This window comes from Cornus florida, unplaced genomic scaffold (assembly GCF_030987335.1).
Source record: "Cornus florida cultivar Cherokee Brave unplaced genomic scaffold, ASM3098733v1 CherokeeBrave_3.0.0_Hap2_Chr01, whole genome shotgun sequence".
Lineage (NCBI taxonomy): Eukaryota > Viridiplantae > Streptophyta > Magnoliopsida > Cornales > Cornaceae > Cornus > Cornus florida.
The window spans coordinates 11,081,855-11,153,943 of record NW_026775571.1 but is presented as its reverse complement, the minus strand read 5'-3'; the positions used below and the strand labels follow the sequence as shown (position 1 = coordinate 11,153,943).

At 36.1% G+C, this 72,089-nt stretch overlaps 1 long non-coding RNA gene and 1 pseudogene across 2 annotated transcripts; both read left to right on the top strand.

Moving 5' to 3' along the window:
• The first annotated feature begins 47,363 nt into the window (after nt 1-47,363).
• On the top strand, nt 47,364-69,202 carry LOC132289010 (uncharacterized). 2 transcript variants are annotated; one of them, XR_009474317.1, is made up of 4 exons: nt 47,364-47,839; nt 68,318-68,384; nt 68,547-68,639; nt 68,933-69,202. It is a non-coding gene; the product is annotated as an uncharacterized LOC132289010 (long non-coding RNA). The 2 variants fall into 2 exon arrangements; XR_009474284.1 differs by lacking the exon at nt 47,364-47,839 and adding an exon at nt 60,530-64,606.
• On the top strand, nt 47,846-53,902 carry LOC132288864 (pentatricopeptide repeat-containing protein At1g09220, mitochondrial-like; annotated as a pseudogene).
• Nucleotides 69,203-72,089: the final 2,887 nt, after the last annotated feature.

The following is a 72,089-nucleotide window of genomic DNA, read 5'->3' as shown; positions in this document are numbered from 1 at the left end:
TTTGGGACCATTTGATGTTGTTTTAGAAATTAGGGATTTGATTATTATGATTTAATTAAATTCAATTTTATTGTTTCAATGGCCTAATTAAGTTTTTGAATTTATATATATAATGATCAAGTTAGGTTGTATAACATGTATTAATTAGGGGTCATTGATTGGGATTTGGAACTTAGAGAAATTAATTAGTTTATTTAATTAATTTCCGTTTTTATTGCAGTACTGACTAAATTATGTGTTTGACATTGGTAGTATGTTTAAAGCATGATTTTAGACTTGTAATGGATGTATGAGTTTATGTTTAAAATGTTGAATTATATTGTTATAGCGTGTAACGAATCGCATACTGAAGATTCGACATGATGTTATTATAGTGTGTAACAAATCACATTATGAAGATTCAACATTGTCATCCTATAGCAGTTGTGGATTTAGAGCATGTAGTGTATGGTTTCAACCTACTTGTGCATGGAAGGTGGTTTTCGTGCTTTATATATTTCGTATATAAATTGTTAACTTATTTATTTTGGAGTCACTTGGGACATTATTACAGAGAAATGGGTAGAGCTTGACTCTAGTGCGGGAGGTATGAGTTCTCCCCATTTATAATGCATACTTAGGGTAGTATTCCTAGCGGGTTAATGCTCAGAATAACCGTAGTTCTTGGCTTTATCCAAGATTTGATGTCCAAGTCTTCCATTATTTGTTTTTGCATTTAATTCTAAGTTGACAGTCTTGTTTAATTATGACTTGGGGTTTTGGTTATTGGCGATTTAATGTTGTTAAGTACATTTATGCATTATGATTTTTAATTAATCATTACAGGTTTTAATGTTGTTAAGTACATTCAAGCATTATGAATTTTTATGAATCATTGCAAACTTTGATGTTGTTAAGTACCACTAGGTTAAAATGTTCAAATGTAGCTTAGGAATGATCTTATAGATTTATTTGGAACATAGTTAAGTGGCATAACCCACTTTAACTGTTTCGCATTTTAGATTTCAAGTTGATAACTTTGAGAATCTATATTTTGTTGCGTTGTATAACATGCTTTTATGTTATTTGAATTACATGAATAATGTGCTCTATGCTAAAAATGATCTAAAGTAGCTTAGGATGCTCCCTGAGTCTCACATTTGACATAGACGCTACGTGGCATGGACCATATGTATTGAATTGTATCAATTTAGTGAACTGTAAAATGCTAGGTCTATGCATGTTCATCTCCTACGAGTAGCTTTATGTTACTCACCCACGTAGTGGGGACATTTTTCAAGTACAGGAATCACGGTTGAGATTCTCATTATGCTTGGACGATTTATAGACTTGAAGGTTCCATTTTTGTAAAGGTTGGCTTGAAATGCCACTTCTAGCCCTTTTGTCAAATATGTATATTTGATTCTAAACTTGTAATGTGTGCCTAAGCACACTTTTTGATTCTCATTTTATGTATATGACATGAGGCCATGGGCCACAAACTTTAAAGTTCAAGTGTATATATTTAAAATTCAAGTTTTGCCTTGAAATGTAATTTTCTTAACTTTGGAGGTTTGACATGTCAAATGTTGTAAATAAATTGTAATAAGGCCATAAGCCATTGTAGCATGTTTAAAATGTCATATTACAGTTGCGTATATGTTCACATCATCACACAATAGCATATAATGCAAATTGATCATACTATGGGGGATTCATAGGAGACTTAGGAACTTCTCTTCATTTTTAGTGCATAGTAGGTTCATATGCACTTTCTCGAGCAATTTTAGTGGACCAAAATGCCATTTTGGTCGACCGATGGCTTTTTGGTTTTAATTGTACAATAAAAATCACAATTCTAGTAGCCATTTTCCATTCTGAGCCACAAACCGGTCGACCGGTTTGTCATTTCGGTCGACCGAAATAAAGGCTCATTTCCCTTCTTTTCTAGGCTCACTTCGGTCGACCGAAGCATCATTTCGGACGACTGAAATGATGCTGCCTTGTGGGTTTTGTTTGGTTTGTTGCCTAAATAGGTTAACTTCGTTTGTTTGTTCCCACAATACCTTGTTTGTCTTGTTTAAGCCATTTTATGGCACACATGGTATACTTTGAACTAGATCTTGTTCCTTTGGTTATCATTGGTGCCACATGGTACCATTTGACCCTTTCATTCTAACTTTCGCTTTCAGTTATTTCTTTGTGTTCCGTGACTTTATAAAAGGTCACTCTGGTGTCTTAGGGATGAGTTATATCTCTAGAGACTTTAGTTTTATCTTTCGCTTCCGCATTTCAGATCCGTTATCGGGTTAACTTTCAGTTTATCACTGATGCACCGGGTTGCAAAACTTGGGCCATCACAAGTGGTATCAGATTGCCTAGGTTTGAATACCTTAGACGATGGGTTCTAGGTACATATCATGCTTTTGTTGCCAAGCTCTATGTGTTTATATGCTTTATGATAACATGTTTTGGTTTGATAACATATTTTTGTGCCTATGTGCTACATGTGACACATCGTTTGTTTAACATGACTTTATTCTGATGTAAAGAGCATGACATATGATGTATGTTAGATTAGATTTGTATATGCATAACTGAGTTGCATATTTGGCATAATATGGGATTGGTCATTAATTTCTGTTTCTATTGCATTACTAACTAAATTATGTGTTTGACATTGGTAGTATCTTTAAAGCATGACTTTAGACTTGTAATGGATGTATGAGTTTATGTTTAAAATGTTGAATTATATTGTTATAACATGTAACGAATTGCACACTGAAGATTTGACATATGATGTTATTATAACGTGTAACGAATCACAATTTGAAGATTCGACATTGTCATTCTATAGTAGTTGTGAATTTAGAGCATGTATTGTGTGATTTCAACCTACTTGTGCATGGAAGGTGGTTTTCGTGTTTTATATATTTCGTGTATAAGTTGTTAACTTATTTATTTCGGAGTCACTTGGGACATTGTTACAGAGACATGGCTAGAGTTTGGCTCTAGTGCGGGAGGTATGAGTTTTCCTCATTTATAGTGCGCACTTAGGGTGGTATTCCAGCGGGTTAATGCCCGGAATAACCGTAGTTCTTGGCTTTTTCCAAGATTTGATGTCCAAGTCTTCCATTATTTGTTTTCATATTCAATTCCAAGTTGACAATTATGTTTAATTGTGACTTGTGGTTTTGGTTATTGGCAATTTAATGTTGTTAAGTACATTTATGCATTATGATTTTCAATGAATCATCGCAGGTTTTAGTGTTGTTAAGTACATTTAGGCATTATGATTTTTAATGAATCATTGCAAGCTTTGATGTTGTTAGTACAACTATGTTAAAATGTTCAAATGTAGCTTAGGAATGATCCTATAGATTCTTTTGGAACATAGACGTTAAGTGGCATGACCCACTTTAACTGTTTTCGCATTTTAGATTTCAAGTTGATAACTTTGAGAATCTATAGTTTGTTGCCTTGTATAACATACTTTTATGTTATTTGAATTGCATGAATGATGTGCTCTATGCTAGAAATGATTTAGGGTAACTTAAGATGCTCCCTGAGTCTCACTTTTAACATAGACGCTAGGTGGCATGGACCATATGTATTGAATTGTATCAATTTAATGAACAGTAAAACGTTAGGTCTATGTATGCTCATCTCCTACGAGTAGCTTTAAATGTTACTCACCCACGTAGTGGGGACATTTTTCAGGTACAGGACCACAGTTGAGATTCTCATTATGCTTGGACGATTTATAGACTTGAAGGTTCCATTCTTGTAAAGGTTGGCTTGAAATGCCACTACTAGCCCTTTTTGTCAAATGTGTGTATTTGATTCTAAACTTGTAATGTGTGCCTAAGCACACTTTTTTATTCTCATTTTATGTATATGACATGAGGCCATGGGCCACAAACTTTAAAGTTCAAGTGTATATATTTAAAATTCTAGTTTTGCCTTGAAATGTAATTTTCTTAACTTTGGAGGTTGACATGTCAAATGTTGTAAATGAATTGTAATACGACCGTAAGCCATTGTAGCATGTTAAAAATATCATATTACACTTATGTGTATGTTCACATCATCATATAATAGCATATAATGCAAATTGATCATACTATGGGGGATTCATATGAGACTTAGGAACTTCTCTTCATTTTTGGTGCATAGTAGGTTCATATGCACTTTCTCGAGCAATTTCGGCTGACCGAAATGCCATTTCGGTCGACCGATGGCTTTTGGGTTGTAATTGTACAATAAAAATCACAATTCTAGTAGCAAATTAAAATTAAAAACAAATTAAAATTAAATTGAAATATTAAACTAAGTGATCAGAGAGAGAAATCTTAGGGCTTTAACTTCACCACAATCATCATACTATGGTTAATTGTTTCAACTCTGAGGGTTTCACAAATTATGTTTTTTAAAAGAATTGAACTCAAAAACATTCGTTCAATTCGTGTTTTAATGAAAGATGTTTTATAAAATTCAGTTAACTATAACCTATCTGCGGTTAGCATGGACAATCCAACTACCTACTTTAACTACTTTAACTACTTTGCAAATAATCCATCTTTCCTAAGCATAGACTATGAAAACATTCTTTTATAAAAAACGTTGGAATACCATTATATGACCTCTATTCTCATATCCGGCAGGGCTCCGCCAGATACCGTCCAATAAGATAGGTTGAGAATAGAAAACAAAAAGTTATATCTAAGACAAGGTAATAATAGTTTGGAATCTATTTAAAGCATGAAAACCAATTGAGTTGTCTCAATTGCTCATAGTCATATAATCAAAACATAATATACATTAAAATAATTTCAGAGTTCAGAACAATCAAACCATAATACTATATTGGGTTACATCAGTGCCTTAAGAGAGGAATTAGCTACTCATGACGATGTCGGATATCATCTGTGTTAGAGTTGTCTCCATCGTCACGAACGGCACTTCTCTTCTCAGGATCTTCACCTTTTAAGGTTGTGGAAACCCTAAAAGCCGCCACCAAATTATTAGCCTTCTAAATAACACGAGAAAAAGGGACCCCTTCTATCAAGGCTTGTGCCTTCTTTTATAGAAGAAAATAAAGGCTTGGTGGGCTTTTAGGTCTTCTGGCCCATCTGGGATGAGATATGACTTGAACAATCTCGTAACTTAAATCTGAGATGTCATGGAAGGCTCGAGCTTTAAGAACAAAGGCTCGAGCTTTGAGGTTCGGGCTCAAGCTTCTCTGGATTAGTGCTCGAGCTCCAAGGGTTGGTGCTCGATCTTCACTTTGATACTTAGCCAAATTTCTTCAGCTATTTTCTGTAGTGTCTTTTTCTTCAACACTTAGAATACTCTTGGACTTCATCTCTATTAACATTACTCGATTCAAGCTTCATAGGCTCGAGCACTAGGTACCAGGCTCGAGCTTTAGGTACTCAAGGCTCGAGCTTTGGGTGATGGTGCTCGATCCTTGGGGTTAGGCACAAGGCCCTGGGAGCTTGGTTTTTCAATAAATCAACTCTTCAAATTCCGACGCCTTGTGCTCGAGCTTAAGGGTGAAGGCCCAAGCACCCTATGGTCAGGCTCGAGCACCCTTTGTTAAGGCTCGAGCCTAAAGGTACAAGGCTCGAGCTTTAATGCCTTGTTAACTTTTCTTCTTTGACTTGTAGGGCTCAAGCCTCAAGACTAGGGCTCGAGCTTTGGATCTTAACTTCCTCCAAACTTCACTATTTAAGCTCTCGGCTTGCTCTGAATGACCGGCAACGACTTTGTAAGCTTCAATATCAGTTTTTTCATCATAAAATCCCTGTTTTAACTGTTTCTCTGGAAAAGTACCTAAAAACACACATTATACGTAAATCAGTCTAACAATGGATAGAAATATCACTTTAGGCCTTAACATATATATATTTAAGGGCTCAAATATGTAAATATTTAGCGTTCATCAATCCATTTCTCTGACACAACATGACCCAAAAATTTTACTTCTCGCTGCCAAAATTTACACTTCTCAAACTTGGCATACAACTGATGTTCACGAAGCGTCTGCAACACTGTGCGAAGATGTCTAGCATGATCGTTCTCTATCTTAGAATAAATCAAAATATCATCAATAAATACGATGACAAATTGATCTAAGTAAACCCTGAAGACTCTGTTCATTAAATCCATGAAGACTGCTAGTGCGTTAGTCAATCCGAAAGGCATGACACGAAGCTCATAAGAACTATATATAGTGAGAAACGTTGTCCTAGAAGCATCTTGCTCCCTAACCCAAAGTTGATGATATCCAGAACATAGATCAATTTTAGAGAAGTATGTAGCTCCCTTTAACTAATCAAAAAGATCATCGATCCTGGGCAAAGGGTACTTGTTATGAATAGTAACCTTGTTCAACTCCTTGTAATCTATACACAGGCGAAGTAAACCATCCTTCTTTTTCACAAACAAAACTGGTGCTCCGAAGGGTGAAGTACTCCTACGAATAAAACCCTGACTGAGCAATTGTTGAATCTGATCCCTCAGCTCTCGCATCTCTGCTGGTGCCATCTTGTATGGTACTCTAGCAATAGGCATAGTGCCTGGAGCTAAGTCGATCACAAAGTCTATCTCTCGATTAGATGGCAACCCTGGAATCTCTTGAAAAACATCTGAAAATTCCTGTACAACTGGTATGCTATCCAGTGACACAGTAATCTCCTCCTCGGTCTCCTCCTCTACATAGAACAAATAAGTGCTAAAAACCCCATTAGAACATGGCATAGTGACAACGTGCATATCCTGACCAGGTATAGTGAAAATAATAGACCTATCAAAACAATTAACTTAGGCATGGTAGTGAGATAACCAATCCATCCCAAGTATCACATCATAAGTGTGAATGTCCAGGACCAATAGATTGGCTAGAAATCTGAGTCTACCAATATCTAGTGTCACAGGCCCATCACTCTCATACAAAATGGCAGTATCGCCTACAGGTGTAGAAATACTATGAGGTCTATCACAAGATCTTTCTCTATCTTTTATTCTCTCTATTGCATTATAGCTTACTTTAGTTTAATTTGCATCTAGTTTAATTCAACCAATCAACCACTATTTTGATCACTCGACCTACTAACCCTAATTTTGATCCCCCAACCTAGTACGGCACTCAATCCCTTAGGACGATCCCTACTCACCCTAGCTATATTTTTAGTGAAAGGTAGTAGTGGCAATTTATAAATGTAAAACTTGGCCACATTTGCACATAAACTTTGGGTTTGAATTGACGGCTACACCAACAGTCTCTACTCAGTACGAACAAGCTCTAAGCGTGGAACTGATGAACACCTGAAAAAATAAGAGTGGGTCAGGCCAACGTACAAGTTCTACACTACTAAAATCCAGATAGAGACCTGATATGCAGATACATCCTAGACAACTCAACAATAGCTATATAGTCCATACATATATATATCCACACTAAGGGACTCTCACTGGACTACAAAGGGGGTCTCAACCTGAAGCTAGGAATGATTTTTACCCTCTTGACCTAATTATCTTGGGGGCATTTTGAGCATTTTGTAATGCATTTGTTTTGTTTTTGTTCACATTGCTAGGTAGAAAACTTGATTTTAGGGGGGGTTTCTTCTTTAAGTTTTCCAAAAAAGTCCGTTTAGATGCCCGTTTTTACTCTTAGTTGCAGCAGTAGTGGGTCGACAGCACTGTAGCTGTCATGACCCTCTTTTTGTTGTTGACCTTTCTCCCTCGTCCGGACTCCAAATCGAGTAAACTTCTTTTTCAACTTGACTATTTTTTTGCTGTCTTTACAACGGTGTGCTCGGTTGCACCTGGATCTTCCTGGATAATTACCAGTTTACCCTTTTTGCTTTGTATGTCCATTTTTCATTGTTTTGCCGTTTCTCCTTCGTCCGGACTCCGAATCATGCAATTCTTGAGTCCATCTTGATTAATATTTCATTGTCTTTCCATTAGTGTGCTCGGTAGCACCCGAATCTATATTTTCAGAAATGATCATTTTGCCCTTGGGACTATTTTTGTCCGGTTTTCTGGTAATTCACTTCCGTTACTTTCTTTTGAGTTCCGTGACTTCACGGGAAGTCATGGATGTGTCTCGGGAATAATGTACATTCTAGGGACATCATTTTCATGTAAAATGACTATTTTGCCCCTGGGGCTTATTTGTCATATTTCTGATCTTTTACTTCCGTGTCAGTTCTCATTAAGTTCCACGACCTCACGGAAGGTCATCAAAGTGTCTTGGAGGTGTGTTATACCTTAGGAGACCATTGTCTTATTTCTTGTTTCCGCATTCTGGATTCGTTATCGGATCTACGTTCGGTTCATCACAAGACGCGCTGCCCTAAAAACCAAGGCAGCACAGGTGGTATCAGAGCTCCTAGGTTCGAAAACCTTAGGACGACGGGTTTTGGGTGCATATCATGTTTGTGTTGCCATGCTCTATGTGTTTATATGCTTCATGATAACATGTTTTGGTTTGATAACATGTTTATGTGCTTGCGTGTTATATGTGACATATCATTTGTCTAGCATAATTTTATTCTAATGTAAAGAGTATGACATATGATGTATGCTAGATTAGATTTGTACATGCATAACTGTATTGCATATTTGGCATGACACGGATTAGTCATTAAGGCACGAGTTGAGGTTGATGGTGATTGTAGTCACAGTTTCGTGGTAGTATAGGTTTTTGTCGACTTAGCATTGGTTTGAAGTAGGTGAGAGACACCTTTTGTTTAGGCTCTCATGAGGTTAGTCATTTGGCGTTGCCGTAGTGCTGGATTTGTTGGTTTTTAGCCATGAGGAGGTTATGGACCTCTTAGGATCCTTGGTTAATCGAGATGATTCCTCTGGGATTGTAATTTTCATGGGCGGGTATGTTTGTGGGCGGGTGCATGACACTGTCATGCTATCGTACTGGCTAGTTACAAGTGCAGTTCGAATGGAACAATGTTGGTTTTGTTTTGATAGACGTTGTCCTTTTGATCGATGATGATGATGGATATTTTGGGGATCAGTCGTGGTGATTGATTTTATTCTTGTTGGGATGGCTATAGTTACCATTTTCTTTGAGGTCTCGTTGCGTGATGACGCTTTTGGGATTAAGTTGATTGATTGATGTTTTAGGTAGAGAGAGAGCATTACATTGTTAATGTCACTTCTCTTCTCTTGTAGTGAGTCCCTTCTCTTCGTCGCCTTGTGCACGATTTTGGGGTTGGTTGGTCCGTGGGGATTATCATTGTTATCTTGAGTCCTTAGTGAGGATTTGATGGATTTTAGTCGACTTACTCGCTTATAGGGGGCAAAGTCTTTGACCTTGTTGTCTTTCATTTCAGAGGTGGAGTCGTAGTGTTGTCTTAATTAGGACTAGTGATTCCTTTTCTTTCGTGTCTTCCCTTGGAGAGTTTTTGCCGTGGTTGTTGACGGAGTTGTGGTGCTCAATGTGAGTGGATTGGTGTGAGATCATTTTTTGGGGACTTGTGTCCATATCATTGAGGATTTGGTTGATTCGTGAGGTGAGCTCGATGCTCTTTTGAGAATGTCTTTTGGAGACTTGTTTCAGTTTTGGAGACCTAGATGTGGTTGACTCTTAGGAGAAGTTTTGGAGGATCATTGTTAGATATGGCTTGTTTGTGGAGTTTTCTCGTCCTAGTTATGACTAGGCATAGTTTTGAGGAATCGTAGTACCAGCGGTTGTTTATGGGTCGATGGAAATTGAGGAATTTTGATTTAGCTTGGTAATGCCAAGCACAGTTTCGAGAGATTCATTTTGTGACCTTAGTTGTTAGGATTTTGATGTGTATAACACGTGGTGGACTTGAATTTTGAGGATTTAGTTATCCATGATAGGGATGTGGATTTGATGTTTAATTACGGTGTGATCTTGTAGTTTATCTGTTTCAAGGAGATATGTAGGACTTTCGATAAAATGTCTTGTAGTGAGATTCATTTTGATTTCTAGAGGTTTTGATTTGCTTTTCAGGCTTTGGATTCTTGATTGATGTTGTTAATAGGAGTATTTTAAGACGTTAGAGATGTTGGTTTTGCTGTATTAAGGATTTGGGGCCTTAAGCATAATGGTGCCTATGACATTGTTGTCAGAGTTTGGGATTTGCCGGGATGGCCCAGAAGGTCTTTGGACCACATTCCAACTCTCACAGATGCCTGGTTCCCACATTGCTTTTGGCCATGATCATTTTGCGACATTGATGTCATTTGTTTGGTGTACACTGTAGTTATCCGGGTTTCACCTTTTGTTTTGTTGGGGCTAGATTTCGAGGACGAAATCCCTATAAGGAGGGTAAGTTGTAATGACTCGGTCATTTTCCTTCCCTTCCCTTTTCTCAAATTTTCAAGAATATTTTTTTCCCGTTGATCTTTCCTTTCTGAGTTAAGTTTCTCGTCACTTAGTGTCGTCTCCAGTGCTCTGGAAGGGTTTCCGAGAATCTTTTCCTGGAATTGACAACTTCCTTTGAGGACCGCGTCAGCGTCAATTCCATATTTTCATTTTTTGACACTATTCACTTTTCGACTTTTTCCCTATTTCGTCTTTTTCCCGTTTAATATTTTTCTTTGCATAACCGCACTTTTTGAGCACGGATTTGATTCCGACTTTGCATGCATCCACAATATTGGAATTCCATGACATTTGTATTTTTACTTTTGTAAAAACTACATTCTAGTTGCTTACTTTTTGTAAAGGGCATGAATGCATATTTTATTGTAATTATCCTTGATTTTGTGGTTTTAGTGTAATTATGTAAAATAATTATTTTTCGTCTTGGGGACCATCTTGCAATTTTGTTTGGAAGATATTTTGAAAAAAGAACCATTTTGCAATTTTTAGAAAGTGTGACAAGTGTCACACTCTCATGGAGCCACTTGTTGGCATTTGGGTGGGGAGACTTGGAAGCATTATCTTATGACATTTAGAGGGTGGAGATTCACCCACTTGTTAGCCTAGGATTGATGCACTTGTTGGCTTAGATGGTTGACAAGTGTAGGCTTAGGATTAAGCCTAGGAAGGAGCCTTGGATTTGTGACAAGTGTAGGCACCAAAATAAGTCTTCCATTAGTGTGTGTGTGTGAGGTAGTGTAAGAACACATAGTGAGTGGAGGAATACTAGATCCTCCACTCACCATTTTCATTTCATCTTTTTCATTACACTTATTCTTCAAACCCTAACCTAGCCACCATTGGAGGAAAGCTTGGTTAATAGCTTTTTTCTTCATTTTGGCTTCCTTCCATTCACTTTAGACCATTACCTTGGGAGACAAAATTTCCTCTCACTCCCCTCTTCAAAACCCTTGTTTTGTTTTCTATTTTTGAGCTTGGTTGCCTAGGATTATAGAGATTCAATTCTCTATTGAGGTAGGGGGTGTTATAGTTTACATTTTTGTTATCTTGCATGCTATTGATGCTTTTACAACTTGTATGCATGCTTTTGTTCAAGTTCTAGACATTAATTTAATTTGATTTAAATTCTACTTAATGGTACCTCGCATGTATTCCATTTTAGACTTAATATATGGCATGATCAATATGTAATCCTTGTTATATATTAATTTGTAACCATTTGAGTAACTTTTGAAATCTAGAGGAAAATTGATTAATTAGTTTAATTAATTTTATTTTAAGTGTTTCATTCACTTAATTAGATTTTCAACTTGATATTGTTGATGGCCATGTTAAGTTCTTTAACATATATTAAATTGAGGCTATTTGGAATTGTTTTGAAATCTAGAGATTCTAATTAAATGAGTTAATTAAAAATCTATTTAATAGTCCCTTTGATCTAATCATGTATTTGAGTAGATATAACTTGTATAGAAAAGTTATTTAATTTAGTAGATTACTAAATTCTTGTGATTTCATAGTATTATGAATATGAATGCTTTTTGTGCATCATTAGAAGTTAAATTGTTAACTTGTTACTATGTAGCAGTAATATGAGATTCTTGTGAATTATCGATATTTTTAGCCTTGTAAACTTCTTGCTACAATGTTATAGAATTGGTGCTTAAAGTTTACCATGGAGGCTTGACTTAAATTGTTAAGTAGATGGTATGTATTGTACATTGTATCATAGTAAAGACTTGACATTATATATGTCATTTTAGAATTAAAACTCTAAGGCATGGATTGTGTGGTTTCAACCTACTTGTGCATGGAAGGTGATTTCGTGCATCATATTAATTATGTATAGGTTGTGAACTGATTTGGTTTATTTTGGAGTCTTGGAACATTGTTATAAGTGATATGGCTACAATTTGGCTCTAGCGCGGGAGGTATAAGTTTTCCCCAATTGAGATAGTGCGCATTAGGGTGGTCTTCCCAGCAGGTTAATGCCCGGAATAACCATAGGTCTCGGTTTTATCTGAGATTTGATGTCCAAGCCTTCCACTATTTGATTTCGTATTCAATTCCAAGTTGACAGTCATGTTTAATTGTGACTTGTGGTTTGGTTATTGGCGATTTTGATGTTGTTAAGTACATCCATGCATTATGATTTTGAATAAATCATAGTATGTTTTTAATATTGTTAAGTACATTTATGTTTTATGATTTTTAAAGAATCATTGCGAATTTTGATGTTATTAAGTACATCTATGCTATAATATTCAAATGTAGTTTAGGAATGATCCTATAGATTCATTTGGAACATAGATGCTAGGTGGCATGACCCACTTTTGTCATTTTCGTATTTTAGATTTCAAGTTGATGACTTTGAGAATCTATATTGTGTTGCTTCGTATAGCATGCTTTTATGTGGTTTAAATTGCATAAAGGATGTGTTTTATGCTAGAAATGATTTAAGGTAGCTTAGGATGCTCCCTGAGTCTCACCTTTGACATAGATGTTAGGTGGCATGACCCTTTTTGACTTACTTCATGTAAATGTAAAAATCTATAAGAAATCGAGTCGATGCATGCTCATTCCCTACGAGTAAACTTGTTCACTCACCCCGAAGTTACAGGAGCTATTGTTCAGGTACAAAATACAAGATTTGGAGATTTGTACTTGCCTTGGGTGGTTTGGAGATTTGAAGCTTCCTTTAAAGTGTTCTTGTTAACATGCATGTGTAGCATGCTTTACTTTTGGATGATATATTTTGTACACCATGGATGTATGGTATTTTAGAAGCTAAGATGGCTTCCTTCTTGTAATGTGTATCTAAGTACATTTGGAAGTGTTCATTTTGCATGTATGATATGAGGCCAAGGGCCATTAACTTTAAAGATTACAAGTTTGCTTTCCTTAAAACTCAAGTATTGCCATTGTAGCTTATTTGTGAGAATTTGGGGCTTGGTATGCCAAAACTTGTAAATGTATTGTGGTGAGGCCTTAGGCCAATGTAGCACATCTATTTTATCGTATCACATATACTTACATGTTCACTTTGGCAAACAATACCCTTCTTGATGAAACAAAATCTTAAGGTTGCATTTTTTTTAGTTTTTACCCTATTTTGTTCCAGGGGCATTTCGGGATTTCACAATGTGTTTTTTTCATTTTAGCCTGCATTTTTGGGTAAAAAAACCTCAATTTCGAAGGGAGTTTCTTCTTTGTGTTTTTCCAGAAAACGTCATCTTGGCCCTCAAAAACCTATTTGTTTCCGAAAAATCCTTGCTGCCAGGTTTTTTTGCTGATTTTAACACAAGTGTACTTAGAACTATTCATCGACTTTTTTTGGAAAAGTGTGATGACCGATCCAAAACATCCGGTGGTCTTGTGGTTGTATTTTAAGACTTTATTTTCAATTTAGTCAATTTAAAAAACTCCCGAAGCCCCATTTTCTTTCCATGGGCAATAGCTAGGAATGATTTTTACCCTCTTGACTTGATTTTCTTGGGGGCATTCAGGGCATTTTGTAATGCATATGTTTTGTTTCTGTCCATGATATCGGGTAGAAAACTTTATTTTAGGGGGGGTTTCTTCTTTGAGTTTTTCCAAAAAAATCCGTTTAGATGCCCATTTTTACTCTCAGTTGATGCAGTAGTGGGTCGGCAGCATCGTAGCTGTCATGACTCTTTTTTTGTTTTTGACCTTTATCCCTCGTCCGGACTCCAAATCGAGTAAACTTTTTTTTGAACTTGACTATTTTTTGCTGTCTTTCCAACAGTGTGCTCGGTTGCACCTGGATCTTTCTGGATAATTACCAGTTTACCCTTTTTGCTTTGTATGTCCGTTTTTTGTTGTTTTGTCGTTTCTCCTTCGTCCGGACTCCGAATCATGCGATTCTCGAGTCCATCTTGATTAATCTTTTATTGTCTTTCCATTGGTGTGCTCGATAGCACCCAAATCTATATTTTTAGCCCTTAGGGCTATTTTTGTTCGATTTTCTTGTAATTCGCTTCCGCTACTTTCTTTTAAGTTCCATGACTTCACGGGAAATCATGGATATGTCTCAGGAATAATGTACATTCTATGAACGTCACTTCCATGTAAAATGACTATTTTGCCCCTGGGGGCTTATTTGTCATATTTTTAATCTTTTACTTCCACATCAGTTCTCATTAAGTTCCACGACCTCATGGAAGGTTATCAAAGTGTCTTAGAGGTATGTTGTGCGTTAAGAGACCATTGTTTTGTTTCTTTCTTCCGCATTCTGGATTCATTATCGGATCTACGTTCGGTTCATCACAAGACGCGTTGGCCTAAAAACCAGAGCCGTCACAGGTGGCATCAGAGCTCTTAGGTTCAAAAACCTTAGGACGACGGGTTTTGGGTGCATATCATGTTTGTGTTGTCATGCTCTATGTGTTTATATGCTTTATGATAACATGTTTTGGTTAGATAACATGTTTATGTGCTTACGTGTTATATGTGACATATCGTTTATTTAGCATGATTTTATTCTAATGTAAAGAGCATGACATATGATGTATGCTAGATTAGATTTGTATATGCATAACTATGTTGCATATTTGGCATGACACGGGATTAGTTATTAGGGCACGAGTTGAGGTTGATGGTGATTGTAGTCACAGTTTCGTGGTAATATTGGTTGTTGTCGACCTAGCATTGGTTTGAGGTAGGTGAGAGACACCTTTTGTTTAGGCTCTCATGAGGTGAGTCATTTGGCGTTGCCGTAATGTTGGATTTGTTGGTTTTTGGCCAGGAGGAGGTTATGGACCTTTTAGGATCCTTGGTTGATCGGGATGATTCCTCTGGGATTGCAATTTTCGTGGGCGGGTACGTTTATGGGCTGGTGCATGGCACTGTCATGCTACCGTACTGGCTAGCTACAAGTACAGTTCGAATGGAATCAATGTTGGTTTTGTTTTGATGGATGTTGTCCTTTTGATCTATGATGATGATGGATGTTTTGGGGATCAGTCGTAGTGAATGATTTGATTGTTGTTGGTATGACTATAGTTGCCATTTTCTTTGAGTTCTCCTTGCGTGATGACGTTTTTGGGATTAAGTCGATTAATTAATGTTTTGGGTAGAGAGAGAGCATTGCATTGTTAGTGTCACTTGTAGTGTCACCTCCAGATACAGAGATGGATTGTTAGAGTCCTACTAGTGTGGTAAGGGCTCACGTTTGTTTTTGAGAAAGTTATTGTCACCTTGGTTTTTGGAGTTAGTTTATGGCTAAGACTGGTCTTTCCTTTTACCTAGACACTTTAGGACACGATGTCTATAGGGTTCATTGTTGCATCATTTTTGTCTTCTGTAGTTTCATTTACTACCATGTTTGTAGTATAATTTATGATATTGTGATGCATGAGTAGGTGGAAGTGTGTCCACATTTGCTTTCTTGTTATGTGGCATTAGCATACCTTCCTTATATTCTTAGAGACACCAAGTTGTTACTGCGTTTTTTTTATATGACTTTTGTGCTTACGTGGAGACGTACTGTATGTACCTTTGATTTTATCTATGTGAGTAGATTTATTTATTTGGTAGTTGCATTCCTTATCGTGTGCATGACTTCCATGTTTGGCTTTCCCTTTTATTTCCTTCGGTCGTACGTTGTTTGTGTGTCGGTTTCTGTAATGGTTTCATTGTGAAATTCCTAGTAAAGGAATTCTCCTCTTTTTCTTAGTTCGTGTTAGGGATTTCACAAGGAGTGAGTCTCTTCTCTTCGTCGCCTTGTGCGCGATTTGGGGTTGGTTGGTCCGTAAAGATCATCATTGTTGTCTTGAGTCCTTAGTGAGGATTTGATGGATTTTAGTCGACTTACTCGCATGTAGGGGGCGAAGTCTTTGACCTTGTTGTCTTTCATTTCAGAGGTGAAGTCATGGTGTTGTCCTTCTTAGGACTAGTGGTTCCCTTTCTTTCATGTCTTCCCTTGGGGAGTTTTTACCGTGGTTGTTGACGGAGTTGTGGTGCTCAGAGTGAGTGGATTAGTGTGAGATTATTTTTTTGGGGACTTATGTCCATATCATTAAGGATCTGGTTGATTCATGAGGTGAGCTCGATGCTCTTTTGAGAATGTCTTTTGGAGACTTGTTTCAGTTTTGGAGACCTAGATGTGGTTGACTCTTAGGAGAAGTTTTGGAGAATCGTTGTTAGATATGGCTTGTTTGTAGAGTTTTCTCGTCCTAGTTATGACTAGGCATAGTTTTGAGGAATCGTAGTACCAGCGGTTGTTTATGGGTCGATGGAAATTGAGGAATTTTGATTTAGCTTGGTAATGCCAAGCACAGTTTCGAGAGATTCATTTTGTGACCTTAGTTGTCAGGATTTTAATATGTATAACACGTGGTGGACTTGTATTTCGAGGATTTAGTTATCCATGATAGGGATGTGGATTTGATGTTTAATTACGGTGTGATCTTGTAGTTAATCTGTTTCAAGGAGATACGTAGGACTTTCGATGAAATGTCTTGTAATGAGGTTCGTTCATTTTGATTTCTGGAGGTTTCAATTTGCTTTTCAGGCTTTGGATTCTTGATTGATGTAGTTAATATGAGTATTTTGAGATGTTAGAGATGTTGGTTTTGCTGTATTAAGGATTTGGGGCCTTAAGCATAATAGTGCCTATGACATTGTTGTCAGAGTTTGGGATTGGCCGGGATGGCCCGGAACGTCTTTGGACCACATTCCAACTCTCACAAATGCCTGGTTCCCACATTGCTTTTGGCCATGATCATTTTGCGACATTGATGTCATTTGTATCGAGAGGATTCATGGGTAGACCTAGTGAGGGGTAGGTCTAGTGAGGGGCAGGTTATGAATTGGTGCCTTCTACTGTCATGCTACCGTACAAGTTGTATGTTGTGGACAGGTGTTAGTTGCCGTCGATGCTATCTTACTGACGAGTAAGTGTGGGCGGGCACCAAGCACTGTCGTTGCTACCCCACATTTGAGTACGTCGTGGGCGGGTTCTGGTTACTATTGGTTCCTAATGATGGTTCGTCAAGAGGGACGTTTACGGTGATTGTCTTCCATTCCTTTGTCTAACCTTGGGTTCTGTGTGTGAGTTCGGACTTGTTGTGTGGCCGTGTGGTCACTTTTCTTTGAGAGGCTGTCCTGTCGTGAACACGTGAGTGCGAATAACATTGGTTTGTATGTTGTCTTTCAGTTTTGGGATTACTTTCGTGGCACGTTGTGTCGGATACTCAGTGGTGTACACTGTAGTTATCCTGGTTTCACCTTTTGTTTTGTTGGGGCTGGATTTCGGGGACAAAATCCCTTTAAGGAGAGTAGGTTGTAATGACCCGGTCATTTTCCTTCCTTTCCCTTTTCTCAGATTTTCACGGATATTTTTTTTCCGTTGATCTTTCCTTTCTGAGTTTGGTTTCTCGTCACTTAGTGTCATCTCGAGTGCTCTGGTAGGGTTTCTGAGACTCTTTTCCTTGATTTGATAACTTCCTTTGAGGACCGCGTCAATTCCATATTTTCATTTTTTGACACTATTCACTTTTTGTCTTTTTCCCTATTTCGTCTTTTTCCCATATATTATTTTTCTTTGCATAACCTCACTTTTTGAGCTCGGATTTGATTCCGACTTTGTATGCATCCACAATATTGGAATTCCATGACATTTGTATTTTTAGTTTTGTAGAAAATACATTCTAATTACTTACTTTTCATAAAGAGCATGGATGCATACTTTATTGTAATTATTCTTGATTTTGGGGTTTTAATGTAATTATGTAAAATAATTATTTTTCGTCTTGGGGACCATCTTGCAATTTTATTTGGAAGATATTTTGAAAAAAGAACCATTTTGCAATTTTTTGAAAGTGTGGCAAGTGTTACACTCTCAAGGAACCACTTGTTGGCATTTGGGTGGGAAGACTTGGAAGCATAATCTTGTGACATTTAGAGGGTGGAGATTCACCCACTTGTTGGCCTACGATTGGTGCACTTGTTGGCTTAGACGGTTGACAACTGTAGGCTTAGGATTAAGCATAGGAATGAGCCTTGAATTTGTGCAAGTGTAGGCACCAAAATAAGTCTTGCATTAGTGTGTGTGTGTGAGGTAGTGTAAGAGCACATAGTGAGTGGAGGAATACTAGATCCTCCACTCACCATTTTCATTTTATCTTTTTCATTACACTTTTTCTTCAAACCCTAACCTAGCCACCATTGGAGGAAAGCTTGGTTAATAGCTTTTTTCTTCATTTTGGCTTCCTTCCATTCACTTTAGACCATTAACCTTGGGAGACAAAAGTTTTCTCTCACTCCCCTCTTCAAAACCCTTGTTTTGTTTTCTATTTTTGAGCTTGGTTGCTTGGGATTATAGAGATTCAATTCTCTATTGAGGTAGGAGGTGTTATAGTTTACATTTTTGTTATCTTGCATGCTATCGATGCTTTTACAACTTGTATGCATGCTTTTGTTCAAGTTCTAGACATTAATTTAATTTGATTTAAATTCTCCTTAATGGTACCTCGCATGTATTCCATTTTATACTTAATATATGGCATGATCAATATGTAATCCTTGTTATATATTAATTTGTAACCATTTGAGTAACTTTTGAAATCTAGAGGAAAATTGATTAATTAGTTTAATTAATTTTATTTTAAGTGTTTCATTCACTTAATTAGATTTTCAACTTGATATTGTTGATGTCCATGTTAAGTTCTTTAACATATATTAAATTGAGGCTATTTGGAATTGTTTTGAAATCTAGAGATTCTAATTAAATGAATTAATTAAAAATCTATTTAATAGTCCTTTGATCTAATCATGTATTTGAGTAGATATAACTTGTATAGAAAAGTTATTTAATTAAGTAGATTACTAAATTCTTGTGATTTCATAGTATTATGAATATGAATGCTTTTTGTGCATCATTGGAAGTTAAATTGTTAACTTGTTACTACGTAGTAGTAATATGAGATTCTTGTGAATTATCGATATTTTTAGCCTTGTAAACTTCTTGTTACAATGTCATAGAATTGGTGCTTAAAGTTTACCATGGAGGCTTGACTTAAATTGTTAAGTAGATGGTATGTATTGTACATTGTATCATAGTAAAGACTTGACGTTATATATGTCATTTTAGAATTGAAACTCTAAGGCATGGATTGTGTGGTTTCAACCTACTTGTGCATGGAAGGTGATTTCGTGCATCATATAAATTATGTATAGGTTGTGAACTGATTTGGTTTATTTTGGAGTCTTGGAACATTGTTATAAGTGATATGGCTACAGTTTGGCTCTAGCGCGGGAGGTATAAGTTTTCCCCAATTGAGATAGTGCGCATTAGGGTGGTCTTCCCAGCAGGTTCATGCCCGGAATAACCATAGGTCTCGGTTTTATCTGAGATTTGATGTCCAAGCCTTCCACTATTTGATTTCGTATTCAATTCCAAGTTGACAGTCATGTTTAATTGTGACTTGTGGTTTGGTTATTGGCGATTTTGATGTTGTTAAGTACATCCACGCATTATGATTTTGAATAAATCATAGTATGTTTTTAATATTGTTAAGTACATTTATGTTTTATGATTTTTAAAGAATCATTGCGAATTTTGATGTTGTTAAGTATATCTATGCTATAATGTTCAAATGTAGTTTAGGAATAATCCTATAGATTCATTTGGAACATAGATGCTAGGTGGCATGACCCACTTTTGTCATTTTCGTATTTTAGATTTCAAGTTGATGACTTTGAGAATCTATATTGTGTTGCTTCGTATAGCATGCTTCTATGTGGTTTAAATTGCATAAAGGATGTGTTTTATGCTAGAAATGATTTAAGGTAGCTTAGGATGCTCCCTGAGTCTCACCTTTGACATAGATGTTAGGTGGAATGACCCTTTTTTGACTTACTTCATGTAAATGTAAAAATCTATAAGAAATCGAGTCGAGACATGCTCATTCCCTACGAGTAAACTTGTTTACTCACCCCGAAGTTACTGGAGGTATTGTTCAGGTACAGGATACAAGATTTGGAGATTTGAATTTGCCTTGGGTGGTTTGAAGATTTGAAGCTTCGTTTAAAGTGTTCTTGTTAACATGCATGTGTAGCATGCTTTACTTTTGGATGATATATTTTGTACACCATGGATGTATGGTATTTTAGAAGCTAAGATGGCTTCCTTCTTGTAATGTGTATCTAAGTACATTTGGAAGTGTTCATTTTGCATGTATAACATGAGGCCAAGGGCCATTAACTTTAAAGATTATAAGTATGCTTTCCTTAAAACTCAAGTATTGCCATTGTAGCTTATTTGTGAGAATTTGGGGTTTGGTATGCCAAAACTTGTAAATGTATTGTGATGAGGCCATAGGCCAATTTAGCACATCTATTTTATCGTATCACATATACTTACATGTTCACTTTGGCAAACAATACCCTTCTTGATGAAACAAAATCTTAAGGTTGCATTTTTTTTAGTTTTTACCCTATTCTGTTCCAGGGGCATTTCGGGATTTCACAATGTGTTCTTTTCAGTTTTGCCTGCATTTTTGGGTAAAAAACTCGATTTTGGAGGGAGTTTCTTCTTTGTGTTTTTCCAGAAAACGTCATCTTGGCCCTCAGAAACCCATTTGTTTCCGAAAAATCCTTGCTGCCAGGTTTTTTTGTTGATTTTGACACAAGTGTACTTTGTACTATTCATAGACTTTTTTTTTGAAAAGTGTGACGACCGATCCAAAACTTTTGGGGTTCTTGTGGGTGCATTTTAAGATTTCATTTTCAATTTAGGCAATTTAAAAACCTCCCGAAGCCCCATTTCCTTTCCTTGGGCAGTCGCTAGGAATGATTTTTACTCTCTTGACCTGATTTTCTTGGGGGCATTCTGGGTATTTTGTAATGCATTTGTTTTGTTTCTGTTCGTGTTGCCGGGTAGAAAACTTGATTTTAGGGGGGATTTCTTCTTTGAGTTTTTTTAAAAAAAGTCCGTTTAGATGCCTGTTTTTACTCTCAGTTGCTGCAGCAGTGGGTCGGCAGCACCATATCTGTCATGACCCTCTTTTTGTTTTTGACCTTTCTCCCTTGTCCGGACTCCAAATCGAGTAAACCTTTTTTTGAACTTGACTATTTTTTTGCCGTCTTTCCAACTGTGTGCTCGGTTGCACCTGGATCTTTCTGAATAATTACCAGTTTACCCTTTTTGCTTTGTATGTCCGTTTTTTGTTGTTTTGCAGTTTCTCCTTCGTTCGGACTCCGAATTATGCGATTCTTGAATCTATCTTGAGTAATCTTTCATTGTCTTTCCATTGGCGTGCTCGGTAGCACCTAAATCTATATTTTCATAAATGATCATTTTGCCTTTAGGGCTATTTTTGTTCGATTTTCTTATAATTCGCTTCCGCTACTTTCTTTTGAGTTCCGTGACTTCACGGGAAGTCATAAATGTGTCTCGGGAATAATGTGCATTCTAGGGACATTATTTTCATGTAAAATGACTATTTTGCCCTTGGGAGCTTATTTGTCATATTTTTGATCTTTTACTTCCGTGTTAGTTCTCATTGAGTTCCACGACCTCATAGAAGGTCATCAAAGTGTCTTGGAGGTGTGTTGTGCCTTAGGAGACCGTTGTCTTGTTTCTTGCTTCCGCATTCTGGATTCGTTATCGGATCTACGTTCAGTTCATCACAAGACACGCTGCCCTAAAAACCAGGGCCGTCACAAATCCAATTAGTCATTCAACTTATTCAGCTGATCTGACTTAGATATAAGTAGCAAGTAATTCATTTAGTCATTCAGCTTGTTCAACTGATCTAACTTAAATATAAGTAGCAAGTAATCCATTTAATTATTCAACTTATTCAGCTGATCTAACTTAAATATAAGTAAGATTTAATTTTATAATCCATTCCCTTGTTCCAGAATAGGTAGGAGTTAGCGTTGTGATCTAATCCATACCTAATATGCCACCGTCCTATACCGGTGCATATAATCCACACATCCAATAATTGATGTAATAAATAATAATTTAGACATCAATTAAAATCCAGAGCATGATATAATGATAACCAGAAATATAAACTAAGCACATTATACTGAAACAACCAAAAGTAAATTTCATAATAATCCGTTTAATTTGCTAAAACAATAACTAGCAATTAAAACTTCCGTAATCCTTGACATCATGCAAATTACTATTTAAATTTCATGATGTCCACTATCCTAGCATTGACCAATAATCCTAGGTCTTAACATGATATATATATATATATATATATATATATATATATATATATATATCATTTAAAAACTCCCCGTTCAAGTTCAGAATTTCAATTTATCCCCTGGAGTCCAAAAAATACCAAAAATACACCCGTAGGGGTGTTTCAGCAAGGGGAGCCGGCTCCTCTCTCTCACAGAGAGCCACGGGCTGAAAATAAAGGGAGCCGTCTCCATCATTTTGGGAGTCGGCTCTGTCCCTGCTTCCCAGCATCTTCTTCACCTCCAACGATGATTAAACCTCTCTGTAATTCTTTATTAAGGTTTCTAGAGGTCCATCTATGTCCCAAAACTATCCCAGAAACTTTTAAAACATAGTATGCATTACCATCAACAATTAAAGTACATAATACGCAACAATTGATACAATAATTCAATCTCAATTAACTACATATAACAATGGTTTAAAACTCTGAATCACATGCATACTTAATCAATTTTAATGTCCGTTTAGTTCATGGAGACTATCTAGGCATGCACAGAACACAGGTCAACGGGAAGGAGTAAGATATAAAACTTGCCTTTGAGATTTCTGGTTCAAAACCTCAAACTCCTTCCTGGCCAATTAATCCGATGAACTTGGTTGCTTTCACAGACCCTCCGTTGCTCCTGGTTCAACCCACGAGCAAGCTTCAACCACCCCTCCTTAGTTCAGCCCTTGTTTCTAGCCAAAACCTAATTCTCCCTCTCTGTTTCCCTCTCAAACCTCTCTGTATATCTCTCCGCCTCCACTACTACGTGAATAGGGTTCCCAAACCTTTGGCAAACATATAACATATATATATATATATATAGGTGTATAAACCTAATTCTAATTATATTAAGAAAAGGAAAAGAAAACTAAAATAATTATATAACTAAGTCGGCCACCACGTGATTTCATAAAAGAATATAAAACCCTAAACTATATACTATATTTTACCGAAAACTGATCTTAATTTAACATTATTAATAATTGATAATTAAATTAACCTCATAACCTAATTAAACAATTAATGAAAACAAATAATTAAATTTCCACATAAGCATACATTAATGAAAACAAATAATGCAATTAAATAATTAAACAATTACATAAATAAGCAAATAATCAAATAAGTAAATAAAAATGCAATAAATCAATGATTAAAAATACCGAGACTATCCTTTTAAAATTAGGTGTATTACAGTTAGCCTGTGGCTGACCCTGTCTTGCCTATGGTCCCCTATTCTGCTGCCTCTGAATAGATGCCCGATCTCTGTAAGCATTTAAACCACCCTTGTGCTTCTTCCAAGACTGCTATCCCTAAAATCTGCCCTTATCATTTTGTCGATGTCCATTGCCGTTCCCTTTTTCAGCTGGCTGATAAGCAGAGTCCCTGTCACCCCGCTTCTCACCTCTAGCCTGTTCGAAGTCCACAATCAACTGATACTGTTATAGTATGGCGTCTACCACCTGAGCATAAATAGTGTAGGCTAGACTACCTATAATAGATCCCTTAATAGACTATATAAGTCCCTTAATGAAGCTATTATGTTTCTTCTCCTTGGTATCCACCTCATCTGAAGCAAAAAGAAATAAGCACGTGAACTGCTACTCATACTCTGCCACTATAATGTTCCCCTGCTCTAGATTAAAGAACTCTGTCTTCATAGTTGTCCTGACTGCATATGGAAAATACTTCTCATCGAAGCAAGCACTGAACTGATTAGAAGTCAATAAAGTCTTCTCCTCCGCAGTGGCAACTAACTCCCACCACTGGAGTGCATCTCCGACAAGCTTGGAGGTAGTAAGCATCTGCTTCTGAACCTCCGTGCACTTAACCATGCGAAAATGTCGCTCGATGTCCTTCTTCCACTGGTGAGCTACTTTCGCATCGGTGTAGCCTGAGACCTCAGGTGGGCTCCCCTTTGTGAAAAAACTCTTAACCTTTTCCCAAGGATCTGTCTGAACCACTAGTGCTGGTATAGGTGCCTGTTGTACCTGTGGCTGATTCTGAATTACAGCTGTTACACTTACTTCTATACCCCGAGCAATGAGGTCATTTAGATAAGGAGGAAATTCTGGATCTCTACCCTGATTATAGCCCTGATCCTGAGACTCCTGAGTCTGTTGAACTTCCTCATGCTCTATGTGCAACTGACCATCTTCCTCCTGTTCCTCCTGAAACCTAGGCAGTTATTGCTCTTCCGCAACTTGCTGACGTTGTAGAAGATATTGCTGCCTACGTGCCGCTCTCCTTTACTGCCTGTTTCCTTGCATGTTCTATCCTCTTCTAGCATTAACCATTCTGTTAACATAGAAAGACAAACATCAGTATGATTTAAGCAAACTGTAAAGGAATACAATGAATCCTAAACTTAGGCTCTAAACAAAATAATACGCTATACGGAAGTCTTATTATGAAATAACCCTAGAGACACTTGAACCTGGAGTGCTCTGATACCAACTGTGATACCCCTCGATTCTAGAGCCACGGGTGATCAAGTTCGAGCACAGATCTGAGGAATACCAAATAATTAAGTATTTAAACAAGCATGAAGTACAAAAAGAAATAAGAATAAATGAATAATTAAACTGAAAGAAATCTAAAAGATAATCCTTGAATTAATAAATAAATCCTTAAGTTATAGTAGAAATAATCCTCCAATAAAACATATCCAAATCATCTGATATTATTACAACTCGGGAATCCATCCAGTGGATCCCTAATGATATCTAACTAGAAAATAACTGAAAATGGAAAGAACCATAAGATAAAGTCCTACGTTGAATCGGAAGAGTGAATGACTGTTTCTGCTCGGCATGAACAATCTCTAAGACTGGAACTGTCGAACACTTGAAAAATAATAGTGGGTCAGGCCTACAAACAAGTTCTACTCTACTACAATCCAAACAGAGACCCGATACATATATACATCCTAGACAACTCAATAATAGCTATATAGTCCATATATATATATACACACACACTAAGGGACTCTCACTAGACTACAAGGTGGTCTCAACCTGACTAGTAGACAACACGCAAAACACACCTGAAGTAGGCATGAGTACCTAGACCTAACAGAGTACACCACTAATCATCATAGCCAGCTATGCATCCCATTGCATATACGCTCCCTAACCATTAATCCTGAGACTCAAGCTCATATCATGACATCATAATTATATATATAAATCCATCCAAGACTAAGGTATGTCATTCAACTGTTTGTTGACCTTACACGAATATAAGTAGGACTTAACATTGTAGTTAATCCATTCCCTTATACCAGATTAGGTAAGACTTAACATTTTGAGTTAATCCATCCCAAATATGCCACCATCCCATACCGGTGCATATAATCCACATGATCCAATAATTGATGAAATACATAAAAATAATACATCAATTAAATCTAGAAAATAAGCATAATAATTTTCAAAAAAGTTAACTATGCTTATTACACTACTGAAACACGATTAACACTATTTAATCATACATAGAAAAATTGCTAGCACAATAACAAGCAATTAAATCATTTATATTCAATAATCAACATGTAAATTTTCTTTTAAAATTCATGTTATCAAAATCCTTAGCATATTAATGTAAATCATGTTTTCAAGTATTTTTACATGTCTATAACAGTTATTTAAATCATTCATAGCAATTTAAACAATTTAGAAATACTCCAAATAGTCAAACATAACCCAAATCATGTCAAAATTCCGTCTTCAGCAAAGGGAGCCACCTCTATTGGAGATGGAGCCACCTCCATTGGGGATAGAGCCGCCTCCATTTTAATGGAGCCGCCTCCACCCCTGCTATTCTCCATCTTTTCCGTCTCCAGCGAGTTCTAATCTCTCTGTCCTCCATTACTAATGTTCCTAGGGGTCTGAACTATGCCCTAAAACATCCCCATAATTTATATAAATCCAATATGCATCATTAATATCAATTAAAACACATATTCATGCAACAAAATTTAAGATCAATCAATTTCAAATAAAATCACATAATGTTGTTTTAATTCTGAATTAACATGCATACAAGACCAATTTTAATATCCAATTAAATCATGGAGATTACCTAGGCATGTACAGAACACAAGTCTAGGGGAAGGAGTAAGAGAAAGAACTTACCTTAATTTTTAATTTGAAACCTTAAACCATCTTCTCTGATTATTCTGACGACTCCTTAACTTCTGCTACTCCTAGTTCAACCCACAAGCAAACCTTCTTCCTTCCTCCTTAGTCCAACTTTCAATCTGTAATACCCCGAAATTTTAAAGAATGTATTTAAATTAATTTTGTGTTAGGTTAATTAATTTTATTTATTTGTGCATACTACATTATTATATTAGGTTCATTTAATTGTGCATGTAAATTAATTGTGTATGTTAAAATAGTAAATTTGTTCATATAAATATGCATGTATTATTATTAATAATTTTATTTGTTGGTTATGCTTATATTAATCATTATTAGTTAAGTAAAGTATTATATTTGTGTTATATAGTATTATGATGATATAATGTATTATTTTGTAATAATAATAATTATATTAGTTTAATAATAATAATATTATTAATAATATTAATAATAATATAATAATAATAATTATAAAAGTTTTATTAATAATAATATTAGTAATAATAATATTAGTATTAAATCAAGGTAATGATGAAAAATTAAATACTAGGATAGAATTTCATTTACTATGGTAGAATGGTGGATCAAATATCTTGATTAAAGATAGCATTGTCTTAAAGCCATATAGGTAGGAGTATGAGAAATGGGTGAGAATTTATTATAAATTAGATATTTGTATTATATATATTATATAAGTTTGCATATATATATTAGTAGCCAACTTACTCTAAAGGCAACTTACTTAAGTTAGAAAGCTTAAACATTTTAGTGAGCTATTTTATAAGAGTGAAAGGAAAAGAGAAAGAGAAAGAAGCTTGGACCGGTGTAGGCGATTTTACCCGACTACGCGCAGACCGGCGGATTTATTTTAAATCCAAAAAGGCAAGTTATTATCTACTTTTCCCCTTTGAATTAATAAATTAATTGTTTAGCTTATTTTTATGCATAGAGCCAAGGTTTGGAGGTTAATAAATTATTTATTTTATTTTATTAAATTAATGGAATTTTAATTATATAGGATGGTATATATTTATTTAATGTCCTATGAAATTAATAACGGCTAAAAATAATTAAATAAGACTTTAGGGATTTTTCTAGAATTTTCTAGATTTTTCCGGGCATTTTCTGCAATTTCCGGCGACCTTCCGGCGAGTTTTCCGGTCGCCGGCAGTGGGGGAGACGACCGGAGTGATCCGGTGCAATGCGGCGCACCATAGGAGGGTGTACGCGCGCATCCTGGCCATTAGTGGAGTCTGATTGATCCGGTGCATCGCGGTCCATGATACCGCGGTACACCCGGATCTGTGGGCGTTGGATGGAGGGAAGATAGGGTGAGATGATCCGGTGTGGCGCGCATGTAGGAAAGATGATGCAGCCAACCAACCGGAGAACGCCACGTCAGCAAGAAGCCATCAACGTGCGCGTGGCAGCGCGTGCGCGCGCGTGGGACTCTCCAAACGCGCGTGGGAGCGCGTGTGCGCGCGTGGCTGACGCCAGACGCGCGTGGGAGAGTGGGAAAGCTTGGCAGCGCGTGTGGGGAGCTCTGGGAGGCGCGTGGGGGCGCGTGAAGGGCCTCTGCGGCTGCTGGAAAAGTCCAGAATACCCCTAGGGACTGTTTTGTCATTACCAGGACCTTCACTATACATTTTGGGGCCTCGGGTTGGCATTTTTGGAATTAACGGGACATTATATTATTATTTTATTTCTCGTTAATTATTATAATTGTCCGATTAATATTTCTAAATATTAATTGTATCAGTTAAAGTGCGAATCGCTAGTAAACATATGTAATTGATTTAACGACTATTAATGGTATTATTTTATTAAACTGTAATAACCATTAATGTTAAATTAATTAGTGCTTGGTTTTCTTCATATAAATAACCCATTATATATTATGGAATATTTATACTGTTAATCGTATATAAACCATGATTATTATGCTGTGTGCATTTCAGGGAATAAATGGACTGTTTATTATGTCGCATTTATATTATATGGATGTGTTGCCATATAGAACCATGTGAGCTGACTAATAAGTTTAGACTCATTTATACCTTATGCATTCGTTGCGATAGACAGATGTGTGGCTGTCGGGGTATGTGGTTTAATATTATTGGCATGTGTTGCCTAATTGACATACTCGGTATATTTATTAATATTATTGGCATGTGTTGCCTAATTGACATACTCGGTATATTTCTTAATATTGTTGGCATGTGTTGCCTAATTTATATGCTCAGTATATTCATCAGTACTTTGCGAGGTGTTATCACTGTGTAGTTCGTTATAGTCTGTGTTGTCAGTACCGTGCACCATGTATAATAGCTGATTTCCCGGGTAGGGAAAGGCGACACTTAACCACCTAGTGTGAGTCTAAGTGATCACCGTCTATTCTGGTTGAGGTCATGTTATACATCGGATAGTTCCCATAGGATGTATACAGATATAGTACTCATCCGATTCATAATGATTAATTTATTTGATTCTCTGATTTGGGTCATAGTAGAGAGGACTTGCTCGTGGGGTTGACCCACCATTGTTGTTATTTCAGGATACGGTCAGTATCCGTTTCAAGGCTGAGGTTAGCAGTGTGGGACCATCATCCGAACTCATCTACTCTTACGATCCAGTACAGGGTAGAAGTTTTATGTAATACTTCAGTTTCAGTTTTTAATTACTTTTGACGTTGAACTCTATGAGTTTCAGTTTCAGTTCAGTACTGTATGAAATAAAGGATGGATGGATGTTGTATTATTTAATGTTCCTTTCCTGTCTAAATTCTTTTATTTCCATCATTTTGTATTCCATGCTTGTATATTGCCAATTGTTTTTGATATCCCTCGTTTTTCGTGTATAAGCCTGATCAACTTATGCGTGGAAAATGTGGGGGTGTTACAGTTGGTATTAGAGCATTCCAGGTTCGAGTGTCTTAGGGATCTGTGATTACTATACTTCCGCGTTGTGTATTCTGATAATTAGAGCCTAAGTATTAGGGTTCTTTGTATTCTTTCAGTCGGTCCATTATAATGTACTGACGTTAGATTTTTCTGAATTTAAAGGAAGGATGTCTCGGCGTGGGACAAGGAATGCGAACCGTCATCGCAGTATTTCCCCAACTCAAAATGAGAATCAGGAATTTTCTCCTCAAGTTGCTGATATCATTGCACGAGCTGTGGCAGCAGGAGTAGCATCTGCTCTACGAAACCAGCAACCTCCTCCGATAGTACCTGTTCCTGAACCAGTGGCACAGCCAATGTCATGGGACAAGGTTCGTCACTCGTTCATCCGGGGAAATCCACCGACATTTGCAGGGTCCACAGATGTCTTGTTAGCATATCAGTGGAAACAGGAGAGCGAGCGTCATCTTCGGATGGTAATCTGTACCGAAGTGCAGAAACAGATGCTGGCTACGTTTATGCTGATAGGCAATGCATTGCAGTGGTGGGAGTCTATTACTACTGTCGATGAGAGGACCAGATTGACGTATGCTGAATTTCAGACTCGCTTTGACGACAAGTATTTTCCTATGTCAGTAAGATCAGCGATGAAGACTGAATTTCTGGATCTGCAACAGGAAGATATGACTGTGGCTGAGTATGAACAGAAGTTCATTAATTTGTCATTATTTGCACCAGAGGAGGTCAATACGGAAGAAAAGAAGCGAGACCGCTTTGTGAAGGGGTTGATATGGCCGATTAAAGTGGTGATCTTAGGTAGTCCGGCATATACTACTTATATCCAGGTGGTTAATGCCGCCTTACAGCACTGCCAGATGAGGAGTGATTACCGGAAGTCCAAGGGAGATAAGCGGACTAACCGAGACTACCAGACAGTGGAGAAAGGAAGCAGCAGTGGTGCCAAGTCCAATGATCGGGGCAGATTTCAAGGACATCCACCTTGGAAGAAAAACAAAGGAAACCCAGATGTGCAGAGGGATGGAGTCCCTAATCAGGGAAGACAAGGTGGGATACCTCAGACCGGACAGGAACAGTGGTCGGGAAATCAACAGAGAAGGCAGGCAGGTCCTTTTACGGGACGTTGTTATCACTGTAGAGAGATTGGGCATCCGGCCAAGATGTGTCCCAAAGCTAAACAGGGACAGTATGGGCAGCCGAGACCTAATCAGCCGTTTCCTCTACCGGCCCCACCGATGCCACGTGGGCAAGTTCAAAATGTTCCGGCACTTCCAGCACCACCATTTCCTCCGGGACAACCTCCACATTTGACACTGGTGCATCACATTCTTTTGTGTCTAGATCTTTTGTTATCTTATCTGGTATGACGACTCAGTTATGTGACCAACCTCTTAATATTTATACACCATTGGGAGTTGGCGCAATTTTACGAGAGTATAGCGGTGATATCCTTATAGATATGGGCCGGCTTCGATTTCTTGCAAATTTGTTAGTATTAGATATGCATTCGTATGATGTTATACTTGGGATGGACTGGTTATCTCAGTACCATGCTCAGGTTAACTGTTACGAAAAGTCTATTGTATTTTCTATACCAGGACAGGAGATGTATCTTCTTGTTGTACCACAACCTGATAGAGGGCCTAGCACTTATTTATTCGTTCTTGAGGAGGACTCACAGGAAGCGACTGCGGTATCTCTCGACAGCATTCCGGTAGTACAAGAATTCCAGGATGTATTCCAGGAAATTCCAGGCTTGCCACCGAGTCGAGAGATAGACTTCGTTATTGATTTAGCTCCAGGCACTACGCCTATTGCTAAGGCGCCTTACAGAATGGCACCAGTGGAGATGCGAGAGTTGAAAGATCAAATTCAACAGTTGCTCAGCCAGGGATTTATTCGCAGGAGTACTTCACCATGGGGAGCACCAGTACTGTTTGTCAAGAAGAAGGATGGATCTCTTCGTCTTTGTATTGATTACAGAGAACTGAACAAGGTCACTGTTCGCAACAAGTACCCGTTGCCCAGAATTGATGACCTATTTGATCAGTTGAAGGGAGCTACTTACTTCTCAAAGATCGATTTGAGGTCTGGTTATCATCAGCTACGAGTCAGAGAACAAGATGTTCCAAAGACAGCATTTCTCACGAGGTACGGATCTTATGAGTTTCGTGTTATGCCTTTCGGTTTAACGAACGCTCCAGCTGTCTTTATGGACTTGATGAATAGAGTATTCAGAGAATACTTAGATCAGTTTGTCATTATTTTCATTGATGATATTCTGGTTTACTCTAAGTCGGAGAAGGACCATGCCAGACATTTACGCACAGTATTGCAGACACTTCGAGAACATCAGTTGTTTGCGAAGTTTGAGAAATGTGAATTTTGGCAGAAAGAGGTCAAATTTCTGGGACATGTAGTGTCAGAAGAAGGGTTAGCAGTAGATCCAGCCAAGGTTGCGGCCGTTATGGAGTGGGGACAGCCTACCTCACCGACAGAGATTCGCAGTTTTCTGGGATTGGCGGGGTATTATCGCCGGTTCATCCAGGGATTTTCCAAAATTGCGGGTCCACTTACTCATCTGACTAAGAAGAACGTACCATTTGTATGGGATGATTCTTGTCAGACTGCTTTTGCTGAATTGAAGAGTAAGTTAACTTCTGCACCTGTCTTAGCCACACCTCAGAGTGGAATCGAGTATTTAGTATTTACCGACGCTTCTCTGAAGGGTTTGGGTTGTGTGTTGATGCAAGAAGAGCGACCAGTTTCTTATGGGTCTAGGAAGCTTAAGCCTCATGAGCTTAATTACCCGACTCACGATCTAGAGCTCGCAGCAGTGGTTTTTGCCTTGCGTATTTGGAGACATTATCTTTTGGGGGAGACTTTTCGATTGTTTAGCGATCATAAAAGTCTACAGTATTTGTTCACACAGAGAGAACTGAATATGAGACAGCGCAGATGGTTGGAGTTCGTGAAAGACTATCATTTCTCTATACAGTATCATCCAGGGAAAGCGAATGTTGTAGCAGACGCACTCAGCCGCCGACCCTATGTCAGCCTTTCAGCTTTGTTTACAACAGAGTGGGATGCTTTGAAGACGGTTGATGAGTTAGCAGACGCTTTTATGGCATGTGTGGTAGTAACTCCTTCTATCATTCATCAGGTCATTCAAGCGCAACTCTCAGATCAACAGTGTATTAATCGGGTTTCGGAGTTAGCCTCCGGAGATGTTCCTTTTTATTCTATAGGGACTGATGGAGGATTGAGGTACAAGGGACGTTTAATTGTGCCTTCAGCTGATAATTTGAGAAATGTTGTGATGAGAGAGACACACACTTCTCAGTTCTCTGTACATCCAGGGGGAGACAAGATGTATCAGGACATGAAACGCCAGTTTTGGTGGGCCGGCATGAAAAGAGATATAGCTATCTTTGTCTCTAAATGTAGCACCTGTCAGATGATTAAGATTGATCATCAGAGACCGCCAGGATCGTTACAGCCACTTCCCATACCAGAGTGGAAATGGGAAAGTATTTCCATGGACTTTATAGAGGGATTACCTACTTCACAGCATAATCACAACTCTATTTGGGTCATTGTTGATAGATTGACCAAGTCCGCTCACTTTCTGCCTGTTCGGTCAAGCTTTACGTCAGAACAGTATGCTAAGCTGTATATTGCAGAAATGGTGAAACTTCATGGTGTACCATTGTCCATCGTATCAGATAGAGATCCGAAGTTTGTATCAGGATTTTGGAGGAGCTTTCAGCAGGCTTTGGGTACAGAACTATATCTTAGCACTGCTTATCATCCTCAAACAGATGGACAGACTGAGCGAGTTAATCAGATTTTAGAAGACATGTTGCGGGCATGTGTTCTTGATTTTAAGGGCAATTGGGAGGAATATTTGCCGCTTTCAGAGTTTGCTTATAACAATAGTTATCAGAAAACTATTGGTATGGCACCATTTGAGGCTTTGTACGGTAGACCGTGTAGGTCTCCTGTCTGTTGGCTTGGAGTTGGTGAGAACAGCTTTTTGGGTCCTGAATTTATTAAGGACACGTTAGAAAAGATCGCTATCATTAGGGATCGGATGCGTACAGCTCAAAGCAGACAGAAAAGTTATGCTGACCGTCGAACTCGTGCTTTGGAGTTTAAGGTTGGTGATCAGGTTTTGCTTAAGGTTTCTCCTATGAAGGGAGTCATGCGGTTTGGGTCAAAGGGTAAGTTATCGCCTCGTTTTGTGGGTCCTTTTATGATTACAGATCGGATTGGGGCAGTAGCTTATCGTCTGGCTCTACCAGATAATCTTCATAGAGTACATAATGTTTTTCATGTATCTATGCTGCGAAAATTTCTACGGGATGAAGATCGATACCAACACATTGATGTGGGTGAGATTGAGTTGCAACCCGATGCAACCTATTTGGAACAACCTTACTGTATTCTCGATCGTAGGAATCAGATACTGCGCACGAAGACTATTCCATTAGTACGTGTACAGTGGAGCCATCATAGTGCTACAGAGTCTACTTGGGAACGGGAAGATATTATCCGTGCCAAGTATCCAGAACTTTTTAATACAGGTATGTAGTGAATTTCGGGGACGAAATTCCTTTATTAGGGGGGGGAGAATGTAATACCCCGAAATTTTAAAGAATGTATTTAAATTAATTTTGTGTTAGGTTAATTAATTTTATTTATTTGTGCATACTACATTATTATATTAGGTTCATTTAATTGTGCATGTAAATTAATTGTGTATGTTAAAATAGTAAATTTGTTCATATAAATATGCATATATTATTATTAATAATTTTATTTGTTGGTTATGCTTATATTAATCATTATTAGTTAAGTAAAGTATTATATTTGTGTTATATAGTATTATGATGATATAATGTATTATTTTGTAATAATAATAATTATATTAGTTTAATAATAATAATAATAATAATAATATTAATAATAATATAATAATTATTATTATAAAAGTTTTATTAATAATAATATTAGTAATAATAATATTAGTATTAAATCAAGGTAATGATGAAAAATTAAATACTAGGATAGAATTTCATTTACTATGGTAGAATGGTGGATCAAATATCTTGATTAAAGATAGCATTGTCTTAAAGCCATATAGGTAGGAGTATGAGAAATGGGTGAGAAGTTATTATAAATTAGATATTTGTATTATATATATTATATAAGTTTGCATATATATATTAGTAGCCAACTTACTCTAAAGGCAACTTACTTAAGTTAGAAAGCTTAAACATTTTAGTGAGCTCTTTTATAAGAGTGAAAGGAAAAGAGAAAGAGAAAGAAGCTTGGACCGGTGTAGGCGATTTTACCCGACTACGCGCAGACCGGCGGATTTATTTTAAATCCAAAAAGGTAAGTTATTATCTACTTTTCCCCTTTGAATTAATAAATTAATTGTTTAGCTTATTTTTATGCATAGAGCCAAGGTTTGGAGGTTAATAAATTATTAATTTTATTTTATTAAATTAATGGAATTTTAATTATATAGGATGGTATATATTTATTTAATGTCCTATGAAATTAATAACGGCTAAAAATAATTAAATAAGACTTTAGGGATTTTTCTAGAATTTTCTAGATTTTTCCGGGCATTTTCTGCAATTTCCGGCGACCTTCCGGCGAGTTTTCCGGTCGCCGGCAGTGGGGGAGACGACCGGAGTGATCCGGTGCAACGCGGCGCACCATAGGAGGGTGTACGCGCGCATCCTGGCCATTAGTGGAGTCTGATTGATCCGGTGCATCGCGGTCCATGATACCGCGGTACACCCGGATCTGTGGGCGTTGGATGGAGGGAAGATAGGGTGAGATGATCCGGTGTGGCGCGCATGTAGGAAAGATGATGCAGCCAACCAACCGGAGAACGCCACGTCAGCAAGAAGCCATCAACGTGCGCGTGGCAGCGCGTGCGCGCGCGTGGGACTCTCCAAACGCGCGTGGGAGCGCGTGTGCGCGCGTGGCTGACGCCAGACGCGCGTGGGAGAGTGGGAAAGCTTGGCGGCGCGTGTGGGGAGCTCTGGGAGGCGCGTGGGGGCGCGTGAAGGGCCTCTGCGGCTGCTGGAAAAGTCCAGAATACCCCTAGGGACTGTTTTGTCATTACCAGGACCTTCACTATACATTTTGGGGCCTCGGGTTGGCATTTTTGGAATTAACGGGACATTATATTATTATTTTATTTCTCGTTAATTATTATAATTGTCCGATTAATATTTCTAAATATTAATTGTATCAGTTAAAGTGCGAATCGCTAGTAAACATATGTAATTGATTTAACGACTATTAATGGTATTATTTTATTAAACTGTAATAACCATTAATGTTAAATTAATTAGTGCTTGGTTTTCTTCATATAAATAACCCATTATATATTATGGAATATTTATACTGTTAATCGTATATAAACCATGATTATTATGCTGTGTGCATTTCAGGGAATAAATGGACTGTTTATTATGTCGCATTTATATTATATGGATGTGTTGCCATATAGAACCATGTGAGCTGACTAATAAGTTTAGACTCATTTATACCTTATGCATTCGTTGCGATAGACAGATGTGTGGCTGTCGGGGTATGTGGTTTAATATTATTGGCATGTGTTGCCTAATTGACATACTCGGTATATTTATTAATATTATTGGCATGTGTTGCCTAATTGACATACTCGGTATATTTCTTAATATTGTTGGCATGTGTTGCCTAATTTATATGCTCAGTATATTCATCAGTACTTTGCGAGGTGTTATCACTGTGTAGTTCGTTATAGTCTGTGTTGTCAGTACCGTGCACCATGTATAATAGCTGATTTCCCGGGTAGGGAAAGGCGACACTTAACCACCTAGTGTGAGTCTAAGTGATCACCGTCTATTCTGGTTGAGGTCATGTTATACATCGGATAGTTCCCATAGGATGTATACAGATATAGTACTCATCCGATTCATAATGATTAATTTATTTGATTCTCTGATTTGGGTCATAGTAGAGAGGACTTGCTCGTGGGGTTGACCCACCATTGTTGTTATTTCAGGATACGGTCAGTATCCGTTTCAAAGCTGAGGTTAGCAGTGTGGGACCATCATCCGAACTCATCTACTCTTACGATCCAGTACAGGGTAGAAGTTTTATGTAATACTTCAGTTTCAGTTTTTAATTACTTTTGACGTTGAACTCTCAGGGTTATATTTAGGGATCCCTGACGTAGGATTTCCAAGTTGTAATGAAGTACTGTATGAAATAAAGGATGGATGGATGTTGTATTATTTAATGTTCCTTTCCTGTCTAAATTCTTTTATTTCCATCATTTTGTATTCCATGCTTGTATATTGCCAATTGTTTTTGATATCCCTCGTTTTTCGTGTATAAGCCTGATCAACTTATGCGTGGAAAATGTGGGGGTGTTACACAATCTATGGCCAAAACCCTAACTTATTCTCTCAGTTTTCTCTCAAACCTCTCTGTATATCTGTCAGCCTCTATGTGTATGTGAATAGGGTTTTCAACCCTTGGCAGACATATAACATATATATATAGGCATATACAATAACCTAATTCTAAATAAATGAGGAAAAGGAAAAGAATATATAATATAAAATAAATATATATTAAGTTTGCTATCCCACAACGTGATATCATATATATATATATATATATATATATATATATATATCAAACCTTAAAACTATATAATACATCAATACTGAATATTATTACTAATTTAACCATTAATAATAATTAATAATTAAACTAACCTTATATACATATATACCCATATATATATGTATAACCATTCATGGGTAATAACTGTACCCATTTAAATCTCCTATCCAAATAGTCCATTAGACCCAAACGGTTGGTCCATTACTACTGTCCAAGCCCAACTCCTTTAAAAATAAAAATAAACAGAATAAACATTTAATTTAAACAATTAATTACAACTAAACACTTAGCACACATCATCTAATCATCTTATTTAATTAACCAAATTATGCAAATAAAACAACAAATAAACAATTAGATAATTAAATCAATTTCACAAGTAACCAATTAGTCAAATAATCACATAATCAATTAAAAATGCAATTAAACCATTAATTAAATACTGAGACTATCCTTTTAAAATTAGGGGTATTACAAGATTGGTCTAAGTGAAGATCCAAGTGGAGTTGTTGCATCTTCAGGTTCTACAAGTAAAGAATGGGACATTGATTCTGAGTATGATATGATTGTTAATGATTTGTCAAAGCTTGGAAATATGAAATCAGAGTTGGACCATTACTTAGATGAACCCGTTTTGCCACACACCATGGATTTTAACATTTTAAATTGGTGGGATGCAAATAAGAGTAAGTATCCTATATTGTAGCTGATGGCCCGAGACATCTTGGCTATTCAAGTATCAACTGTCACATCTGAATCAACATTTAGTACAAGTGGTAGGTTGGTGAGTCCACATCGCAGTCGACTTAGTCTTGGCCTTATAGAGGCTTTGATGTGTTCTTAATCTTGGTTGTGGAATGATCTAAAAGGTAATGAAATTTTAAATAGGCTTTTCTATTTAATGTCCCATTTTTATTTTTTTTTTGCTTTTATTTCACACTGTTTTAGAGCTAATGCGTCGGCGTCAGCTATATCTGCTGGAATTTTTCGGTCAACAATCTGTGATGAAGAAAAAGATTAAAAGGTTTCAAGGTAAGGTAACATTGCGAGAAATAATTATTTTTCTTTTTAGATATTATAGTCCATGTATAAGTGTAATTCTTTGTAGTCCCTTTTAGTATGTGATGGAATCATCTAATTTTGACACTACTTGTAGGTCAAAATGAGCTATAATAATACACTCTTGGAGAGCTTTTGTGGTTTTTGATATTTGATGACAATTCCATTTTTGGTCACCAAAAAATCACTGAACTTCAGAGAGGTTATTAGTTTTAAAAAAGACAATGTTTAAAATCCAGAATTTTAATGCTGAATTGAAAAAAAGTTCAAAAATCTCGGATGTGTGGCAAGTGAATATGCAGGTTTAGAATCTTGGAATTATAGTTTTTATATAAATTTTCTTTTCACCAATTTGTTTATCATTTTTTTTTTTTGTATTAAATGATTCTTTTGTTCATAATTTTCAGGTTTCGATTGAACACTCTGGAGGACATAGGAGATTGCAAATGCCAGTCTTGCCAGATAGATCATTTAGGGATTTGAATCACTTTTTGTGTTTTTGTTATCTTTTGTTAATTTCAAACTTCAATTTTGGATAATTTGGGATGTAAACTTGGTATTAAATTTGCTTTTGTTTTAGTTATGGTAGAAGTTAGAGCTTAGAATTTCTTGTGATTTGGTTGTAGTAAACCCTTATTTTTGTTGATTATGTTCTTTGAATTATGTTATGTGCATGTTATTTTTTTATTTTTGTTAGGATTCATAATTTCATTTATGTTGTTCCATTCCCAGGCTTTCCACATTTAAATAGCAGCCACTTAAGTCCCAAAAAGTGGGAGAAAAAAATTTGTTAACGGGGCGGGCATGGGGCACAATATTTTCTAACGAGGTGGAGATGGACATGAAAATCCAACCTGTCGTGGGTCACGGGGTGGGCATGGACTTGACAAAAATAAACAGGGTAGGGCGGGATTTAAGGAGACTCGCTCCAAACCCGCCCTGTTGCCATCCCTACCCCAAGAACTCTCTTCCTACCATTCAAACCCTATCTCAATTTAGTTATTTTTATTACATTTTAATTTCATTGCACCTTAGTTTAATCAACCAATCTCTCTTTGCAATCTTGTGATCCACTAAAGTCAAAGTTGAATTCCAACTACATGTTTAATCCCTGCGGACGATCCCTACTCGTTATGTTTCATTAGCTGTAGCAGTGGTTTTATAAATGTAAATTTGACTTTCTAAGCTTCCAAAACCACAATTATATTGTGACCTTGCGAAGTGACCTCTCACATTAAAAAGAGCTTAATTTTAGGGCTTGTCAAATTTTGACGCCGTTGCCGAGGATTAATGGTTTTGTTGGAATTATACTAGACAATTGCGTTTATTTGATTGCTTCTATTTTTATTTTATTTTCTATTGTATATTCTTTTCTCATTCTTGATATTAGTTGTTCAGGTCAACCCTAATAGAGTTCTTTATTATCCATCTGCTCCCTCTCTACGTGGGAACCTTGTACTTTAATTGGAAATACTGTTGGGAACTTGACAAGTTGTGTAAATGGATTATTTGGACATTGTTGTTTGTTGACGTCTTCTTATACAACCAGTTGTTGGAAGTTGAGTTTGAATCGATTCTGCTCTTTTTAAGTAAGACACTGGCAATGTATTGTCTCCTTCGGACGCGCGGTATTTCTGATTGATTTATTTTTTAACTTCCATTTTTGAAACCCCAAGATATCTGAGTGTCAACACCATATATTTTCTACAGTGAAGAGTTCAAGAGGGGTTTCTTTTGACCGGTATTAGTATGTTATAGCAATGTCCATATTAATGGTTGTTTGTGTTGACATGTTCTTTGTCTATGAAGTTTGAAACAATCCAATGAAAGTCAGCTATAATAAGCTGCTTCATCATTTGGAGGGAGATGGGTGCCACAAGATATTTTTTTGTATGGGAAGTATATTTTTGCATTGGTGTTCTTTGTTTTATGTAGGGGTTGAAGTTGTGGTCATTGTTGTAATCGTCATCGTCATAGTTGGTTAACATGGTACCATACAATCCCTTCATCCTCTTTTGAAGAATTGTACTAGTAATTATGGATTGAGTTTTGCATGTGAAAGTAGAGAGTTTTTGAGACTATCCTTACTTCTTGCACCTTTTTCTAAGGTTTTTGGATTGGGGAAGAGTTGAGAAAGCTAGCAATTAAAGCATAACCTTTTTTTTTTTTATAATAATACCAAATTCCAAATTGGAATTGGAAAAGGAATTTTAATTTTGGGTAGATAAAATTAATTAATTAGTTATTATTATTGTTATTGTTATTATTTTTTTAATGTTTAGGGTTAAAATAATACTGTATATAAATAAATAAATTTTAACAAAATAATTTATCTAGCTCCCACAATTTCTTATGTTTGAATCCACAATAATACTTTGCAAAAATAAAAAATAAAAAATAAATAAATAAATAAAAATTGTAAATAATCTTTCCTTGCAACTTAACAATTAAAATTCAAACCCTTGAATCAATATCAAATCTCAATATGATTAATTGTGAATTGAAATTGGATCCTCTAAGACAATTAAGGAAACAAAAATATAAGGCTTAAAAATTCATATGGAAAATTTAATGTTCTTACTATATATACTTCATCTGTACAGTTTCCCAAAAGAAACATCATTTTTGAGAAAAGAGGGAGTATATAGTAAGAATTTCCCAAATGAGACGTTCTTTTTTTTGGAGAGTTATAGTTTTCAAAAGAGACATCTTTTTTTAGAGACATCCTTTATGTGACAGAGGGAGTATATAGTAAGAATTCCTTAAAAGAGACATCCTTTTTTGGAGAGTTACAGTTTCTCAAAAGAGACATCCTTTTTGGGACAGAAGTTCTGATTATCCAAACAAAGAGGGCTTGTAAAAAGGCATTCGTTCGGTTTAATCCGGCGTAATGTCCAAGTATGTCCACATTTGGTTTATTTCACATTTTTGTTTCCAAGTTGATAATATTGAGTATTTATAACTTGTTGCATTGTATTGGATATTCCAATGTTGTTTCATTCCATTAAAAGTATGGTTATGTTAAAATGTTCTAATGTAGCTTAAGAATGAACTTATAGTCACACTTTGAATATAGACGTTAGGCGGCATGAACCACATGGATCGGTTTATATTGATTTGCAAAACCGTTAAAACTTTTGGTTATACGCATGTTCATTTCCTACGAGTAACTTTGTTACTCACCCTCATTGTTTGGGTCATTTTGTAGGTAAAGAAACCTTGTTTTGGGATGCATCACATCCTTAAGTTACTTTGATACCTTGAAGTATTTTGATATATTTTCGAAAACATGCAAGTGTTAGCATATAGCTTTATTTTGGTTTAAAATGCTATTTCGCCTTGAAATATGTAATGTGTACCTAAGTACAATTTTTGGCGCTTGTTTTGTATGTATGACATGTGGCCAAGGGCCAAACTACATTGAAATTACTTGTATGCATTAAGTATTGGAAAATTACCTTTTAAGGCAATATTGTTAAACTAAGGGTTCTAATATGCCATTGTTGCATCGGACCATGTATTGAGTATGCAAATTACTTTTTAAGTTTCATTTTAATATGTATGAGGTATGGTTAAGAGCTAAATACCTTTCCGTTCTCATGTATGCTCATAGCCTCCATATTTTACGTTTTTAGGCCATTTCTTGAATTTTGGAGGTTTGGCATGTCGTTTTTAGCATGCATGGAGTGTTTTTGGAGGCTGTGAACCATTGTCGAGCATCTAAATAGGATATTAAAATTTGCGTGCATGTTCACTTTTGCACACAACCTCAATTTTGGTGAATTGAGCACCTTTTGGACTCAAATTTTTCTTTTTTTGCAAAATCTGATCTTAAGGGTATTTTGGATATTTCATTTGAAAAATAAAAACTTCTCTTGATATGATCACTTAGAAAACATGATTTGAGGGGGGGTCATTTTACAAACTTTTTCCAAAAAATGTCATCTTAGCCCTCAAAAACTTATTTTTTCCCAAAAAAAACCTAGTCAGTAGTTTTTTTTTTTCTACTACGTAGTTCAACTGTACGGGTGGGCTAAATCTCGTAACCTGTTAGATGGCTTATGGTAGCCTTGCGACCATTCTGTTTTGGCATCTAATCGGTTAGAAAAGTCTTCTTACCAGTTAGATGGTCTTGTGTTGTCTTTTTGGACCTTTTTCTTTCGTCGGCCATAACTTCTTCGTCTGTACTCTAAATTAAGTGATTCTTGAGTCTAACGTTGTTGATTTTTTATTGTTTTTACAATCGTGTGCATGGTAGCATCCATTTTGAGGTAAAATGATAATTTTACCCTTGGACATTTTCTTGTAGGGTTTTGAAACCCTTATTTCCTTCTTGTTTCCGTTGAGTCTTGGGACTCATCGGGAAGCTACTTTTGTGTCTGAGAGATGATGTACGTCTCTAGAGGCTTTGTTTCTTTTTCGCTTTCGCATTTCAGACCCGTTATCAGTTCAACTTTCGAGTCATCACAGGACGCACCGAGTTTGTAAAACTTGGGCTGTCACATTCAGGGCATATGAACACAATCGTGAGAAACGACTTTATGCGGGAAGGAACTGTATGTTTGCTATTGTTTTGGTTTACATTAACGGCTGAACAGTTCAAGACATCATGTTCACTGGTTAGCCAGTAAATCTGATAGTAATACACTAGGGAAAGTTCAAAGTCAAACACTACCTATCCTGATGCAGTAACTTTCCAATAGTACTCTCTCTAGTTTCTGTATTTTCTTCATTTGCAATTAACGCAAATTTCCATTCATGTGGAGGATTGTTGGAAACGGGGCATATAAAACCGAAACTTTGGATGAAATTTGGAGTAAATTCCGCTAAGAGTTTTTTGCGGATTTATAGACGAACGCGTTCCTCTCTGCAAGGAGATGAACGTGGTATATTTACTTTCTCAAATTCGTTTATGGGTGAATGAGAAATTAGCTCCAAAGTGAGGTGTTTGATAAGCCTAAATGGTTTGCAAAATGTGGGAAATGATTGTCCCACATCGGAAAATATTGAAACCATTTGAAGTATAAATAAGCCAAGTATGGGATTTAGGTTCGAGCACAAGGGCACCCCAAGTTTTTAAGAGGGGGAGGACCTAGGCAAGCTTAGGTCCAAACCATTTATCGTGCGCGCATCGCCCGCCCAGTCTAGTCCGGGCGTGGGCTAGGCTTAATTGTAAAATGTGTTCAATTTTTTATTAAATGAAATTGGACTTGTGTGTTGGATTTTGCTGGACTTATTCAGATGGGCGAAATTGGACTTAAAAAACCAAATTTCAGTTTTCTGAAAAAAGGTTGCACCCATTCTGTTTGAACTGAACCAATACATTCAGTTTTAATCCACTTGAACTAAACCATCACATCCCATGTAAGTAATAATTCAGCCCACCCCAACAGGCACTTGCTATCTATATAAACTCCCACTAATAAATAATAAAAAAAAACTTTTTACAACCTGTAATTAACGACATCCATAAAAATCAAGCCTTCTCGGCCTATGTTTAATTGCCCATCCCATGCAGGTGATAGTTCAGGCCTCCCTAACAGGCACCGATTCCCTCGCTTTGAAAAAATAATTCGCTCTCCATTAATCTCAGGCTTCGTTTGGATAAACTGGAGAGAAAAGAAAGGAAAGGATCATGAGAGAAAAGAAAATAAAAGAAAAGAAAGGAAACGATAGTTATAATTTATGGTTAATTACAATGACACCCCCTGAGGTTTACTTTATTGACAGTCATATATAAGTTAGCCTACTTTTGAACAATGACACCCCTTAAGCTTTGCTGCCTTTGACAAAGATACCTATTGAGGGGCTGACATGTGATAAAATGACCCAAATACCCTTTGACTTATGAAATGACACTTTTGAATAGCAAAATTACTAAATTACCCATTCTAATAAATTTGAAATGTCCAAAATAACCTCTCCCACATCTCTTTATATATAAATATGAACAATATATAACCTGACATATATATATATATCTATATATATATAGATGGATTCCCCAAAGATCTCGTTCGCAAAACAGCGGAAGGTCTTCTCAAGGTGAATTTCGTATGTTCTCTATTCTAAAACCCTTGCATGGTTGCCGAGAAAGCTGAGAAAAATTATAAAGGAAAATACTATCACATATGCTTACAAATCAGATGTTTTATTTATTAATTTTTTTGATTGCCAAGATTAAAATCATTTTGTCTACTCTCTAAAGCTAATTAGGCGTTCTGGTTTGGTTGCATATGTCTTTCCCTTTACCAAACATCTAAGTCATATATGTATGAGCTTCACTGATTAGAACATGATTCTAACTTCCATGGAATTCCATTAACAATTGCATTTAAGAAGAAAAGTATGAAAAGTTGTAATTGCATTGAAGAAGAAAATATTGAGAGTTGAAATTCACACACACACACACACATATAGGTTTAGCTTTTAAAGCAAATCCATTTCTGGAGCAACGAGAAGTACGCATGTAAAATCCTGATTTCAAGCTGCAGATTGCGCAATTTAATATGAACAATATATAACCTGACATATATATATATATATACTATAGAACTCATTTTGCGCGATATGTATAGAGATATTATATATATATATAGAGAGAGAGAAAGAGGGGTTACGTCATTTGCTCTGCCAATATAGAAATATTATATATATATATATAGAAGTTATGTGATCTAGGTTGGGTCTCTGCCAATATGGAGATATTATATATATATATAGAAGTTACAGACGATATAAATATATCGACTCACATATATTGATCTGTGGCCCGAACAAAGTGCTCTGAGCCTTTTGCTTCCCGGAGTAAATTCAAGCGAGATTTCAGATTTCAGATCGCATAAAGGAATCAAATGAATCTAATTCAGTTGATTCTGGTGATACCACCACCACCTCCGTCGTAACCTCCGACCACGGTCTCATGATGCAAATAGATCTGAATTGATCATGGATCTAAATTGATCATGGATCTGGATTGATCTGTGGGTTGCTCCTCTGTTTGTTTTGCACAGATTAAGCATGGTGGTGGTGATAAGAGATGTGATATTATGCAATCACCGATACGAGGAGAGAGACGGTGGCGGTGGCTATGGTTGAAAAGAAGTGGCAGCGGGATGTGGTTGAGGAGATGGTGGCGGCGGGATGTTGTTGAAGGTAGTGGTGGTGGCTGTGGTTAAGGGGTTGTGGTTGAGGAGATGATGGCGGTGGGTAAAGAGAGAGAGGGCCGGATCGATGGGTTTAGAAGAGATTGGTAGAAGAGCAAAAGTGTTATTTTAAAAATATAATATTTTACAATTAAAATTAGTTAAATATTAATGGGCAATTTTGTCTTTTCAAACCTTTTAAGGGTCTGTTTGGCTCCAAATTTTGTCAGGGGTGTCATTGTTCAAAAAACGTCTAACTTATATATGAGTGTCATTATAACAAACCTCAGGGGGTGTCATTGTAATTAATCCTATAATTTATATTATGTTTGAATAGATAGGAGAGGAAAAAAAAGAATTGACAATAATAAAATTACTATTTTACCCTTTTTGGTAGGGTTAGAAGGCAAAATCATTTCAGCCTCCTCCATCTTCCCTATTCTCGATCTCACATAATCTCATCTCCTCTCTAGGTCAAAACCCATATCGGCTCTCCCTCTCTCTCCAACTGCCAACTACAAAATCTACCAAAATTAGAAAATCAAAACCCACGGCTCTCTCTCTACAGATCTGCAAACTACAAAATCTATAAAAAGAGAAGGTCAAAACCCATATCGGCTTTCTCTCTCTTTCTCTCTTTCCAACTGCAAACTACAAAATCTACTAAAATTAGAAGATCAATTAAAACCCATATCGGCTCTCTCTCTCTCCAACTACAAACTACAAAATCTACCAAAATCAGGAGACGATCTCTACAACATCCGGCGAATTTTCAAACGATCTCTGCAACTTCCGGCGACTTTTCCGACGATTTCTACAACTCCCGGCGACTTTTCCGACGATCTCTGCAACTTCCGGCGACTTTTCAGACGATCTCTGCAACTTCCGGCGACTTTTCCGACGATCTCTGCAACTTCCGACGACTTTTCCGTATGGGATACTTTTGTCATTAGCTCCCTCTCTCTCCAACTCTCTCCAAATTTTGTCAATTTTGGAGAGATTTGGTTTTTACTATATTGGAAGGATTTGGAGGGATAGCCTATCTAGGGATGTCAATTTTTACCGCTCCGTCGGGGCCCCGCCTCGTCCCGCCCCATTAATAACGGATATGGGAACACTTTTTATACCGTTGGGGTGGGAATTGATACAAATTTTGTACCCATCGCGGGTCACGGGATGGGTAAGGGTTCAGTATACATATCCTAGGGGCCCCGCCCCGCCCCGCCTTGCCCCGCTCTGTTAAGCATATAATTATATTATATTATATTATATATATATATATATATATATATATATATATATATATAAACATGGTATTAAATTTGCTTTTGTTTTGGTTATGGTGGAAGTTGGAGCTTAGAACTTCTTGTGATTTGGTTGTATTAAACTTTTATTTTTGTTTATTATGTTATCCGAATTATGTTATGTGCATGTTATTTTTTTTATTTTTGTGGGGATACATAATTTTATTTATGTTATGCCATTCCTAGGCTTTCCACATTCAAATAGCAGGAGCTTAAGTCCCAAAAAGTGGGAGAAAAAAATTTGTTAGCGGGGCGGGTACGGGGGCACAATATTTCCCAAAGGGGCGGGGCTGGATATGAAAATCCAACCTATCGAGAGTCTCGGGGCGGGTATGGACTTGACAAAAATTAAAAGGGGTAGGGCAGTACTTAGGGAAACCCGCTCCAAACCCGCTCTGTTGCCATCCCTATGCCTATCCTTCCAAATTCTTCCCAATCATTTCTTTTCTCTTCTATTCCCTCCATCCAAACACACCTATCCCAATCCTTCCCTTTCTCTCCAAATCCCTCTAAATCCCTCCATCCAAACGAGCCCTAAGACATGAATCAGATGTTAGCTCCTATTCCACATTTTCCTTTCTCCATTGTAAACCCTAAACTTCAGCGGCAGAGGACTAACTTCTCATCCCTAATCCTACACCATCATGAAATTCGAACAGGCAAGAGAGGTTTTCCGATGGGTCTTGTCTTGTAAGGGACCCCTCTTCTTCAAACCTAAAAGCAACTCCTGGGCGATCAGAATGATGGGCATATTTCATTATTTCTTCCCAAAATAGCGGTTCTTCCGGTCAAGCAGACAGATACCACCATCAAGAACTTTGCACATTTTGTAGCGCGCTGCTCTCTCCTCAGATTCCGAGGAGTGTAGATTTATTCAGCGGTTTCACCCTGGCTGGACAGATAGTGGTGCCACTTGCTTCGAGTCGCCCTCCTTAACTGATTCTGAAATCGCCGTCTAAAAAAGAAAGACTTCTTCGACTTCATCCCAAATTGTGAGTTTTATTTTGAGTTTTTACTCTCTTTTTAGTTTTGGTGTTGCACTTTTGAAGTTGTTCTTTCAGATTATTTTAGAGCTCAAACCGTCACTACAAAATTAGCTTATTTGTTTTGGCCTTCTATCAATCAGTAAATTAAACCTTTCATGTATTTAAATATGTTGAAGCTTCCTTATTTTTCTAGCAATACAAGGATTGAGTTCATTCGAATTGGGGCGTATAACTGTGAATCTCTGAAATTTGAAGGTAGAGGTTTGATTTTACTGGTTTTGTTTGGCTTTTCCGGAATCTCTGATTTTGATAAAAGTGAGTTGATTTTACTAAAATATAATTTTTTTGAAATCTAAGAATGATGGAATTGTGCATCAATTAAAAAAGAAGATGTTATAATTTTTGGGAATATCGACCTGGATTTTTCTAGATTTTGGTATGGTTGTGTTTTTCTTGTCTGGGTATGTTGTTTGCTTAGTTGCTGGTTTGATTTATTGAATAGGGGAGGCTGGGTTCTGATTTTATTGCTTGTTCATTCTATACAGTTTCTAGTCTCTCGTTTATTCGACACTTTGTCATCTTAGCTACGGGTTTGAAGACTTTTTTCTGGTCTGGTTATATCATCTCATCAGTTGATATCTTGTGGTGTTGGGTTTGAGAACAGATCACATGTTTTATGGTCTTATGGTCACTTTTTCCTAGAATAGAGAGAGTTTAGCTGGACCGTGGTGGTGTTTAATAGCATGTGATTTTCAGTTTTTCTATTGTTCTTGTTTTAAAGGTGCTAATTCCATCTATCATGTTTAGGCTAATTGGGTTTCATAAGCAGTTTGTAATATTTTCAGTTTATTGGAAACTTCAAATTTCTCTATTAAGAAAAAACATAGAGATGGGAGCAGATTATTGGTCAATTCAATCTGCCTCGCCAGTTCAGCTTGCTATTAAATTTAGTGGTTAATTTTCTAAGTTCATGGATTTGAGGATTTCTAATTCAAGAACCATACTCCTCAAACTATTTAGGCATTTGATGAATAAAGAAAACCATGATAATTTCAGGTTCTGTTGTCTTACCAATATATGTTGTTTTTCTGTTCCATGATGGTACTTTTTGTAACAAGTTCAATACCCTTTTGATGAACAAAGAAAACCATGGTAATTGCAGCAACAAGAACATTGGATTGACCAGTATGGGAAAGGTTAGATTGGTTGTATTTGGGCTATGGTGTGCTTGATGCAGGACTATATTCAATTATGTTATTGGTTGTGTTTGAGTGCTCTCAGTGCCTCATTGTTGTATGTTTGTCTATTTTGGTTTTCATGTATTTGGGGTATTGGGTTTTGACTTGTATTTGTTCTTTGTTCCATGCTGCACATTTCTTAAGTAAGGATGCTTGTTGGTCTACTTGGATCCTTTTAGTTTTCTGGGTTTGGGGATTTCATGGGCTTAGTTTTTGTATTTTTAATTTGTCTTTGCATAATTGATCTAATAATGAAAAATCTCTGCTTGCATCTCAAAAAAAAAAAAAAAAAAAAAATGCAAAGGAAGAAAGAGAAAAAGAAAAAAATATAATAGAAAACTACATACATCTAGTTCAGTAAATGAACTACAAGAATTTTATGCCTTCTTTTATTTGGGTTAGAATAATTATATACTTGCTCATGTGCATGTGTAAGGGAAAATATTGGTATCCCATTAGAATTTAGGACCTAGAACAAACACTTTATCACAAATATGACTTGCACAAAGGAATTACTTTTAGTCATATGCTAATTTAACTGCTATCACAAGACTAGTATTAAAATAATACATGTTAGTATTATATCACAGATGGTGGAAGAAAGTGGCGTTGCAACATCTGTCCTTTGCTTAATGATGGTAAATTAACAACTAACTTGTTTACTTAATAACCACACATATACAATCAATCCGTAAACACAGCAATATGATTTATTATTTGGAATTGCTGGGGCTTTATAGAAGCAAGATTTTTGAACATTGAATTCTGTCATGAGCATTTTTGGGTTCTTCAGAAAGTAGCGGAGGGTGCCTTGTTTGATGCCACCTTTTTTTTTTTTTTTTTTGTACATTCATTTGTAATTTATGTATGTCACCAATCATGTAAGGAATATAATGAATGTTTTGGGACCTCCTTTCAATTTTTTTGGTAATTTATACTTGTCATTCCATCCACATGCCTATTCTGCACATACACTTCCACATCATATTTCAGTTTCATCTGCAATAAGGATATTTCATCCTTGGAATTTTTCTTGGAAATCCAATTTGAAAATACCACACAATTTTACTCTAGATGCTAACAATCCAAAATTTACCCTTAAGATTAACCTAAGTTGGTTTATATCCAATCTACCTAACACTTGTCTTCAACAAGTCTAGTAGCTGTGGATCACTGAATTTGTCTTTATGTGATTTGCCCTTATTGTAGTGAATTAATGATCCTTTGTTGACTCTTGCTCTTTCATTGGCCGTTAGTCGTCACAACTCTTACAAAGTTAAGGTTCTTACTGGAATGAGGTAGATCATTGCTCCCTCTATGCAGTTTTTCCATAATTCGATCCTTCATGTGTTATAGAGAGTGATTTATTGTCATTCCAAATCCAACTTGATTTTTTGATCTTTAATCTATTATAAGTTCTGAACTATCAAAACTCATTATTTTTAAGTTCAAATACTTGTTACATAGGTTCAGGGAACTCTATCTAACTAATAATTTATCCAAATTCCAATCTAAACGCTATGTTCACTAAGGTCTCTCTGACCTTTACTTAATGTATGCTTCAAGTCTGATGAAGTATTTAAGTCAATTTACAGTTTGAATCCTTTCCTCTCCAATCTTTTCTTAATCAATGCTCTTTCATGGTAATCTGGCTCATATGGGGCACGCAGTGACATTTTGTCCAACATCAAAACCAGTTTTGAAAAGATTTTTGCCAACACAGAAGACTCAAATCCTAACACGTGCCATGCGATTCGTTCTGATATTTGATATGCTTTGAATTTTTTCCACGTTTTGTGAATTTAACAATGATTGGGGATGGTTGTAGAAAAAGATGCTCCCTCTCTCTCGCTTTCTGTAAACCCAATTTTTGTGTTAATATGACTATATAAGAACAGTTTTATATAATTGAATCTGATCCTTTTTTTTTTTATTCAATTTTTTTTTTTTTTTTTTTCTCATGATGGAACTTCCCATCTCTTTCCCTCAAGAAGCTTGTAATAGTTACAGAACAATACCAGCTTATTGAACTGCCTTGTTCCTTATTTTCTTGCCTGTTCTGATGGACTTTTCTATTTTAGCCATCCATATTGTATATTGTGATTTTTTAACCATCAAAAAGTTCTTTAACTCGTTAGTTTTAACTACTTGTGTTTTGATTAGCCAGTTTGTGTCTGCTGGACCAGTTTGCTTCAGTAGAAAGAAAATAAAAAGAAAAAGAAAAGTTGTTTGATCAAGAGACATTTGGTATGGCTATGTTTCTCATTTCTGTTTTCGAAATAGTAGGTGTTTCATGCGTTGCAACTTATTTCATGGTTGAAATGACTTAAGGATTTGTTTGCAAAATTAGAGCTCATGCAGATGTGAATAATTATAATCAACAAGCTAGGTGATGTGTGTTTTGTGTGGAATTTAATTAATGAACTAATTTCACTGTGTAGTGATGTGCGGAGACAAACAAGGACGCAGATACTATTACTTGGTGCCTCAGTTGCTCAAACATCCAAACTGTGACAACCGCTGTGCCATTCAACAAGTCCACTCTCAACTCATCACCAATGCTTCACACTCTGCTGAAACGCCTATGACAACCTGGAATACTATACTTCGGCACTACTCACTTGGTTCCTTCCCCGAAGAAGCTATCATTCTCTACAAACACCTTCAATTCCAACACCCACACCGACCCATCTCGTTCGATAGCTTCACCTACTCTTTCCTCATCAAAGCCTGCACTAATTTGCAGCGAACTATAATGGGTGTGCAATTTCATGGTCTTACTCTCAAAGCTGGATTTGAGTTTCATGTTTACATGCAAACTGCTCTGGTCAATATGTATGTGGTTTGTGGGTCTGTTGTCGAAGCGAAGAAGGTGTTCGATGAAATGCTTGAGAGAAACTCCGTCACCTGGAACACTTTGATCACTGGTGTAATGAAATGCGGGGAGTTGGAGCTCGCTCGTTCTCTCTTTGAAGTGATGCCGACTAAGAATATCGTTTCGTGGACTGGTCTCATTGACGGGTATGCGAGGTTGAATCGACTGAAGGAAGCTATGTTGTTGTTTCGGAGAATGGTTGTGGATGAAGGCATTAAACCAACCGAAATAACGATTTTGGCGGTTCTCCTAGCAATTTGGAATCTCTGGGCTCCTGAGCTTTGCCGATCTGTTCATGCTCGAGAGAAGTGGGTTCAATGCATCTGATATTCGCGAAATGAATTGCCTTATAGATGCTTATGCGAAATGTGGTTGTGTAGAGAGTGCATTAAGACTTTTCGAGGATGTGTCTGTAGAGAGGAGGAATTTGGTGTCATGGACCTCAATAATTTCTGGGCTTGCAATGCACGGGATGGCGAAAGAAGTTGTGGAAAATTTTAGAAGAATGGAGAATGCTCGTGTGATGCCGAATAGTGTGACATTTTTGAGTGCTCTAAATGCTTGCAGCCATGGAGGGTTGGTCGAAGAGGGGCTCGGGTTTTTCTGGAAGATGCTTAATGAGTATCAACTTGTACCAAATATTAAGCACTATGGCCGCTTAATAGACATGTTGGGAAGGGTCGGGAGGTTTGAGGAAGCAGAAAAGATGGCTTTGGAGATTCCTCCTGAGATGGCTAATGTTGTGATTTGGAGGACGCTTCTGGGTGCTTGTAGTTTCCATGGTAATGTTGAGATGGGAGAAAGAGTTACAAGGAATATACTAGAGATGGAAGGGAGATATGGTGGTGACTATGTGCTTTTGTCCAACATCTTTGCCGGTGTTGGTAGGTTTGCAGATTCAAAAAGGACAAGGAGTGTGATGGATGAGAGAAATGCTCCCAAAGTTTCGGGCCTTAGTTTGGCCTGATTAATAGAGAAGTGGAAATTAAAATGTATGGTTTATAACTTTTACGCTGGGGAAACCCATTTTTCACATTTATATATGTATCTTGATTGTTGATTGAGATGGGTTTTATACATAAAGTTAAAAAGACTCCAGAATATAATCATAGGCCAGATCATTACTTGGGAAATTCACCTTAAGACTTGATAAGTGCTCAAATGTTGCACATTTTAGCCCTAAACTAGGGTATTTTAGTCCTTTCATTTCTAATTTGTGTTTTTGTCGATTTCAGGTCAATAAGGTTTAAATGAGCTAAAAATGGGTTATTACAGCCTTTTGGAGTCAAGCAAATGCATCGAGAAAATCCAGAAAAAGTTAGAAAACTTGCCCTGAAGCAGTCTTGATCGATCGAGAATTTAGAGTTGATCGATCAAAAATTGGCGATCCTTCAAAGGCCACGCCAGCGCCAGCTCAGCAATCCGGATTAGGACAAACAGATATTTTCATGCCACATTATTCTTGATCGATCGAAGCTATTCTCAATCGATCGAGAATACGCTGGCAGCGAGCTGTTTTTTTCCTGTGTTGGCCCGAACTTTACCTACCACATGGTTGCGAGATTGAACCAATTAGAAGGCCATTTTATGACTTGTTCACTACTCCAAGGAACTTGTATTTAAATCAAATTGAACCATTTGTTAGGAGTTCACTTCTTAGCTTTTAAATTTTTTATTTTACATTGTAATTTTTATTCTCTCTCTTTAGAATTCATCAAAGAAAAAGAGGAAGAAGATGGAGCCATGTTTAGAGATAGCCCTTGAGGGTTCCATGACCACATCTACCTCCTCCATGATTGGCTAGACTTCTCTTTAGGGTTTGGATGAACCCCAAGCTTGTAAATTAAACCCTTTCTCTTGACTTTTGGGGAATTTATCTTGCGATTAGTGTTATAGCCTTGTGAATAAAATGAATCTTGGTATATTTTTATGATTTCTATGGGTTAATTCTTCTTATTAATTTTTTAGTTTATTTACATGTCTATGTGTGAGTAAATTGGGAATTATGTCTCACATGATTCATATGGTTTAATTCTTCCTATTGATTCTCTTTGTGAGTACATATTGTCTTGCGTGTGATTATTTGAGAATTGATCTCTACACTAGTTTCTCTATGTTGGTTGCATGTCTATGTGTGATTAATTAAGGATCTAGTGATGGCTATGCATGGTTTTCATTGAATGTATTTGTCAATTAATTTGATGGATTACACTTCTGTGTGATGGTTTGTTCAACAATTTAATTCATGCTTGTAGGTAAGTAGATAATCTATACTTGATTTGATATTCCATGGCTTATTATTGCAAATTCCATAATTCTCTAGATTGATGTGTGCTAAAATTGTGACTAGTTTGATGGGTCATGCTTAGAATTGATGGGTTGTTTTACAATTAGTTTATTTGTTGATTAGGTAGACAATTCATTCTTCAATTTGATAGTCATACTTAATATTGCAATTAGTAGTCGCATTTTGTTCACAAGAATGTTTTTTCCCAATTAGTTGAAAGTTTCTGGTTTGGTGAATGAGCTTGGTGGTGATTCCAACACCCCAAGACCTCTCTTCCTACCATTCAAACCCTATCTCCATTTAGTTGTTTTAATTGCATTTTAATTTCATTGCACCTTAGTTTAATAAACCAATTTCTCTTTGTAATCTTGTGATCCACTAGAGTCAAAGTTGAATTCCAACCACGTGTTTAATCCATGCGGACGATTCCTACTTGCTATGCTTCGTTAGTTATAGTATTGGTTTTATATATGTAAATTTGACTTTCTAAGCTTCCGAAACTACAATCATATTTTGACCTTGCGAAACGACCTTTCACATTAAAAAGAGAACGGTTTTGTAGGAATTACACTAGACAATAGTGTTCATTTGATTGCTATTTTTATTTTATTTTCTATTGTATATTCTTTTCTCATTTTTAATATTAGTTGTTCAGGTCAACCCTAATAGAGTTCTTTGCTATCCGTTTGCTCCCTCTCTACGTGGGAACCTCGTACTTTAATTAGAAATACTCTTGGGAACTTAGACAAGTTGTGTAAATGGATTATTTGGACATTGTTGTTTGTTGACGTCTTCTTATACAACCAGTTGTTGGAACTTGAGTTTGAATTGATTTTGCTCTTTTTGAGTAAGACATTGGCAATGTATTGTCTTGTGACGGCCCTGGTTTTTAGGCCAGTGCGTCAGTGATGAACCGAAAGGATGATCCGATAACGGATTCGAATGCGGAAGCAAAAACAGTAAACAAGACTCTAAGAAGTCAAAGTGACCTTCCATGAGGTCGTGAAACTCAACAAGAACTGATGCGGAAGCAAAAGATCGAAAATATGACAAATAAGCCCCCAGGGGCAAAATAGTCATTTCTAAAAACTGTAAATTCGGGTGCCACCGAGCACACCGCTGGAAGGACAACGAAAAACTAATCAAGATGGACTCAAGAATCGCATGATTCGGAGTCCGGACGAAGGAGAAACGGCATGACGACGAAAAACGGACACTTAAAGCTTTAAGAGCAAACTGGTAATTATCCAGAAATATCCGGGTGTAACCGAGCACACCGTTGGATAGACGACGAAAAATTAATCAAGTTAAAAAAAAAATTCACTTGAATCGGAATCCGGACGAAGGAGAAAAGCCCAAAAGAAGAATTGACGTTGCGGCGGCCCGATGAGGGGCCATGACAGCCCCATGCACGCCCATGCGCGCGCCCATGCACGCCGCGCGCGCTGGGTGCACACATGGCTGGCAGCAGCCCATAAAGCTGCTGTGTGGTTCTTTTTTTGCAGAAAAATCCAGAACAGAGGCTGAATTTGGAGGCCTAGATGAATTTTTTTTGCAAAAACACAAAGAAGAAACTCCACTCAAAATTGAGTTTTCTAGGTGATTCGCGAGAGAATTAAAAAAAAAACTCACTGCGAAATGGCCAAAATGCCCTCCCAAGAAATCTGGTCAAAAGAGCTAAAAAGCTGCTAAAATGAAAACTGGAAGCTGAAACTTCATGAGGGATTTCCGGTACCAAGACGATGTTTTCTGGAAAAACATGAAGAACAAACTTCCCCTAAAATCACGTTTTCTAATCGACCATGTCGAAAGAAGAACATAAAACTGATGTGAAAGGTCTAGAATACCCCTAGATCAGATTATGCAACAAAACCTCAAAATGAATCCATAGGAGGCTCATTTCACCAAAGGAGAAGATTTGCCCAGAAACGACAATGCACGCAAACGTAACTTACCTATTAGGATGTGCTACAATGGTCCACGATTTAAAAATACCACCGATGCAAAATCCGACCCCTCAACGGCCGGAAAAGGCAAAAATGGACTTGAAATGGAAAACATGAAAACCAAAATTGACAAATGATTTCAAATTACCGTTTGGCTCTTGGCCACACTTCAAACATGATTTATGAGACCCTATGAAAGAATCAGAATGGAATTTTCACGCCCGATGCAAAAGTTATGACATAACAACACATGAATTTTCAATATTTCCATATGAACTTTGAAAGCACAAGTGTATAGAATACGAGATACATGATATTGGCCTCCGGCTTCGTTACATACACATCAAAAGAGTGTCAAAAGGTGCACTTAAGTGCACATTACATGGCTTAAACAATAAGTACAAGTTTTGTCAAAATAAACAAAAGTAAACATGATATGCTACCATGTGCATATTCAATGTCATCAAAAATACTTCAAGACTTTTAGTATGTCTAAGAGTGTTATGTATCTCACAACAAAGCTTCTTTACCTGCAAAACACTTAGTAACTTTGGGGTGAATAAACAAGTCTAACAAGTTTATTCGTAGGGGACGAGCATGCATGACTCGATTTCTTTAAGATTTTTAGACAACATGAATCATTTCAAAAGGGGATTATGTCACCTAGCGTCTATGTCAAAGATTAGACTCAAGGATCATCCTAAGCCATCTTAGATCATTTCTAGCATAAATCACATCATCTATGCAATTCAAATAATATGGAAGCACGTTATACAAAGTGATCTGGTCGTCGTCCTACCATAAGCTTAAGAGTGTGCATTAAGGCGAGAGCCAAGAGTTTTATATTTATAGAAGCCACTACTACCTTTTACCATAAATATAGTTAGGGCGAGTAGGGATCGTCCCAAGGGACTGTGAGGATCAAACAATGTTGTGGAATTGCTATTAGGACTAGTAGGTTGAGTGATCAAACAATTGGTTGGTTGGTTGATTAGAGAATAACTAAATTCAACTAAGTGATAGCAAAAGAATACAATTAAGAGTAAGTAATAGAGAGAGAGATCGTAGGGTTTAGAGATCACCACCAAGCAATACATTTCTATACCATTGACAAGTGATTAATGAGGGCAAAAGGTGTGTTGCAATATTGGTGTGTTTGTGTGTGTGTTTGGTTGATTCAACAAGTAATGATGACTAGTTAAGCATGTATTGTCTAAACATCATGTGAAAGGCACAATATATTTAAGCAATGAAGCATAAATTGTCTAAACAACATGTGAAAGACACAATAGATCAAAACAAGTCATTAATCTTTTCATTAAGCTCACAATCCAAATACAACACAAGGATAGAGACATATGCTACTTGTATTCAAAAGCTTGGATCATCAAACAACAAGCATAGATTGTCCTCCCATTTAACACTACACTACAACTACACTACTAGCATGAAAATAAACTAGGGGAGAGGCACAATCCATCAAGGAATAAGTATGAGCCATCAAGAGAATCACAAGAGCATTCTTTTAAGCACTATGTTTTGACAATCTCCAAATCTATAGCATCAATACACAGACATGCATCAATAATACAAAATTTAGAGACAAGCACATGAACATCTACTCTAGCATACATAGACATATGGATAGAATGAAATGATCAATTGAAAGTATTAAATAACATAAATCATTGAATAAACAAGATCTATATATGTATCAAAGTGTCAAAACATCAATTACAACACTAATCCCTCAATAATACACAAGATTAAGATATAGAAAGCATGCTTGGGGCTAACTCCAGCCCCAAGAGGATGTCTAGCCACTCATGGTGGGGCTAACTCCATGATTGAAATCTGCTCTTTGTTGATGAAGAACTCCAATGGTGTCTCTAGCCTCCTCCTCCTCTAAGCTTGCTCTCCAAGAGATGATATGAAAATGATATTGGCTCCCTTTTGTAAAAAACAATCCTTATCCTTATATAGGTAGGTCAAAATGACACCCAAAATGAGCTGGGGTCGTGCACACAATATTCCCTAATGATTGGATAAAGGACAACTTTCAATGAGATGGAAATTTAACTTTTTCGCACTTGAGGAAGTTCGATTGATCGAACCTTGGACTTGGATCCATCGAATTTAGGTTGGATCGATCCAACTGGTTGAGCCTTTTGGGAAAAGACAAATCCGAGATATTTTGGGAGATATTTATAGGAAAAGGACAAAAGTGGTTAGTGGGTGGTACAGCTGTGGATAGGATCAATCATTTGAATAAGGACAAAAGTGTTCAATCAATCGAAGGGTGGTGTTGGATCGATCGAACTTTTGGACTTTATGCTTTTGGGCCAAGGCTTGGATCTATCTTGAAGTGCTAAGATCGATTATTGTTCGATCGATTGAACCTTGAACTTGGATCGATCAAACTTTGCTGCTTCCCACCTTTGGCTTCATTTGCTTTCTTCTTTCTCCACTTTGCTCATTTCTTTGTTTAATCCCAGAATTGCTTCAATTAAGCTCTTATTTGGCCGAGTTAGCTTATTTTCGGGATAAGTGCCTGAAAATGGAAATAATACGAAATCAATCTAAAACGGTAAAGTAAGACAGATAAAGGTACTAGAATGCCTAAACTTAAGGGATTTAAATACGCACTTTTCAGCGCTCATCATGATCATGCCCCCTAACGTCTATGTTCTAAATAAGTTTAAGGAATCATTCTGACCATGTTGAACAATCAAAACACAAATTACAATTTCAATGCAATCTAGCCACATAAAAGCATGTTATACAAGGCAACAAAATACAAATTCTTAAAGCTATCAGCTTGAAATCTAAAGCACGAAAACAACAGAATTGGGTCATGCCACCTAACGTCTATGTTCCAATTGAATCTATAGGATCATTCTTAAACTATATTAGAACATCAAAATACAAATTACAATATCGATGCCATCTAACCAATATTAGAACTTCTCAAAGTAAACATCCTGAAATTTAAAACGAGAAAACAAGTAAGAAACAACAAGTCATAACATCATCTAGTTATCAACTTGAAATGAAATGCGAAATCAAATAAAGTGGATACTTGGACGTCACGCCGGATCAGACCGACAACATAGTTATTTTAAGGTTACTAGCTCATGGGTAACCTCCCTATGTGCGCACTAGACTATATAGAGGGATAATCCCCCGTACTAGAACCACGTCCTAGCCGTAACCAAACAACGACATCCCCAAGTTTCCAAAATCAACAAGTTGTGCAACAATGTATATATCAGCATATATATACAAGATAATCAATTATCTACCATGCACAACCAAATTTGGAAACCTATACAATACATGCTCTAAGTCCACAACTAATATGATATGATGAATGTCGAATCTTCAGTGTGGGATTCGTTACACGCTATGCATGAAAGATGTTAAATACGAAGTGTGCAAATCATTACACAAGATAACAATATATTCAATAAGGAAAACATATTCTCATGAGTATAAACATAGCAACTATGTTATCCAATGCTCAAAACATAATCAAATGAATATACAAAAACAAGGTAGAGCTTTAATTAAATCATGCTAATTTGAATCCCAAGGTTCTAAAACAACTTCTAATAGTCCCAAATTAATATATGCTAGTAAACAAGTCATGATCAATACAATTATCAAGTTAAAAACTTAATTAAGCTAAGGGGACCATTAAATAGATTTTAATTAATTCTTTTAATTAAAATCCCTAAATTTTCAAACTTAATCAAATGCTCTCAATTTAACATATCTTAGAGAACATGCCAATGACTAATGTAATATCACATTATAAGTTTATTTCATTCAATTTACGAACATGTGAATTAAATTTTCACTAAAGTTAAATATAAAATAAAAGTTGCAATTCTCATGCAATTAATCCCAATTTAATATACGTGAACAACCATACCAAAGCCTAATTTTCTAGCATGCCACAAATCAATTCCAAGTTGTATATCACTATGAGGATTAAAATCTTAAACAAGGAAATTAATTAAATGAAAGGTTTCAAAACCTCACCGAATATTTTAAATCAAATATATGTGAAGCTATATGGCATGTAGATCAAGAATATCAAGTCGGAATTTAAATGGAGTGAATAGTGCACTCGGGGCAAATTAATTAATCAAATTAATTAATAATTACTAATTTTCAAAACACCTCCAATTACTTTCAAATTCAACTATGTTGAAGAGCATGCTAAGACCAAATATAATATGCTATCACACATTGATTTCAAGCTAGTTAAGGCCACATGAATTAATATTTTATTCAAGATAAATATTAAATAAAATCGTCATTTCTTATCCAAATGCTCCAATTTTAATATATGTTAATTAACATATCAAGGTGTAATATAATGTCAAGCCACAAGTTTAAAACATGCTATAACTCACCGGGAAAATTAAATTTCATACTAGAAAATAAATAATCAAAAATTCTAGATTTAATATCCAAGCATGTAATTGAGTTGAATAAGCATGACAAGCATGTAATAGAGCAAGAAAGTAAATTATAACACCCCCTACCTTAATTTGAGATGAAAACCTCAAATCCGTACCGGAAAAAAAAGTGTTTAGAATCCGCCGAAACTCCTAGGTTTTGTCGGGGACAACCCGATCTACATGAATCCGAAGGAAGCCCCATGAAAATCACAACTTGACCTCAAACCCAAACTCAAGAAATGGTCGGAAATGAATTCTAATAAGGGGGAATGGTAGAGCACGTCGAGGGGAACAATAAATGTAAAGGCCGAAGGATTTCTACCAAGGAAATCAAGTGGAGGAAAAGGAGAAAGGGTGGCAGCCAAGGAGCTTCCATGGCTGCCGGCCAAGAGCTGGAGAAGATGAGTGAAAATCTGATTTTTCACTTTAAGTCATCCTATTTATAGAAATCTCAAAAACTGCCCCGAAAGGACCCCGCCGGGTCCGGAAAAGTGGATTTTGAGCAAACATGTTCAAACGGCAAAAATACGTGAACAAAAAGATTCAAAATACGAAAATATGAACAATGGAAGAAACGACGTCAAAAACTGAGTCCCGAGCAGAAAGTTATGCCCCGAATAAGTTCGGCGGCAACCGGGTCCAGAAATTCTGAAACTGGAGAAAAATGACCAGAACGGAATTCTAAGAGTCCACGACTCGAAGAAATGTGAAAATGAATCACGTACGAGGATCCAGGCTCCAGACGAGACATTTTGCAATAACTTTCGTTAATTGCACAATGGCCCTTACAAAAAGGGTTAACCTCGAAACTGCCCCAGAATGAAAATATCTTCCAAAAGATATTTTCTTAGATACCCCTGAAATAAAATATTTTCAAAAGATATTTACGAAAAACACCCCAAGAAATGAAAAAGATTCTGAAGAATTGTGCATCCACGCCTCTATGGACACCGGGAGCAACCAGAGTACTTTCTTGCAAAAGTAAAGATACATATTTCGAGGAAACCACTCAAGATGAAGGCACGTGAAGTCAAAAACCAATTCCGAGCATGAGAAGTGAGGTTGTGCCAACAATGTGACAAATGGGGAAAAGACAGAATAGAGAAAAGGACGAAAGACGCATAGTGTCCGAAAAGTGAAAATGCGAAAATGACTCGGTCCTCAAAGGAAGTTGTCAATTCACATGAAAGAGTCTCAGAAACCAATTCCGAGCACTCAAGATGACACTAAGCGACACGAAACAGAGCTCAGAAAAGAAAATTAAACGAAAAAAATTCATTTGTAAAATTTCAAGAAAAAGGAAAGGGAGGCAAATGACCGGGTCGTTACATGTCTCCTTCGGACGCCTGGTATTTCTGATTGATTTATTTTTTAACTTCAACTTCTGAAACCCCAAGATATCTAAGTGTCAACACCATAGATTTTCTACAGTGAAGAGTTCAAGAGGGGTCTCTTGACCTGTATTAGTATGTTGTAGCAATGTCCACATTAATGGTTGTTTGTGTTGACATGTTCTTTGTCTACGAAGTCTGAAACAATCCAATGAAAGTTAGCTATAATGAGCTGCTTCATCATTTGGAGGGAGATGGGTGTCACAAGATATTTTTGCATTGGTGTTCTTTGTTTTCTGTAAGGGTCAAAGTTGTGGTCACTGTCGTAATCGTCATCGTCGTAGTTGGTTGATAAATTAACATGGTACCATACAATCCCCTCATCCTCTTTTGAAGAATTGTACTAGTAATTATGGATTGAGTTTTGCATGCGAAGTAAAGAGTCTTTGAGACCATCCTTCCTTCCGGCACCTTCTTCTAGGGTTTTTGGATTAGGGAAGAGTTGAGAAAGCCAGCAGTTAAAGCACAACCTTTTTTTTATAATAATACCAAATTCCAAATTGGAATTAGAAAAGGAATTTTAATTTAGGGTAGATAAAATTTGTTAATTATTGTTATTATTATTGTTATTGTTATTATTTTTTTTAATGTTTGGGGTTAAAATAATACTGTATACAAATAAATAAAGTTTAACAAAACAATTTATCTAGCTCCCACAATTTCTTATGTTTGAATCCACAATAATACTTTGCAAAAAAAAAAAAAATTGTAAATAATCTTTCCTTGCAACTTAACAATTAAAATTCAAACTCTTGAATCAATATCAAATCTCAATATGATTAGTTGAGAATTGAAATTGGATCCTCTAAGACAATTAAGGAAACAAAAATATAAGGCTTAAAAATTCATATGGAAAAATTAATGTTCTTACTATATATACTTCATCGGTACAGTTTCTCAAAAGAAACATCCTTTTTTGGAAAGAGGGAGTATATAGTAAGAATTTCCCAAATGAGACGTCCTTTTGTTAGAGATTTACCGTTTCCAAAAGAGATATTTTTTTTAGAGACATCCTTTTTGAGTCAGAGGAAGTATATGTTAAGAATTCCCCAAAAGAGACATCCTTTTTGGGACAAAGATTTTGATTATCCGAACAAAGAGGGATTGTAAAAAGGCATTCGTTCGGTTTAATCCGGCGTAATGTCCAAGTATGTCCACATTTGGTTGAAGAATTGTACTCGTAATTATGGATTGAGTTTTGCATGCAAAAGTAGAGAGTTTTTGAGACCATCCTTCCTTCCTGCACCTTCTTCTAAGGTTTTTGGATTAGGAAAGAGTTGAGAAAGCCAGCAGTTAAAGCACAACCTTTTTTATAATAATACCAAATTCCAAATTGGAATTGGAAATGGAATTTTAATTTAGGGTAGATAAAATTAATTAATTATTGTTATTGTTATTATTTTTTTAATGTTTGGGGTTAAAATAATACTGTATATGAATAAATAAAGTTTAACAAAATAATTTATCTAGCTCCCACAATTTCTTATGTTTGAATCCACAATAATACTTTGCAAAAAAAATTGTAAATAATCTTTCCTTGCAACTTAACAATTAAAATTCAAACTCTTGAATCAATATCAAATCTCAATATGTTTAGTTGAGAATTGAAATTGGATCCTCTAAGACAATTAAGGAAACAAAAATATAAGGCTTAAAAATTCATATGGAAAAATTAATGTTCTTACTATATATATATATACTTCATCTTTCCCAAAAGAAACATCCTTTTTGGGAAAGAGGGAGTATAAAGTAAGAATTTCCCAAATGAGACCCCTTTTTTTTTTTTTTTTTTTGGAGAGTTACAATTTCCAAAAGAGACATCTTTTTTAGAGACATCCTTTTTGGGACATAGGAAGTATATAGTAAGAATTCTCCAAAAGCGATATCTTTTTTTTTTTTTTTTTTGGAGAATTACAGTTTCTCAAAAGAGCAAAAAGAGACATCCTTTTTGGGACAGAGATTTTAATTATCCGAACAAAGAGAAACTGTAAAAAAGCATTCTTTCGGTTTAATCCGGCGTAATGTCCAAGTATGTCCACATTTGGCGAAAATTTCCTTTAAACACCAATTCCCCCGCTCTCTGAAAAAATAATTCCCTCTCCATTAATCTCACTAAGGCACGAATCAGATGTTAGCTCCTATTCCACATTTTCCTTTCCCCATTGTAAACCCTAAACTTCAGCGGCAGAGGACTTCAACTTCTCATCCCTAATCCTACACCATCATGAAATTCGAATAGGCAAAAGAGAGGTTTTCGATGGGTCTTGTCTTGTAAGAGACACCTCTTCTTCAAACCTAAAAGCAACTCCTGCACGATCAGAATGATGGGCATATTTCATTCTTTCTTCCCAAAATACCGGTACTTCCGGTCAAGCAGACAGATACCACCATCAAGAACTTTGCACATTTTGTAGCGCTGCTCTCTCCTCAGATTATGTGTAGATTTATTCAGCGGTTTCACCCTGGCTGGACAGAAAGTGGTGCCCCTTGCTTCGAGTCGCCCTCCCTTAACTGATTCTGAAATCACCGTCTAAAAAAGAAAGACTTCTTCGACTTCATCCCAAATTGTGAGTTTAATTTTGAGTTTTTACTCTCTTTTTAGTTTTGGTGTAGCTCATTTTAAGTTGTGAGATTATTTTAGAGCTCAAACCGTCACTACAAAATTAGCTTATTTGTTTTGGCCTTGTATCAATCAGTAAATTAAACCCTTCATGGATTTAAAGATGTTGAAGCTTACTGATTTTTCTAGCAATACAAGGATTGAGTTCATTCGAATCGGGGCGTATAACTGTGAAGCTCTGAAATTTGAAGGTAGAGGTTTGATTTTACTGGTTTTGTTTGGCTTTTCCGGAATCTCTGATTTTGATAAGAGTGAGTTGATTTTACTAAAATATAATTTTTTTGAAATCTAAGAATTGTTTGCATATTTTTATCTGTTTGATTGTCCATCAATTAAAAAAGAAGATGTTATAATTTTTGGGAATATTGGCCTGGATTTTTCTAGATTTTGGTATGGTTGTGTTTTTCTTGTCTGGGTATGTTGTTTGCTTAGTTGCTGGTTTGATTTATTGAATAGGGGAGGCTGGGTTTTGATTTTATTGCTTGTTCATTCTATACAGTTTCTAGTCTCTCGTTTATTCAACACTTTGTCATCTTAGCTACGGTTTGAAGACTTTTTTCTGGTCTGGTTATATCATCTCATCAGTTGATATCTTGTGGCGTTCGGTTTGAGAACAGATCACATGTTTTATGGTCTTATGGTCACTTTTTCCTAGAATAGAGAGAGTTTAGCTGGACCGTGGTGGTGTTTAATAGCATGTGTTTTTCAGTTTTTCTATTGTTCTTGTTTTAAAGGTGCTAATTCCATCTATCATGTTTAGGCTAATTGGGTTTCATAAGCATTTTGTAATATTTTCAATTTATTGGAAACTTCAAATTTCTCTATTAAGAAAAAACATAGAGATGGGAGCAGATTATTGGTCAATTCAATCTGCCTCGCCAGTTCAGCTTGCTAGTAAATTTAGGGATTAATTTTTTAAGTTCATGGATTTGAGGATTTCTAATTCAAGAACCATACTCCTCAAACAATTTAGGCATTTGATGAATAAAGAAAACCATGATAATTTCAGCAACAAGATCATTTCAGGTTCTGGTGTCTTACCAATTTGTGTTGTTTTTCTGTTCCATGATGGTCCTTTTTGTAGCAAGTTCAATACCCTTTTGATGAACAAAGAAAACCATGGTAATTGCAGCAACAAGAACATTGGATTGACCAGTATGGGAAAGGTTAGATTGGTTGTGTTTGGGCTATTGTGTGTTTGATGCATGACTATATTCAATTATGTTATTGGTTGAGTTTGAGTGCTCTCAGTACCTCATTGTTGTTGGGGTATTGGGTTTTGACTTGTATTTGTTCTTTGTTCCATGCTGCTTATTTCTTAAGTAAGGATGCTTGTTGGTCTACTTGGATCCTTTTAGTTTTCTGGGTTTGGGGATTTCATGAGCTTAGTTTTTGTATTTTTAATTTGTCTTTGCATAATTGATCTAATAATGAAAAATCTCTGCTTGCATCTCAAAAAAAAAAAAAAAAAAAAAAAAAAAAAAATTGCAAAGGAAGAAAGAGAAAAAGAAAAAAATATAATAGAAAACTACATACATCTAGTTCAGTAAATGAACTACAAGAATTTTATACTTTCTTTTATTTGGGTTAGAATAATTATATACTTGCTCATGTGGATGTGTAAGGGAAAATATTGGTATCCCATTAGAATTTTGGACCTAGAACAAACACTTTGTCACAAATATGACTTGCACAAAGGAATTACTTTTAGTCATATGCTAATTTAACTGCTATCACAAGACTAGTATTAAAATAATACATGTTAGTATTATATCACATATGGTGGAAGAAAGTGGCGTTGCAACATCTGTGCGCGTTGCAACATCTGTGCTTTGCTTAATGATGGTAAATTAACAACTAACTTGTTTACCCTCCCAAAGGAATGTCAGGGGTTCAAGTCTCAAAAGAGATAAGTGTGTGTGAGTATCAACTAGGAAAAAAATAAAAAATAAAAAATAAATAAAAAATAAAAAAACTTGTTTACTTAATAACTGCACATTTACAATCAATCCGTAAACACAACAATATGATTTATTATTTGGAAGTGCTGGGGATTTATAGAAGCAAGATTTTTGAACATTGAATTCTATCATGAACATTTTTGGGTTCTTCAGAAAGTAGCGGAGGGTGCCTTGTTTGATACCCTTTGTTTTTTTTTGGTACATTCATTTGTAATTTTTTGTGCACATACAATTGCACATCATATTTCAGTTTCATCTGCAATAAGGATATTTCATCCTTGGAATTTTTCTTGGAAACCCAATTTGAAAATACCACACAATTTTACACTAGATGCTAACAATCCAAATTTTACCCTTAAGATTAACCTATGTTGGTTTATATTCAATCTACCTAACACTTGTCTTCAAAGTCTAGTAGCTGTGGATCACTGAATTTGTCTTTATGTGATTTCCCCTTATTGTAGTGAATTAGTGATCCTTTGTTGACCCTTACTGGAATGAGGTAGATCATTGCTCCCTCTATGCGGTTTTTCCATAATTCGATCCTTCATGTGTTATAGAGAGCAATTTATTGTCATTCCAAATCCAACTTGATTTTTTTTTTTTATCTTTAATCTATTATAAGTTCTGAACTATTTAAACTCATTATTTTTAAGTTCAAATACTTATTACATAGGTTCAGGGAAGTCCATCTAACTAATAATTTATCCAAATTCTAATCTAAACGATATGTTCGCTAAGGTCTCTCTGACCTTTACTTAATGTATGCTTCAAGTCTGATGAAGTATCTAAGTCATTTTACAGTTTGAATCCTTTCCTCTCCAATCTTCTCTTAATCAATGCTCTTTCATGGTAATCTGGCTCATAGGGGGCACGCAGTGACATTTTGTCCAACATCAAAACCATTTTTGAACAGATTTTTGACTCAAATCCTAACACGTGGCATGTGATTCGTTCTGATATTTGATATGCTTTGAATTTTCTCCAGGTTTTGTGAATTTAACAATGATTGGGGATGGTTGTAGAAAAAGTATCTCCCTCTCTCTTTCTGTAAACCCAATTTTTGTGTTAATATGACTGTATAAAAACAGTTTTATATAATTGAATCTGATACTTTTTTTTTTTTTTCTCATGATGGAACTTCCCATCTCTTTCCCTCAAGAAGCTTGTAATAGTTACAGAACAATACCAGCTTATTGAACTGCCTTGTTCCTTATTTTCTTGCCTGTTCTGATGGACTTTTCTATTTTAGCCATCCATATTGTATATTGTGATTTTTTAACCATCAAAAAGTTCTTTAACTCGTTAGTTTTTTAGCTCTTAATACTAGCTATTAAACTCTCCAAAACTACTTGTGTTTTGATTGGCCAGTTTGTGTCTGCTGGACCAGTTTGCTTCAGTAGAAAGAAAAAAAAAAAAGAAAAAGAAAAGTTGTTTGATCAAGAGACATTTGGTATGGCTATGTTTCTCATTTCTGTTTTGGAAATAGTAGGTGTTTCATGCGTTGCAACTTATTTCATGGTTAAAATGACTTAAGGATTTGTTTGCAAAATTAGAGCTCATGCAGATGTGAATAATTATAATCAACAAGCTAGGTGATGTGTGTTTTGTGTGGAATTTAATTAATGAACTGATTGCACATATTATTTGAGTGCATGTCACACTTCCTAATACTTTGTTTTCCATGCTTTATTCAGATTCGTATAGATCATGGCTCCGGTGTTTTCAAGGGATGCTTGGCATTGTGTATGGCATATGATCTAGGTATTGCTATATTTTTAATTGCATGTTTTAATTGGATTCCGTTATATATGTTGAACTTATGAGTGCTCTCCCGTGTTCGGCTGCAGTAATTGAAATTCATTTCATATAGTATTTTTCAATTTTCAGATATGCTGACTAATGTTTTCGCCTACATATTTGTAGAATGATTTGGTACATGGATGAGGATTGGATTTTGCCCCCAGAAGATGTGTAGACGTGTGTAGTTTGTGTTGTTGGTAATTGCAAATGTTTCAGGTGCATTCTTTTGGACCTGCATACTTCGACAAGTTTATTGTTTCTTTATCATTCTGTTTCATTCTACATGGTTAGTCCTATTGTTGGCTTACAAATTTCTTAATTACCATGTACTGTAAATTTTTTTTTTTGTTTGTCATCTCTCATCAAATGCGAGCGTGTTGATCAAACCGAACTTTTCTAGCTTCCTCTCCTTTGCCTTTTCCTTCCCTCCTACTTCTTTAAGGCTTTTTAATATTTTCGTTATGTAACACAATTAAATTACTAAACTTGATATTTCTTTTTTATTACAGAATGTGATTGAAGGATCGATTATTACCGTCAAGATATTGCACGGACAAGGGGGAGCTAATATATATTCAAAATCGATGGTTATGCTCTTATTTTGCAAAAGATGATTGTTTCTTTTCGAATTTAGTGAATTAGTTTTTATTCCTTGTTGACGTCATCATATTGGATGGCTGTGAACTTTTTTAATATTCATAGTGGCTTTAAATTTTATTTTTTGACACGGTACTAGACTTGATGTTTTTGGTTTAATGAAAAGTAATTGATTTTTGTTATTCTTATTAATACATGTTATGTTGTATGTGATCATATGATATGATGAGTGTCTTATTTTTTTAAATTGAAGATAGGTATCATTTGTCATATTGAACATAAGTATAAGATAGATTGTTAGTTCCATTAGAAAGAAAAGGGATTCTATATAATTTTTTTTTTTTTTTTGAACACAGGTGCAAGACAGATTGTTAGTTCCATTAGAAATAAAAGGGATTATATATATATATATATATTTTTTATTAAAAAAAAAAAAAACCTTTTGACGTCATGTGATGCATGTTGTTAAAATAAAAATAATTAACGACATATATAGAATTTTGTATTGGATGTTTGTGATAGGACGTAATAGTGAGTCGTTAAAAGGTTAAACACAAACACAACACGTGAAAATAGTAGAGTTGTTAAAAGGATAAACACAAACACAACATGCTTCGCGTGTTGTTAATGTAGGCATAGACGACTTTCAAATCATGATGTTACAAAGCTATGTATTAATGACGCATGAGAAGAGTTGTAAATGTTGAAAGCAAAATTCATTTGGTTGTTTAACGACGTCACATTTTAGCATTAATGACATGTAAAACACACCATGAATAATATAGAATTTTCATGGCTTGTTCAATTCGTATGCATGTTGTGAAAACTCTGCAACCTGTAACGACTTGCATCGCATGTCGTTAAAAGCCTTTTTCATTGTAGTGGCCCCCTTGATTTCCATTTCTAAACACACCAATTCAGAATCCTCTTCTCTAATTTTAAATTCTCTCCTCCTTCTCTCTTCTTCAATAATCATTAGAGGTACACCAAAGAACCGTGGAACCGGAACCGAAATTCCAATTCTCATGGTTCCGGTTCCTAAAATGAGGAACCGTTAAGATTCGGTTCAGTTTCGGTTCCGGTCTCACGGTTCGGTTCCGAAACCGAACCGAACTGTAATATATATATTATATATATTTGATTATATTATTAATATTAGTAACTCTAATTTCTAAACCTTTAAAACAAAATATTTTTAGGGCAAATCATTTCAGCCTCCCCAAGCGCCTCTATCTCTATTCTCGTTCTCGACTCTGAACTTGCCCTCTTTCTCTCTATCCGTCTCTTTACAACTGCAAACTACAAAATCTACAAGAATTTGAAATTCAAAACCCATATATTTCAGATCTGTCTGCAAGAATCAAAAGTTCAAATCAGAAGTTCAAAACCCATATATTTTAGATCTATAAAATCTACAAGAATCAAAAGTTCAAAACCCATATATTTCAGATCTGTCTGCAAGAATCAAAAGTTCAAAACCCATATCGGCATATCATTTTAAGATTGTTCAAAAAATCAAAACCCATATCTTTCAGTTTCCATCGCCCGCTGTTCCAGTTTGGGTTCGCCGTTCGCAAGCTTCAGCCACTGTCTCTCAACTCTTAAGCTTACCCCCTCTCTCTGTGCAACTGCTAACTTATATGTATGGGTTTTGTTGTAATTTTTTTTTTCTAAATCAACTAATCAAGGTCGGTAATTCTTGTTTTGCAAACTAATTAAAATCAAGTGTAATCTTGATATTGTGTTTAGGGTTTGCACTTAGAAAAAGGAGGAGGCTCGTTAAGAGGGATGGGATGTTTCTAAGGGTGGTTGCCCCTCTCTGTAAACGATGATCTCTACAAAATAAGGAAGATCATCTAGAGCCCTTTGTGTGTGTGTGTATATATATATATATATATATATCAAGGTTTGTAATTCTTGTTTTGTAATCAAAACCCATATATATATATATATATATATATATATATATATATATATCTTCTTCAACTTTTTTTTTTTTTTTTTTTTTTTTTTTGCGATGACCTTTCATATCAAGCCTTGGAAAGGAAAAAGGGGTGGCTGGAGATTTGAGAAGCTTAGATAGTCAACGGTTCCTTGGAACCGAACTGTGAATGCCGGTTCAGTTCGGTTCGGTTCCAGATCTCTACGGTTTGGTTCCGTTTTCAAGTTTAAAGAACCGTTAAGATCGGTTCCGGTTTCGTCAGGAATCGTACCGAACCGAAACCATGTGCACCCCTAATAATCATCTCTGGGTTCGAACCTTAGTCAGTGAGTTTGAGTCAGAGAGTACTACACAGAGCCAGTTCGCCTATTCCTTTAGTTTGTAGTGCTACTACCGAAGGAAGACAAGTCGTTGTATCCTGGGAGATAGACGCCACTGAATCCGTTAGCACCATAGCGGAGCGAATCTGTCTTAAAGATATAGAATCAAATTCTAGCCTTGACTTTTAATCAGGTTCTTTTGTTCTATAGTTTTTATTTTATTACATTAAACCATATATTATAAGATATTATATATATATATATATATATATATTATTTTATAATAATAATTAAATAAATAATACTATAGTTTATGATATACTTAGACCATATTTTGTACTACATAAATTAGTTTATCGATCTATTCATCCAACACCCATATCAAGGCAATTGGCCTGCTTTTCAAAGTAATACTAATTGATTTCTTCATTTTCTACCATTCTTAAAGTGTGTTATACTAACTATATAATCAAGCAGATGGAGGAACAAAAATAAATAAATCTCTAGTCAAGCGGCCATGTGCGCAACCACGACAATAAATCAATAGGCACAATCAATTAGAAAAATAGTAAATCGAATCCAGAAATTCTCATGCCCATAAATTTAAATAATATATGATATACTTTTAATTCCTTTCATCTTGATTTCTACAAGAAAACTTAAGTTTAACCTTGGCTCTAATATCAATTGTTGGGTTTTAATTCAATAATCCATATAGAAATCAAGAATACTTTAATTAATTAAAAGCAATTTAGACATACACACACATATATACTAGTAAAACATACGTGCGATGTTCATGTGCAT